Source organism: Amphiura filiformis, chromosome 4, assembly GCF_039555335.1.
Source record: "Amphiura filiformis chromosome 4, Afil_fr2py, whole genome shotgun sequence".
In the NCBI taxonomy this organism is placed as follows: domain Eukaryota; kingdom Metazoa; phylum Echinodermata; class Ophiuroidea; order Amphilepidida; family Amphiuridae; genus Amphiura; species Amphiura filiformis.
In genome coordinates this window covers 53396934-53469022 of record NC_092631.1, presented here as the reverse complement: position 1 = coordinate 53469022, position 72089 = coordinate 53396934, and the positions used below count along the sequence as shown (strand labels likewise).

The 72089-nt window shown below is 37.6% G+C and overlaps 3 protein-coding genes and 1 long non-coding RNA gene across 4 annotated transcripts; all 4 read left to right on the top strand.

Moving 5' to 3' along the window:
* Nucleotides 1–22131: 22131 nt before the first annotated feature.
* LOC140149870 (uncharacterized) lies at nt 22132–23405 on the top strand. Its single transcript, XR_011858757.1, has 3 exons — nt 22132–22359; nt 23033–23108; nt 23359–23405. It is a non-coding gene; the product is annotated as an uncharacterized lncRNA (long non-coding RNA).
* Nucleotides 23406–37477: 14072 nt separating this feature from the next.
* LOC140150261 (uncharacterized) lies at nt 37478–39478 on the top strand. The gene has a single exon (XM_072172266.1). It carries the CDS (start codon nt 37478–37480, stop codon nt 39476–39478), a length of 2001 nt encoding a protein of 666 aa, XP_072028367.1.
* A 5473-nt stretch (nt 39479–44951) lies between these two features.
* On the top strand, nt 44952–46901 carry LOC140150260 (E3 ubiquitin-protein ligase TRIM71-like). Its single transcript, XM_072172265.1, has one exon. The coding sequence runs from the start codon at nt 44952–44954 to the stop codon at nt 46899–46901; it is 1950 nt and encodes a 649-aa protein (XP_072028366.1).
* A 13444-nt stretch (nt 46902–60345) lies between these two features.
* On the top strand, nt 60346–66159 carry LOC140151064 (uncharacterized). Its single transcript, XM_072173264.1, has one exon. The coding sequence runs from the start codon at nt 60761–60763 to the stop codon at nt 62687–62689; it is 1929 nt and encodes a 642-aa protein (XP_072029365.1). The 5' UTR covers nt 60346–60760; the 3' UTR covers nt 62690–66159.
* Nucleotides 66160–72089: the final 5930 nt, after the last annotated feature.

Here is a 72089-nt window from a genome sequence, read left to right as displayed (position 1 = left end):
TGTTGAAGACGCAGCGGCTAGTTTTTTGCAGCGCCGCGCCGTCCGCAATGGTCCGTAGCGGCTATAAGTTTTCGCAGCGTCTTCCGGAAAGCCGTTGCAGAAGACGTGGATGCCCCGAACAAAGCTGACTATTTGAACGGAAAGAACAAAAGGTCGCAACGGAGCTCAACGGCAAATGCTCGCAGAAACAGATGATTATAATAATAGGCTATCTCAGCCGTAAGAGAATTTTTCATTTATTATTTAGTTTTCAGTAAGAAGCTACGACTTCTCACACCTACCATAGCAATCTGCCCAGACCAAGTCCCCGTCCGAGTCCCGCGAGTTGCCATATACCTGAAAGATGCTTTTTATACATTCTTTGAAGCCTACGAAAGTAAATACTTATGCAACACACAATACACGATCGAGAAGGATTTCGGAACTGGTCTTATCAAAATAAAGCTCGTGTATATTAGTCAAAGTACTTCTCAGCAAGCTGATCAAAATAGAGCAGTAAAAATATGAAAAAGTGCAAACATGGTAGACACCCTGTGAAATCAGGCCAATGTGTACAAGCCACAAATCCGATCTGCATGGCAAATTAGATAATTATGCTTCTCTGTGTTAGATGAATACGTCATGAACTGTATTCTCAGCCAACTTGCCAACATCCAGAACTTGCACTCATAATCATGGTGTACATTACTATCCTAGGACATATTCTCAATAAACTTGGGGACATACAACATGTTCAAACTCATTGGTGTTGATGTTAGCGAAACCCTGCAAATTGTCATCAAATTACTGCAGTATAAGTGATTATTATACAAAAATTTCTTATTATTCTGATCAGAAACGACAATAGTTAAGGACAATGACTCTGGTGCAAAAGGACCCCGGTTTAATCTCTAGTGGAGACAAATTCATTTTCAATCATCCGCTTTATCCATTACTGTATTTGAATTGTATAGGATACATGCAGTGGATGACAAAGTCCTCGCCGCCAGTTCTAATCAGGGTAACGGCTGCAGCTGCTTGTATACCCTACTGTAGCCCCTGGGCATCATAGGAGAGTTGGTTAAAAGAAGACACAAAATGCAAGTGCGTGGATTCTTATATTGGTCTTGTTGGTGGTCTCATGCTCCAATGTGGCCCGTACCATCCATCTAAAAGTGCTCAAGAATATGTGTTTCTTTTATTCAATATCATTCTAGATATATTCCCCAAAGGTCGCAGTATAGAAATATATTTAGTTACTTGAACTTATTTTGAAAACACCATAGTTTCACTATTAGTTTGCTTTTCTAATTTCTAGGTATACAAGCAAGTGGGTAATGGTAACCTCGACACTGCCATAAAGATTGCCGAGAAAACAGAAGGTGGGGTTGTCTTTGCCTATCCCCCATACGATGTTGACACTGAGTATGTGTTTGCCTTCTCACTAACTGCCAGTGTTGGTGGAACAATTGTGGTAAGATATTCTTCCAAATAAACTAAAATTATTCTTCTCAATTCCTCGCACTTGAAATAATTGTCCTTGGCAGTAAACTAGATCTTTAAGACCAATGAATGCTCAGACCATAGCAATAATGTTTGCTGCTCAAAATCTGTCACATGCGCAATTCAATAATTTCTGCACAGCGAGTTTTTCAATGCCTGATTTCGATGTACCATTTTCTTGTTTTACCGTAAAGCCATAATGTACAATAATAAAACACTAAATCCATCATAGAATTAACGCCATAGTTAAGCGGCCAGGATAGTAACTAGGTTATCTTTTATTTTACTTCGTTATTTCGGTCTATTGACAGTTGTTACTAATATTATTTCATAGTTTTTGGCAACAAATATCACAAATTAAAATTGGACTAAAATCGTATATTATGGCTTTAATAATAATACTCACGTGCAACTTGTTTTGAATTTTGAAATGCCGCCTTTTTCACAAACTTGTACGCACACCCCAAAACTGTTATTTTCATACTATTAATCATTTCTCCACCAGGCATCAAATTTGCGATATTTACTTGCAATTCCCAGCGAAATGTGCTAATTTCTGCGCGATTCCGCTCACGTTGCCTCTTTTCCGTTAACCTTTAGCACTTTCTCGCACATTTTGCCGACGATAAAGTTGCGTGCAAACATGTTACTGAGTGCAAGAGAGAATAAAAAGAGATAAAACAGAAATACTTAATAGTATTGGGCATGTTGAGTAAAGCTGAATTTATACTCCATCCCTGAGGCGCGAGCGATTGGTTTCTAGCCAATGAAGTAGCGCTCTATTTGCGTTGGGTAAAGCGCGCTTACCTTATTGGTCAAATACCAATAACTCGTTCGTCAGCTTAAAATTAATGTTGTAAAATGGTGGGTTTGTTTCGTCTCCAGATTTTTTGCAGTCAATACTCAGATGACGGTATCTATTGGTGTGTGTTTAAAGGCCCTACTCACAGTGACCTATCTGTGTTCGAAGAATTAGAACTTATAATACAAGGTTAGCATTCCAGAAGTTCAACTACCTTGTTTTCAAAAAGTACTTTGGGGGAAAAAACTTCCATTGCTACAACTACAATCAATAAGTTTTAGAAAAAAAGTTCTATTATGTAGTCTAGTATGTCTGCAAAATACGAAAACGCTCACGGAGAGAAATCCAACTTCGTTATTTAGTTAAATAGCCAAAACTGGTAAAAAGATGGCTCATATCGTCCTACTGGCCTTAACCATAAATAATACTTACTAAAACAGAGTGGCGTAGCCAAATGGGAGAGCTGCCCTGTAAGAAGTCTTGCCCCGCATGGAATGCTGTTCACCCTCTTTTTTTTATCCCATTTTGACCATTTTTGTCCAAGTCCCCCCCCCCCCCCTCACACTTTGAAAGTTCCTTTGCCACCCCCTCCCCCCCCCCCTTGCCCATCCTCTGAAAAAGTGCTGGCGACGCCACTGCTAAAACACTAATATATACTGCAACAGTAAACAAAGTCTTGGAGGTAATGTTATACAAATCATAGCCATGTAGTTTGACGTAGAACTATTATTTTTATATTCTTTTCATTTTATAGATATTGGCACCGTTACTCTGGTCAACAAGCAGCCAAGTCCTGAAGACACCGTAACTAGTGACAACGAAGACGTCACCAATTTGTCACCTGACAGTGAAGCTATATTTACCTGTACGGTAGAAGATGCCAACCCTGCTGCCAGAGTAGAATGGTATATCGATAATGTTGCTGTCACTACAGGGACTTCAGGTAATTCATTTGTGCCATATAATTAAAGGTGGGTGACCCGATTGACAGGCTCACTCTCCCTGCTTTACCCTGGTGTACGTTAAAAGCTCATATTCTTCTCATAACCCCAGTGACTCAGAATTTTTAGGTATGAAATATGTTCGGTTCAGGTAGCTTAGTGGTTACGGTTCTATTGTCCACTGCGATACACATTTATTGTTTCTAGAATCAAAACCAAGAATGATTAGACGATATGCCTCAATATGGAGTAGAAAATGCTATATGCTATAAGCATACCACAAGTTTAATTATGTGACAAGAGCAAGCGGTGTTCCCAACCTCTGTTATTGATTATTTATTGATTATTATTATTGATGATTATTATTATTATTATTATTATTATTATTATTATTATTATTATTATTATTATTATTATTATTATTATTATTATTATTATATTATTATTATTATTATTATTATTATTATTATTATTATTATTATTATTATTATTATTATTATTATTATTATTATATTATTATTATTATTATTATTATTATTATTATTATTATTATTGTTAATATTACCACTTGCTTTTATTATTGTTGTCACTTGCTATTTGCATGTGTTTTATTTAGGAATCACCTTTACGACCAGTTCTTCAACCAGTCCTACACATGATATTCTTACAAACACTTATAGCATGTTAACCTTTACGCCTGATTCCAGTAATCAGGGCGATGTCATCCGATGTCGTGCAATTAGGGACGCAATTGCTGGCTCTGGACAGAGTGACGTCATCATAAATCGGAGCTTCTCGCTAAACATTCTATGTAAGTGTCTCAAATATCAAATTCTGGGGATTTGACATGGACATTGGTTTTATTAGTAATCCTATTGAACTACAAAAAATTAAACACCTTTTCATACATCTAATTACTTCAGCTGCTGGTGATATTTTACTGACAAATACCCAGTCTACTCCACAACAAACAACGACAGATAACAGTGGACAGACCACTAATGTGAACCCTGGTGTACCGGCAACGTTTGTTTGTGAAGTTACGGGTGCAAATCCTCAAGCAAGTATCTCGTGGTCTATTGGTGGTACTACTGTTACCAGTGATACTCCAGGTAGGTTGACGTTGAGAGTGAACTGTTTAAAGTCTGATACGTGGAAATTCCTTGAAACTAGTAGTCATATTTTATGTATGCCCGTATATCCGTATACAAATAAAGATTGACTACCTACCCCTGGCTACATACTGTAACAAAATAATTGATACGCATTAGGTTTAATGTTTAATGAAAAGCCTGATTTTTCAAAATGCCTTTTAAAGACCTTTTATTATATTAATCTTCGAATTATGTAGATCTTTTGTTGCATTTTGATGTTGTAGTCTTGTCCATAATCACTGCAAATTAGTGATGGCCCAAACATGCTGCCGAATGTTGTCAACTTAAGCACAGTCCGACATTTAAAAATTGCGTTTCATTGATCCTTGGTGAAACTAAGACCATTTAATTCTATTTAATTATTAACAGCATGTTATTCTATTTCACTGTGTTAATTTATTTTCCATTGCACGAAGGTATAAGTATTAGCACCTCGAATTCACCCAACACCGGTAATGCAGCCTTTACGGATACCACAAGTTCTCTGACATTTACTCCACAGACCGGTCATCACGGCAACGCCATTGTTTGTGAATCTACTCAGCAAAATACTGGCTTTCCAGACGTGATGACAGAAGCTGGATTTGTCCTAAGTGTTTTTGGTGAGTACTAATTTAAAGGTTAAATTGAGATTTGCAAACACTGCGTACTAAATGTACGCATTCATCGAATTATTCTTTTGGTAACCTTTACGCCTGATTGCAGTAACAGGGCGATGTCATCCGATGTCGTGCAATTAGGGACGCAATTGCTGGCTCTAGACCCGGGCTCTGGACAGAGTGATGTCATCATAAATCGGAGCTTCTTGCTAAACATTCTATGTAAGTGTCTCAAATATCAAATTGTTGGGATTTGCCGCGGACATTGGTTTTATTTGTAAACCTATTGAACTGTAAAACAAATAAAACATTTTTTTTATAAATCTAATTACTTCAGCTGCTGGTGATATTATACTGACAAATACCCAGTCTACTCCAGAACAAACAACGACAGATAACAGTGGACAGACCACCAATGTGAACCCTGGTGTACCGGCAACGTTTGTTTGTGAAGTTACGGGTGCAAATCCTCAAGCAAGTATCTCGTGGTCTATTGGTGGTACTACTGTTACCAGTGGTACTGCAGGTAGGTTCGACGTTGAGAGTGAATGGTTTAAAGTCTGATACGTTGAAATTCCTTAAAAGTGGTGGAAACTAGAGTCATATTTTATGTATGCTCCGTATATCCGTATACAAATAAAGATTGACTACCTACCCCTGGCTACATACTGTAACAAAATAATTGATACGCATTAGGTTTAATGTTTAATGAAAAGCCTGATTTTCAAAATGCCTTTTAAAGACCTTTTATTATATTAATCTTCGAATTATGTAGATCTTTTGTTGCATTTTGATGTTGTAGTCTTGTCCATAATCACTGCAAATTAGTGATGGCCCAAACATGCTGCCGAATGTTGTCAACTTAAGCACAGTCCGACATTTAAAAATTGCGTTTCATTGATCCTTGGTGAAACTAAGACCATTTAATTCTATTTAATTATTAACAGCATGTTATTCTATTTCACTGTGTTAATTTATTTTCCATTGCACGAAGGTATAAGTATTAGCACCTCGAATTCACCCAACACCGGTAATGCAGCCTTTACGGATACCACAAGTTCTCTGACATTTACTCCACAGACCGGTCATCACGGCAACGCCATTGTTTGTGAATCTACTCAGCAAAATACTGGCTTTCCAGACGTGATGACAGAAGCTGGATTTGTCCTAAGTGTTTTTGGTGAGTACTAATTTAAAGGTTAAATTGAGATTTGCAAACACTGCGTACTAAATGTACGCATTCATCGAATTATTCTTTTGGTAACCTTTACGCCTGATTGCAGTAACAGGGCGATGTCATCCGATGTCGTGCAATTAGGGACGCAATTGCTGGCTCTAGACCCGGGCTCTGGACAGAGTGATGTCATCATAAATCGGAGCTTCTTGCTAAACATTCTATGTAAGTGTCTCAAATATCAAATTGTTGGGATTTGCCGCGGACATTGGTTTTATTTGTAAACCTATTGAACTGTAAAACAAATAAAACATTTTTTTTATAAATCTAATTACTTCAGCTGCTGGTGATATTTTACTGACAAATACCCAGTCTACTCCAGAACAAACAACGACAGATAACAGTGGACAGACCACCAATGTGAACCCTGGTGTACCGGCAACGTTTGTTTGTGAAGTTACGGGTGCAAATCCTCAAGCAAGTATCTCGTGGTCTATTGGTGGTACTACTGTTACCAGTGGTACTGCAGGTAGGTTCGACGTTGAGAGTGAATGGTTTAAAGTCTGATACGTTGAAATTCCTTAAAAGTGGTGGAAACTAGAGTCATATTTTATGTATGCTCCGTATAGAAATACAGATGCTCTTCGATTGAATACATACATACTGTAACAAAATAATTGATACCCATCAGGTTTAATGTTTAATAAAAAATCCTGTTTTTTTTCTTCAAAATACCTACTAAAGATTTGTATAACATTAACCTTCGAATTATGTAGATCTTTTGCTGCATTTTGATGTGGTAATCTTGTCCATAATCACTGCAAATTAGTGATGACCCAAATATTGGGGACCCAAACAGCCTATAAATGATGCTGCCGAATGTTGTCAACTTAAAGCACAGTCCGGCATTTAATAACTGCGTTTCATTGATCCTTGGTGAATCTATTAAAGACCATTTAATTTCATTAATTTAATTAACACCATGTTATTCCATTTCACTGTGTTCATTTTTTCCCATTACTCAAAGGTATAAGTATCATCACCTCGAATTCACCCAACACCGGTAATGCAGCCTTTACGGATACCACAAGTTCTCTGACATTTACTCCACTGACCGGTCATCACGGCAACGCCATTGTTTGTGGATCTACTCAGCAAAATACTGGCTTTCCAGACGTGATGGCAGAAGCTGGATTTGTCCTAAGTGTTTTTGGTGAGTACTAATTTAAAGGTTAATTGCGCCTGATTCCAGTAGTCAGGGCGATGTTATCCGATGTCGTGCAATTAGGAACGCAATTGCTGGCTCTGGACAGAGTAACGTCATCATAAATCGAAGCTTCTTGCTAAACATTCTATGTAAGTGTCTCAAATATCAAATTGTTGGGATTTGCCGCGGACATTGGTTTTATTTGTAAACATATGGAACTGCAAAACAAATAAAAACATTTTTTTATAAATCTAATAACTTCAGCTGCTGCTGATATTTTACTGACAAATACCCAGTCTACTCCAGAACAAACAACGACAGATAACAGTGGACAGACCACTAACGTGAACCCCGGTGTACCGGCGACGTTTGTTTGTGAAGTTACGGGTGCAAATCCTCAAGCAAGCATCACATGGTCTATTGGCGGTACTACTGTTAGCAGTGGTACTCCAGGTAGGTTAGACGTTGTAAGTGAATGGTTTAAAGTCTGATACGTTGACATGGGAAATTCCTTGAAACTAGTAGTCATATTTTATGTATGCCGGTATATATACAAATAAAGACATGTGCTCTTCGATTGACTACATACCCCTGGCTACATACTGTAACAAAATCATTGATAAGCATCAGGTTTAATGTTTAATGAAAAGTCTGCTTTTTCAAAAGACCAAAGACCTTTTATTATATTAATCTTCGAATTATGTAGATCTTTTGCTGCATTTTGATGTTTTAGTCTTGCCCATAATCACTGCAAATTAGTGATGACCCAAACATTGGGGACCCAAACAGCCTATACATGATGCTGCCGAATGTTGTCAACTTAAAGCACAGTCCGACATTTAATAATTGCGTTTCATTGATCCTTGGTGAAACTAAGACCATTTAATTTAATTAATTTAATTAACAACATGTTATTCCATTTCACTGTGTCCATTTTTTCCCATTACACGAAGGTATAAGTATCAGCACCTCGAATTCACCCAATACCGGTAATGCAGCCTTTACGGATACCACAAGTTCTCTGACATTTACTACGCAGACCAGTCATCACGGCAACGCCATTGTTTGTGAATCTACTCAGCAAAATACTGGCTTTCCAGACGTGATGTTAGAAGCTGGATTTATCCTAAATGTTTTTAGTGAGTACTAATTCAAAGATTTGATTGAGATTTGCCAACACGGCGTACTAATTATACGCATTCGTCGAATTATTCTTTTGGTAACTTCCCTGGCCCGGAATTAAAGCTGCAAGACATACGACGCACCGACAATTATTCTCAATATGTAAGAAAAGGAATTAAAATTTATTTCAAACTGTAATGGTGACACGCAGGTCAAATTGCTAGAATCTACATTGATCACACGTAAACAGACACAATGCAATTCCAAAATTGAAACAAACAACTTCACAAACATCCAACCCCACCCCATCGAACTCACAACCTATGGATTATGAGTCGGGCGCCTTATCCACTCGGCCACACGTGCTCCTCGATATTAAATGTCCATTCAGAATTACCTCCTCTCCATAACCCCCAATTAATTATTGGACATGTGCAAAGTAGAAATCAGAATCAACTGTTTTTATATTATTATAATAATGATAATTGTTATGTTAATAATTACTACCTCTCCAGGTAGCGAGCTTAGAGAATATACATGAAATAAACTTGCTCATTACTTTTCAGTGGTTCCCGATGGGATACAGATATTCGTAAAATTGCCTTCAGAAAGTACATACAAACCATACACAAACAACGCCAACATCCCAACTCTACCTGGGTTGATAGATTTTCAGTGTGAAGTCACTAATTCAAACCCTGTGGTAACCATATCATGGACTGTTGATGGTTCAAGTGTTGGTGAACACCGTAGCAGTTTTGAGACTGATAATCAAAATGGCTTGTTCAATTATAATAGCTTCGTTCTTGATCGTGACGTACAAAGCTGTGCGCGAGTGAGTTGTGCTGCTTCCAATAAGGCTATAGTTGGACTTGGTCAAGAAGCGACGTGGATGAGAGTAGTAAACATTCAAGTGGCTGGTAAGTCTTTGCTGATGTAAGTGTACTGCGCTGATAGGATGTACGAGTTCCAATGCGAAACATACAACGTTTTCCCTACCACACAATCCGACCCATATTTTGATGCTCTCAATATATTTCTGTACTACAATGGCATCAGCAACAGTAATTTTGACCCTGGTTTGCAACTTAGCAATGCACCCGTCATTCCATCACAGAATTCTCAATCTTTGTATGATTTGAGCGATGAATTTAGTAGTTGTGTTGCCGGATTATGATGTCACGGCCCCAAGACCAGTTTTGACACCTACGTTATTGGGCTCGCCGCACATACGTACGCATTTTAAATTATTCTGAAATATACATTTTGTTAATTGGACTTTTTCATTTGACAGCCTGTTCGTGAAAATCGAGCACGAATTGATCAAGATATGCGCCTCCAAACCCACCAAACCCCAAAATCAAAAGTTGCAATTTTAACGATTCAGTTGTGCCTGTTACATTGTGTGCTTTATTGATTGGCCCGTGGTGCTTGTGTGCAATACCACGATGCGTTGCCATTGAAAATCGTTGAAATTGCAACTTTTGATTTTGGGGTTTGAGGGTTTGGAGGCTCATTATAATTGGTCAATTCTTGTTTGATTTTCACGAACAATTTACTTTTTGATTTTACTTCGTCCTGTGACATTTTTGGTTTCCCGACAGTCCAAAAATTACTGTGTTGATCAACAAAAACATGGCTCTGGCAACCTCATTTTCCTTATAGAATGCGAGAGATGAGGAGAGCAGATATTCGGTCTATACTTTTTACTAAGATAATGAATGATGTTCTCATTTGTCAGAACCGCCAGAGAATCCAACCATCACACTGGACACAAGCAGTAGTGGTACATTATTGGGTGATCCTTCTGACGATCCGTTAAAACTGGTAGAGGGCAACACGTACATTTTTAATTGTGAAGCCTCTGATGCTGACCCAGAAGCCTATATTCAATGGACACTCTACAACAAAGATAGTCAGACAATTACAAGTGGAGTTGAACTTGACGCAGGAAGTGAAAGTGTTCCAGATTGTATTTTGGAACCCAATGTTGAATCGTATACACTTGAAGGGACTTCAGTCCAGCAAACAATATTACATGGAGGATACTTGGAATGTAAAGCATTCAATGATTATTACAATGATGACAATGGCGGATCCACTCTAGCAAGAATCGATTTCAATGTGTTAAGTAAGTCATTTCATATTTCTGTACATTTGTATTATAAATTTAATCAAAAATGGAAATCATATACAGTATTAATGTAAAGAGCAAGTAAAAAAGAGCTTCAAAAGTGCATTATGTTACCGTACTAATGATTTTATAATGTACTTTCTAGTACAATTTCAATGATTGCAGCATCAGCAATCAACGGTGATAAACTTGGTTGTGGTCTTCAGACATTGTAATTTTTAGAAACATCACATGTTGGTGATGTCACATCGCATTTTCTAAATTACTATCAGAAACAACAAATAATATTTTAGAAAAACTACATATAACTCAGAGCTCTTCACAGGACCAGGCAAAATCACTGAAAGTGAAGATCTTGCTCTTCGCTATCGATTATAGGGACAGCAGGCCCTTTCATGGGAGTCACCCACGATGATATCATGTATGTCAATGTGAGTCTTTTTTCCATATTAACAAATGCATGAAAATAACAGACCAGCTGCAAGCAATTCAATTGAAACGACAAAAAGATTTGATTGTCTATACTCTAATTGTATCGCCTATTTTTTACTGATTCATTTGTTCCATAGGTGCTAATTTTTGCCCAGCTGAAAGAGCTGTCATTTGGGAGTACATCCCAAGTACCTCCTCAATACCATTTTATTACGACCAAGAACCACCCAATGCTCTCTTTGGAAATGTTGACGAAGAACGTAAACTCAATTGCACCTCATATGGATCTGCACCCGTGACCTATATCTCTTGGAATACACCCAGTGGACGATTAATGGATTCGTTCATCTCATCCGACTGCGCTTACCTATACGAAGAAAGCAAAGAGTCGTCACAGTTTAGCGTGGTGAAGTATGACACGACGAAATGCGTTACCATGTTGCTTGATACTGATTGGCATCTTGCTCAGATCCAGTGTACTGCTACAAATATTGTTGATTTACAAGGTGTCAATAGTGCACCAGTTACCCTGTATATTTGTGGTAAGTATATTACACCTCGAATTATTAACGTATACCCTATATGGTTATATATGTATGACTCTGTTCATAGACTATTATACATGGTGCCCCCCCCCCCCAAAAAAAAACCAAAACAAAACAAAACAAAAAAAACAACACCATAACCCTCATTGCGCCCTCTTTTTCTCCTATTTCTGAAAAACCAAAGCATTGTTTTGGTTTTTTAAAGCTAAAGATTCAAGGTTTCTTATATCAAAATATATTTGATCATCTTTTCAGAAATAGGAGAAAAATAGGGTACAATTTTCTGGGTGTTCGTTTTGGGACACCCTGTATCTTTTGTTTTTTCTAAAGACTGTAAAGTTGGACCTGACGAAATTTTAAAAGCCATAAATACTAATAAATATGGAGTTTTGGAATTTAATCAAATACTGGAAGCAACTTTGTGACGTTACGTCTGGAACCACCAGATTTCATCAGGCAACTGACCCGCTGGGCTGGTCACGTGGGTTACGAGTCATACTGACTCAAGGCCAAAATCACCTTTTACCCAAATTCACACTAATGCACAACACAAATACGCAAGTCTTTAATTGAAAGTAAAATATGATTGGTATAATATATGACAACAAATGAACACAAAATAATCAAACAATCACACTAATATTTTAACTACTCAGTACTTAACCATCAGTCTTCTTCTTGATGACTATCTTGTTCATTTACAATGTTCTCGACGGCTGATATATATCCTGTTCTTCACTTGTCCTGTGAAAATCAGCGAAGTTCATTGTACACTTGCATTTATATATCTTTGCGTATAAAATCCTCACACAAAATGGTGCTGCTTTCTCCAAATATTTATCTCCTTGCGCAGTTCTCCCAAAGACTTAACTCCTTGCGCCGTTCTCCAAACACTTAACTCCTTGCGCCGTTCTCCAAACACTTAACTCCTTGCGCCGTTATCTTAACGCTTAACTCCTTGCGCCGTTATCCAAACACTTAACTCCTTGCGCCGTTATCCTAACACTTAACTCTTTGCGCCGTTATCCCAACACTTAACTCCTTGTGCCGATTTCCAAACACTTAACTCCTCCAGGAAACAGGCATCTTTAACACTGCTTCACTTGACAGATCTGTTGTTTTAATAAACCAGACTTCAACAATTCGACAGAAGAACTTTAATCCTTTGATGAGAAGGAGCACTTTCGTGTACTCATAAATCTCCTTCGTTGCTGTATTAAAATTAGCACATTATTGGCTATGTAAACTGGTTAAAATGTACGTCTTTTTTGAAGCACGAAGACCAACACATACATGTAGAGTAGAGTCTACAATCTCTCATGTCATTCTGTAAGGTGCCAATTCAAGCTCTCACATTTTATAACAGTACTCATGCAAAAACCCATCATCTATTAATAAACCATTACTTCATTCACATCTTCACAACTGATGATGCAATCTTGGGTTTCCCAAGATTAATTATACACATTAACCTTTCACATTACATCACTTCTTGGGTTTTTTTCCTAATGGTGCAATACACTAAACTGGGGATTTCCAAGTTCCAAACATAGATCAGACTTTGTTTACAGTAATTTGGGGGGGGGGATCCCAAAATGACTTTACACACCAACTCTTTCAGCTTGTAAACAAAGCTAAATACTTACATTAAATTACTCAGGGCACATCACACGTGATAGACGGCTAGGTATCGTCTCGATGACCCGGTCCCATGCATGAGAAAGTTAAAGCGGAGTCCCCCTTTCTTGTTCAATGATGGTTGCTCAAATGGCTCCCAAATGGCCTACGCCATTGTTCCTCCTGATCCAGAATAACGACTTCCTCGCTTTTAAATGAGTGTCCAGTATACTTTAAATGGAGGTAAACAGCGGACTTTTGCGCTCTGTTGGTGCTTGGTCTTCTTCCTGACCAATACGGATTTTAACGCCTGTTTGGTTTCTCCAACATAAGTCGCTGAGCAATTGGTGTCACCACACACAATCCCGTACAATAAGGTCGAGCGTTTATCCTTCGGCTGCTTGTCCTTCACATTCTCAAGTTTCCTGCGAAGCGTGTTAACCGGTTTGAAGGACGTGGAAATTCCGTAGGATTTGAAGTGGTACTTCACGCGTTCGGAGATTCCAGAAATATATGGTATAGTAACACGGGCTCTGTTGGTTTGACCACTCGCGCCTCCAGTCTTTGACTCCTTACTCTTGGTGGCTTTGAGAAAGGCCCAGTTATTAAGGGCTGTCTTGATGTGGTCCTTTTCCTCAGGAATTTGTTCGGATCCACTAATGATCGTATCGGCTCTATATTGGAGAGTTCGAATAACTCTTAACTTGTGTACGAGTGGATGATAGGAACCGAACTGAAGATGGTACCATCGCTTTGTACAGATATCAAACAATCAAGAAAAGCAAGGGTATTGTCTTTGCACAGTTCTTGAGTGAATTTTATGTTGTCATCCACGCTATTGATGTGTTCGAAGAAGCCGTCAAGCTCGCTACGGTACGACGAATGTGTCGTCCACAAAACGCAACCAAACCCTCGGTTTTGTACCTGGGTACGACTTCAATGCCTGTTGTTCAAAGCTTTACATACACAAATTCACAACCATTGGTGAAACGGGGTAGCCCATGGCACAGGAATGTTGTTGTTTGAAGTATTTCCCCTTGTAAGAAAAGTAGGCTGTGTTCAAACAGATTCCAACCAGTTCTACTATTTGTTCAACCTTCATGTCTATCACGTTACCAGCCCAGCGGGTCAGTTGCCTGGTGGTTCCAGACGCAACGTCGCAAAGTTGCAAAAGTAAGTTCCAGTATTTGAATCAACTCCAAAACTCTGTTTAAAACTACTGGATGACAAAGAACATTCACTCATTTAATAATAAATATGGATAAAGACTAAAGACATTTGACTACATGTTCATTTTTTTGGTCTGTATCTTTGTTACATTTCTTAAACTGTCGTTGTTAAAACTGCGTATGGGCTCAATTGAAGCCCCGGATTGAAGCTCAACATTTCTCATTTAAAATGTGTCTTTATACGACATTGATCGACAGTACCATGCGAAGTCAATTTAGTGATCAAAGCGACAAATTTCCTGGGCAACACCTTTGAAGCCAGCAACGGTTCCATTATCTCTCTCAATGCCAATGGAGATGCACAGACCTTATCTTGTGTAAATCGTGGAGCGAGAGGACTGGATCCTGATGTTAATAAACCACATCTAGACATCTTCATCAAAGAAGCTGGCCAGATGAATTATGTTAAACTGACAGCTACTGATGGGGTAGAGGTGAGCAAAATTACACTACTTATGTGTAGATGTGAATCTTTTGTCACATATATCCCACAGCAGTACCCGTGTTTCTTAGTGTGTTCCCACTAAGAAGGAAAAAGTTGGAACTAGAGCGTTGCGTTGCCACACAGAATAAATTCTATGATGGTTGCAAATTAAAGTGTCTCGAACATGTTTCAAATTCCTTTTTTTATGTTGAAGAAACTACCGAAGTGTCGTTGTCTTCTGATTTAAATTAAGTCAGAGCGAGACTACTTGCTCCGGAAGTAGACCGTACTGTAGTACTACTTGTAATTGCCCGAATATTTAAACGCTACTTGACGCTGGCAGAAACAGTAAGATTATATTTTTCAATCATTGAATCCATCTTTGACACTCGACGGTCCGCGCTATTCATCACAATTTTTTATTTCGTAGACCTACCTACCTTTCTGGGTCAATTAACACCGGTTACTTGTCACCTCTTTGAAAACACTTTGCACCAGGCCAGTCCTTTATGGTTAAATACCACTAATAGGCCTGGGCGATACATTGAAATACGACGAGTAACAATTTGTTTTCATGGCATTCAAAAAGACTGCATTAAAATCGCTGAAATTGATCAAGTTATATAGCCAAAAAAGTACTTATTAGAGTTTGATGCTTCAAAATGGTACATTTTCTCTCATTATATGACATTTTTGTTGTAATAGTACCAAAATTCATACGCACGGCTTCGGTTTTAGTAAATATTCGCCCTATCATATTGTAACTTTCAGCTTCGAGGGCGCACTGTCATTTTAAGGTGTTTACGGTTCAGTGCGTTAAAACAAGAAAAGTCTCAGGTCAACCTATGTTGAATTTTTGATCATTTGTCATCTAAATCATATAGTTTCACCTGATATTAGTGGCATTGAACTGTGAGAGTTCTGAATATGAGAAAATTCCACCCGAAATTAGGCATTTCCCCATTGAAACCCGTGTAATACATAATTAGTGGTATTTAACCTTATATGTATATGAAAACGCAAATCCTTAGAAAAAATGAAGAAATTTCACACTAATTTTGTCCACTTATAAGTAGGAACACATCCTACGACCTAATAATCTGGTCTAATGCTGCCGAATACTGTATTGAAATTGACAGCCTTATCCCTTGCGTTTTGTGCCATACAGAATAACAGTTTTGGTCATATGCACTGGAAACACGTTCCTGGACTCGCGAGGATGCTTTAGGAGTAAATTAATTTGCATTATTAGAAGAAAATATGAAACAAAATTACCGATACGGATCTTTCTTTATTTTGTAATTGTGAATCTGTAAATCCTAACATTTCGATCAACACATAATCGTATATTTATGATTGCTACAGCTAGTGTACGAAAACGAATTGTATAATCCTGACGATGCGGAATTCTCAAATGACAAATACCGTGGTCTATGGGAAGTTCGTAAAGACATTACTCTAAGCACCCAGAGCAGATTTGACTTGGACGGCGCTAGTTTGGCCTGTTTATGCAGGAATAGGGTGTACCAACGTGAAGCAGAGGCTTGGTACCACGTGATGTTGAGTATATATGGTATGTTATCACCAACATACATGTATATGTAAAACGACGCAACTTCCAGCAATTGAGCCCGGTTTTCAACGTCCTATAATTTGTAACTGGTATTCATATAAATGCTGCTTTCTTTCTGACATAAAGCTCCGCTCACGCGCATTGAGGACAAATGGACACAATCAAGGCATGTTGATATGTCATGCCGCTTGCAGCATGGAAGTCTGACAAGGGAATTAAACGACCTGGTCATTGTTTAAAATGACCGTAGCTCGTAAGTTAATCCTTATCTAAATGGTAAACAAATGGTAAGCAAAGTATCTTGTGTTTATCGTAAGTACGTATTGTCATTATTCCTCAGATACACCTCTAATAGATGAAAACTTGATTATGGTGCAAGGCTACCCGCACAACATACTCGATGTCAGCAACAGTGACATCATTCTGGTGAATTATGGACCATTTCCAAGTCAGGCCAGGAGAAAGAAACGAGAGGCAATGGAAACACTCGAAGTAACGTGTATTGCTAGAGGGACAAGGTAAAACTCGTCTAATTGCTCCACAAAATGGTTTACGTTAGACCAGTCTTTATTCCTTTACGTTTCGGTAGTCTTGAGTAATGTCGTTTCTGCAGTCGTTTGTCAAATGATTTTACGTTAAAGGCCCCTTTATAATGTGCCAATTTTCACCGCTCCAATAAACTTAAAATGGAGAAGTAACTCAGTCCACCAAGATGCTTGGCTAACAATGCTTCCGGCATAACACTTGTAACTGGCTATACCAATATTTGATCAGCAAGTGCTTAAGGGATCTAAAATGAGCGTTTATTGCGTTTCGACAGTATTTTGATATTTTTTCAAATTTTTGATATATAACAGTCCTCGAAGTAAATTATATAAATCTAATGTTATATTCTTAAAGTGTATGTAGCAGAGAGAGGAAAAGCCGACGGTCAATTGAAAATTTTGACCTTTCATATTGAAGATATGGATTTTTTTCCCAAAAAGACCTAATTTTTTTTTTGGTGTTTTGGGAAAAAATCCATATCTTCAATACGAAAGGTCAAAATTTTCAATTGATCGTCGGCTTTTCATCCCACCTACATACACTTTAAGTATAAATCATCAGATTTCTAAAGTTTACTTCAAGTACTGTTAAATATCAAAAATATCAATTTTAATGATTTGCCATAAAATGTGTATTAAATTGCGAATTTCAAAAAATCAAAATTATTTGATATCAGAATGACATTCTTCGTATTCAGAATGCAATTCGATATGTCTGATGTGCTCTGATGTCCCAAAATAAATACTGTCCAAACGTTCATACCCCAGCCCTTAAGGCGATAGCAGCAACTCTATGCAAGCTGAAGTTGTACTTCATATACTGGCACTGGTTCCATTCATCTCACTGAAAGATAAAATATCCCAATAGAAGTTCAAGCTGGCAAGACATATGGAAGTACTTTCTTTTTTACTATACTCTTACTTTTTGTAGGGTGTATAAATGTTTTTGGTTAAAACAAATCTTTAATGCAAAATAATCGTCGTATTTTTAGACCAGCTGTTGATATCATTTGGAAGTTAGATGGTGAACAGATCTCTGACGCATCAATAGTTGTCAGCATACAGGACAGCATGTTGAATGTCGGTGCAAGTCGACAATTGTTAGATACTATCAGTACCTTGACGTTACATCCGGCATTACGTAGCTATCATACCAAGAATATCTCTTGTGAAGTGTCATCCAGCATCAAACGATCAGCCACTCTTATAGTTCTAAGTAAGTTATATATTTTGATTTGAATTGCTTTAAGCATGTAATTATATAACGAAAGTCTAGTAAGTTTTAAGCCCGTTTAGCCTATTCTTAGCACTAATTCCTGCACTGTTTGTTATAGCCGATACAATGGACACTTCCGTCGGTTAGGAAACCTCTTTTCTTTGTTCACTCCAGCATCTTCTTTGTATGTAATTTTCCTGGTAGTAAAATTAAAAACTGTAATCATAGGATTACTTTTGCATTTTAAAAATTTCAACATATAATGCATTTTTCATTAGCTCCTCCCGATGCTCCCTTAACCTTAACCGGAAATAACGTGGTAAAAGATGGTCAACAAGTTACCTTGGAATGTACAGCCATCAATGGTTATCCTCAAGGCGTGTTTCAGTGGAATTCTGATGACATATTGCTGGGGGATGAGCTGAGTCAGACTGAAACAACCTTATTGCCGAATAATCGCTACCAACAAAGTAGCACTTACAGGTAATACGATTTATCAAAAGCAAAATTAAAATATTTGTTTTTTAAAACAACATTCACAATTTGAAAACTACTATTTGGATAAGATAAAGCACGCTTCTATGATGTTTAGATTTAGATCATTTCTTCCAAGCCGCATATTTCATTATAACATATTTAGGAACAGCTATTTTCTGAGTCAATAACCCTTGTCTCATTTCATACAACCATTGTCTTTACAGCTTCATAGCTACCAGAGAACTCAATGGTAAAGAAATAACATGTACTTTACAACAATATTACGAGGAATGCGACTTCACAACAGAAACCACAGCAAGCATCGAACTCTCATTGACATGTAAGGCTATTCTAATCATCCCGTGGATATTCCAAGTAAATGGTTTTGTTCAAATGGACTAAAATGTTCCTTGCTTTAAGGGCTGGGGTATGAACGTTTGGACAGTATTTATTTTGGGACATTAGAGCACATCAGACATATCGAATTGCATTCTGAATACGAAGAATGTCATTCTGATGTCAAATAATTTTGATTTTTTGAAATTCGCAATTTAATACACATTTTATGGCAAATCATTAAAAATTGATATTTTTGATATTTGACAGTACTTGAAGTAAACTTTATAAATCTGATGATTTATACTTAAAGTGTATGTAGGTGGGATGAAAAGCCGACGATCAATTGAAAATTTTGACCTTTCGTATTGAAGATATGGATTTTTTCCCAAAACACCAAAAAAAATTAGGTCTTTTTGGGAAAAAAATCCATATCTTCAATATGAAAGGTCAAAATTTTCAATTGACCGTCGGCTTTTCCTCCTGCTACATACACTTTAATAATATATCATTAGATTTATATAATTTACTTCGAGGACTGTTATATATCATAAATTTGAAAAATATCAAATTTTTATAATTTGTCATAAAATTTGTATTTTATTGTGATTTTCAAAAATGAAAATTATTTGATATCAGAAAGACATGCTTCGTATTCAGAATGCAATTCGATAGGTCTGAGGTGCTCTCATGTCCCTCAAAAAATACTGTCGAAACGCAATAAACGCTCATTTTAGATCCCTTAAGTAGCCCTTTTCGAAATACACCTTTATATGTATTTCCTATCAAAATACATAAGGGGCTGTCATTTTCTTCGGGAAGGGGGTCATGAATACGTCGGTAACCGGAGTTAATTTTTATGACTCATTATCGCGGGCTAAATTTTTTATATGACCCCCCCTGCACACATACCCGAAACAAATTGTTCCGCACGTGCGCATGACTGAAAAATGCTGCACGGAGCGGGCAAAAATCTTGATTTTAATTGTAATGAATCCCTGCGCTGCGCGCGAAAATTTTGATTGTAAGTTTGATTTGGTGATATTGGTCCTACGTTTTGATGATTTTTTAATAACTTGTGCAAAACATAAGTTTGAGTTTATGATCTATGGGATGATTGGATTCGAAGTTCAGAAATTGGTCCGTGTGTGTAATTATGCGATAGATTTGGACTTTGGTGGACCGGTCCCAATAGACAACTGGTCAATGGAATGGAGTATCTGAAAATAGAATTGAGTGATTGGTGATCATTAGTTGTTCTCCTTCAGTAGAGAGTTTGTGCCCTGACCTAATAAATTCAGATACTCGGTGAACTCCATGGAAATAACACTTCCTGAGTTTACAATATGTGTCGTCTACATAGCGATATACCACCAGAAGGGGATGGGACATGGTTGACATTGCTTGTAATTTAAGGTATTATTATGTACATTTTACCTCCATGAATTTGTTTCAGAATTCTCCATTATAAAAGCGATTATGTGTAAGGTAAGCTCCACACAGTCTAACAATCTGATCAGGAGAGAGCGAACAATGTTCATTGTACATAAACAGAATTCTAATTTTTAGCAATCATATAAAAGAAGTATTGTTTTACACTTCAGATTGCCCAACCTCACCTGCAATACTTTCAGGATGTCCAGCATCACCTGTTATTCCTCAACAATCAATTACCCTTACCTGTGAGTCTGATATCACAAATCCTGCATCGAAAATTGAATGGTTTATCAATGACATCATGCAAACAACGTCTCAACCAGTTACAACAAGAGAAGTATACTATGGATACATAACCACACAATCTTTAATTTTGGATGCAAGACAGTTGGATAATAGTGCAGAAGTTCAGTGTTGTCAAAGAGCTTCTCTTGGTGGAACGGTCTGCGAGGACAATTGTAGTGACGAGTGTGCCATTCAAGTTGAAGATGAAAGTAAGATCTTAAGACAAATAAGCAAATAATAATAAATTTTACTTAGCTACGCCTCGGGGTCTTACGCATTTTAATGACAACTAGGCTTCAGAAAATATACTGCTAAGAAAAAAATATTTTGATTGTATGTTTTGTGGTATCAACTCACCAAATGCTTGAGTTTGGATCCCTTGGCGAAAGAAAAAACCAATATTATGCGAAGTACATCTATTGTAGTTGATATTTATGATCCTAGACTTTCCATTGTATATTGATCTCTACTCACCCTTTTTTTATTTCTCTTTACAGGGCCGCCAGTACAAGGTACGTTTCAAGTTGTGTCAAGCAATTTAGATCTCAAAATCTTGAAACAACATTCATACTCATCCATACGACTAGTCTCCATAGCAGCCAGTTTGGTTCCGCTCCCTTCACACAAACAATCTGCCAATGATAGCGAACGAGTTCTTTTTGTTGATTGGCTAACACTTTTTCCATGACGTCATCTACTTGCTCCTCGCACAGCTGATTATTCAGCCAGGAGTTCAATCCACTTGCGATCAAGGTGGTCATTGGCAGACAGTTTGCGTGGATGGAGCGTAACCAACCTGGCTGCGGAGGAGACTACCATACGACATGTAATTCGTAGCCATGAGGGTACATATTATATTCTATCGCAAACATGATTGTTAAAAATGTGTGGTTTAAATACACACTTTGTTATTCCTTTTTATAATTTGTTTAAATAATTTGTTCGTCAAACAGGTTGCCGTTGGGTGCGGGTCCGAATCACTCTTGAGAATGTAAACGGTAAATCTGCTCTGTGGATGGATGCATATGACGACCAATCGTCAACGGAGTATCGACAACTCACAGCCAGGATTCTCACTGTTGTAAGATCGTGATAAAATGTTTTTGCTTGCTTGGTTCTTTATTTCTTATTTTATTTCTATGGGTAAATTATATCTCATTGTATCTTTTTATCTGGCACTCTTATTGCATTAATTTGTTGTTATTGCCGGTTTTGATTGTCAACAAATTATACGTGTCATAATAAAGATGATCATGAAGGTTTGTTATTTTTCCAATACTATATAAATATCTGTACTGAAATCGCTCTTCAATCGTTATCTGTTGGTAGTGCCATCTGCTTATGTTATAATGATCTTGCTTATAATGTACTTGCTCTATACATCCAGTTCCGAATGGTTTATGATGGACTCACCGATTACAAAGGCTCTGTCCTACCAACAATCCGGCGTTCACCAGAAGGATTAATCAAAGTTGTCATAGGTATTGAATTCGACTTCCCATTCGGCTCCGACACAACAAACATACACCAGGCCTTGATTGATGCATTGGATGTCAATGGCGTTATTGATGTCAATGCTGGCGATGAGTCTGTCATTGATGTTCTGCCGAGTAGCTTGAGTGAAGAATGTAAGTATTCAGAAGATGACATTAACTTATTCGGGCCATTACTCCGAAGGTTCATTATTACGAAGGGTCATACTCCGAAGGATCATAATTCCGAAGGGTTGTTATTCCGAAGGGTCATTATTCCGAATGGTCATTACTCCAAATTGTCATTATTCCGAAGGGTCGTTATTCTGAAGGGTCATTACTCCGAATTTAAAACAAGGCTCGTTATTCCGAATGATCATTAATCCGAATTTAAAACAAGGCTCGTTATTCCGAAGGTCATTACTCCGAATTTACATTAAGGGTCGTTATTCCGAAGGACCGTTATTCCGAAATTCGGATAACCGACCCTTCGGAATAACGAACCTTACCGTAAATTCGGAGTGATGAACATTCGGAATAACGACCCTTCGGAATAACGAAGCGTAATCACTTATTCGTCCGTTTGTCAAACATTCCTAGCAGTAAAGGGATTTTAGTGTTTGCAAGAAATTTGGGACGTCTTTAGCACGCGGCATCAAAACTTACAACTCTATAAATAAATAAAGTTCTATAAATAAATAAATAAATAAATAAATAAATAAATAAATAAATAAATAAATAAATAAATAAATAAATAAATAAATAAATAAAGTTCTATAAATATTAATAAGCAAAGCAATGTGGAATTCTCTATTTTTTTTATAACCAGGTGTTTGTCCATCTCACTTCTGTTTCCGTGGTGCTTCGTGCTCTCCAAACGAACAGGATTTTTCAAGTTACTGTCAGTAAGTCTATAAAATGCTTTTTTATTCCTTACATGGTCTTATTTTTTCTCAAGTCATCTCATAAAAGGTCATATTCTCTTTCTTTGCCGTGAAAGACTTGTTATTTGTTGTTTTATTGCCATGCACTTTTAAAAAACGTTTTCAAAACCCAACGTACGGCTGTACATTACATCACGTTTTAGTTCATACTATGCTTGTCAAAAAATATCCTTTTCAGAAATTGAATCTTTTGCCATTTCATACTATATAGGTGTCCTGGAAATTACGCTCCACCGAGATGTGAGCATTTATCATGTAAGTTGACTTTTGTTATTATTATCTCGACGAGACATTTTTGATCGTATTTAATCGTCGAAAATAGTATTCCGTAAGTCATAATTAGGTTTCTTTATAATGTTATTTACGCAGTTAAACTTTAAAAATATTATTTACGTTTGCAACCATTACGAAACTTTTCTATTATTTTTAGTACTATTTTTTCCGATTTTGACTAAATTTTGGCTAATAAACAACAACGAGTGAGAAAGAGTGTAGGTAGCGTTTCAAAATAATCTGTTGTACATGTGTGTGCCCGTCGGAATTCCAAAAACTGTTGATACCTAAAATAACCTAATAACCCTAAAATGGAAATCGTACGTTACAGTGGCAGAACCAAGTATTTGTATTTTTTTGTTTTTAATTGTGAGGTGCTTTACAAGTGTATCCCAAATATCGAATACGCGTTTATATTATAGAGTAACCTTCTGAGTGTCCCAATTAAACCACGTGAATTAAGGTAAGCATTGGTGAGAAGCGAGCTTAGTAACATTGTCATCTCTAATGTTTTTCCATTTTTCTTTTATTACAGCTGGACCAGACTACACAACATTTAGACCATCCAGAGGTAATCTGCACTTACAACAGATACTTGATTGAGTGTATTTGCAACGCATTTGTCCCACTTTCGTAACTTTTGTACTTTAATAAAATACTGTATATAATGAGCTAATGTTTTTTTTTTACATACTTAAGGTTATTAATTATTTTAAACTGTTGTGATTTGGTAGTTCACAGCATCTTACGAATGGTAGTGAGCTTTGGCAAAACTGCATTGCTCAATTCATAGCGAGCGTGTAGAAGAATTAAAATGTCACAGATATACTTTTATAGGTGCTGCGGTTCTTGAGTTACGTTGTAAAGAGGTCTGAAACAACAACACTTTTGTAAAACGTACATAACTCATTAACAACAATAAATTAAGCAAGTTTGCAAAGTATACGATTTGTAGAATGAACTTTTGCAAAACATCAAGGTGTTAATTTTCAGTAATATATTGACCTAGATAATGAAAATCGATTTTGTAGGTTGCTTCGACCAACAATACCTCGTCTACCCTTAAAACACTGGATACTCAATATTGACTCAGCTATGAATAGCTCAACTACTGAGTAAAACAGGCCACAAAATTTCACCCAACAATTGAGTGTATTAGAAGCGTGTATTAGGGTGCACACCAGTATATAGCCTCCATTGACTTTCTGTACAAACAGGGTCCATTAAAACGTCATTTTCTTGACTCCAGAGCGACTGAGTTCTTCAAAACTTACGCTTTCTGCAAGTCGAAGGTCAGATAAAGTCATCTATTGTAGGAAATTATATACGGAGTCCAGCATTTTTTCCAGAAAAATGCCGACTAGATCACCCTATAGCCCATACAGCTTACACCACCTCACGAATAGCTTGGTGTTTCTGAAATGTAACACATTTTGAAAGTTTATCCAAATCGTTATAAAAAGTCGGATCCTGCTCATTTTTCACAGACAATCTATTTCCCAGGCCTAAATGAGGATTAAATATTAATCATGGCCTAATATTTGGGTTTTAAGCCTTTTTAATGTATTTAATTCAGTCGTATTGCACGTTTCCTCGTTTGAAACACTGATTTTTCTCTCCCAGGGTGTAGGAGACTTGTATTTACTGGTGTGAACGCATTAGAAACTGATATTGGACTCGTTAATATAAGCTTACAAAGTTATCTTTTCAGGGTCTGTATTGTGCAGTGACGTAGCTTGCGATGCCATCGCGGCATCTACATGTATATTCAACGTAATGTTTACACTCCTCCTGTCACAGGGAAGATAATTTTTGGAATCGAAAAATCAGAAAAGCCTTAGAGATCAAGACTCAAAAACCCACACTCAAGTCAACAGGTATGTCAGATACGCCCTTCCCGCCATCTATGACGATCTGGTGCCACTTGACCACCCACCGGGTGGTCATGTGACTGGAGACGTGTAAGCACTGCGCTGAATGAAGATGCCGCAGTGGCATCGCAAGCTACCTCGCTGCACAATACAGACCCTGAAAAGGTAACTTTAAAGCTATGTCAATTTGAGTTCTTCATAGTAACAATTATGTAGCGTAGTACATAACATTTTTCTATGTGTAAATATTACATAACTGATGTTGCATCTCCCAGAGGTCACGTATGGACGGCTTGTTTTCATCTTAGAAGAAATCGATGATACACCAGCCGTATGGGACCCTGTATATGACGATCCAACATCAAGTGAAGCACAGGAGATTATCAATGGTCTGAAAACGGTGGTAAAATGTTATTTTTATTGTTCCTATATTTTGATTCCCGATTTGCTAGGATTCTAGTGTGAGGGGACAAAGCTAAATTTCCGTCCCCATTTGTCATTTTTTGTCCCATTTTAAATAATTTTTATGGTCACTTTTAACTCTTTGCCGTCCCCATTTTATCCCTGTAAATCACCCGGCTCCGTTGGCTATGCTCCTAGTTATAACAGCCATCAGATTATAGGGAACAACAATGATAACATTGTTGAAGATATGCTTTATAATATATAGTACTTCACTGATTGAAAAGAAATTTCCTCATTCAGTTAACAAGCATGTTTTGGACCCGTTTTGGTTGCAGCTTACTGAGGTATTCGGCCGTAGTTTTACATGTCTCAGGCAAGTCACTGTAGCCGACCTGTATAATGCACACGGCAGAGGCATTGGCGTTATTGCTGGATTGGAATTTACACAAGCTTGTGGCAACTCCTTGAATGCTATAAGAACTGTGTTCATTCAGAGTATCGATTCGGATGCCAAGATCGATGGATCAATCTATGAGCTTGATCGAGATTTCATTTTGGGTGTTGGATTGGAAGGTTAGCCATGTTTATGTTGAATGCTTTTTATTGAATATCCATATACAATGATATAATAACAGAGACAGAAATTGTAGACAGATACACAAATTGAATGTTTGATTAAAAATAAAACTAGAAAGAACAAAAGTGGTCATTACCTGCAAAAAAAGTGCCATCTTGAGAAAATGTAAAAGGGAGCCAATGTTGCCGATTCTAATTTTTATTTCCGGCACTTTATCGAACACAGTACATTTATACGCTTTTCATAAATTAAAATGATCAATCTAAACATTAAACGATATGTTTCAACGTTTTTAACGCTTTCATAACAAATTACACTCTTCTTGTAACAATGTTTTCCAGAAATATGTGAGCCACTGTTTGTCTGTGCCAATGGTGGTATATGTGAGCCAAGTTTAAATCAATACTCCAGCTCATGTAGGTAAGGACTGCAATAAAATATAAACATCTCAAAAAAGTAATTACCCCCTTTAAATAATGGCCATCATACAAAAACGGGCTATTGTATTACAAATCTGTAAAATGCGTTGGGAGCAGAATATATTTCTGCACATTTTGACACCTCATTAATTTGTAGCAATTGACTAAATATTGACGTCACACTCACAGCGTACATTTAAATCAATGTAACCCAAGATTGAAAGTTGCTGTAAAATCTATTGATTTGTATTCAGTATAATGGTATCTGAGTGTTTTTGTATTGTTGTAAGTGCAACTTTCAAATCTGGATCTCACTACATTAAATTGACCGGTGCTTTATTGTTTTCTGACCTATCGTATTAAATGAGGTGTCAAAATACGCAGAAATAAATTCTGCTTCCAACGCATTTTACAGATTTGTAATACAATAGCCCGGTTTTGAATAATGGCCATTATATAAAGGGGGTAATTACTTTTTTGAGATGTTTATTTTTAACCTGAATGTTATGGGTGAAATAAAACCGCGTTAATCATCTCCATTGGGCCAGCTTTGCTATCGTACGACAGGGAGCTACATGATGTTTCTCTGAAACTGGTGTATTAGCTAGTGCTTTTCTGTTAAAATGGGCCAGTTTCGATACACACGAATATTTTTTATAGCGTTAGGTTCAAATTTAATTCAAGAATGCTTAAGGGAAGGGGTATGAACGTTTGGACAGTATTTATTTTGGGACATTAGAGCACACCAGACATATCGAATTGCGTTTTTTGAAATTCGCAATTTAATTTGTGCTCTCATGTCCCACAAAAAATACTGTCGAAACGCAATAAACGCTCATTCTAGATCACTTAACTTTATTTTTGTTTATTCTGTCAACAGTTGTCCACTGCCATATACTGGTTCCAGATGTGAAATATTAATATGTACGTTTCGCTCGGTTGTTGTGTTATAAATTGATAAGTCAATATAAATGTAATACATTCCATTCCACTTTCATAAACAACTCTATTAAGTATAGTATAGCTTTTTTTCCTTCAAAGATAATATTTTTAAATACACAAAGTTAGCTTATTCATATTTGTCTTGGTTGCAATTATAACAGTGCAAACCACGATGATCCCAGTGAAGCCACCTGTAGATCCTAAGCCACCCAAAGGTACGAACATAATTATACATGTATATAATATTGCAATTTCAAAAAGCTATATTATTGTTTAAGCCAACTTGAAAATTATTGAACAACATTACTTGTAGTGACCTTAATTGTACAGTCCCAGATTTTGATGACGAGTCTTATTGATGACGCGGAGAATGTAAGAAACCCCTTTGTGAATGTGACAATATAGGAAACGCATAAGTTTTTTGTGGAATACATGCTTTCATATTTCGTTTTGTTGATGATGCATGATGCAACTCGTTCATAAACGGGAAACATTAAGTACTTGGGATGTTCAAATTGGACAATAGATTTAGTGAAGCTGATTTATTTAGTAAAGCTGATTTACTAGAGCCTTTAAACGCCAAGTGGCTATTTTTTCGCTTGTTTATCTTGATTTAATTTTTTCAAATTTAAAAGGACTAACTACCGATGAATTAATCACCATCATTGTGTCCTCTATACTGGGTGGTGCCCTGCTTCTTGGTCTACTTCTCTGTGTTTGTTGCTTATGTTGCTGTCCTGCTACAAGAACCCGCTACATATTTACGGAAAATAACCGAAACAGCAAGTATCGCAAGAGGATCGTTCATGATAGATGTGATGAGGAGCAACATCCAGATTGGCCATGGAAAGGGAAAGGTCGCCCTCCAGTGACGTATAACTGTGAAACATTTGATCGTCAGTTTGAGAACAATTACGAAAGAAAGGTAATCAATCTCTCTGTTTTCTTTCATGTAAAAGCAAAACAAAATAAAGTAGGAAAACCCAGTATGCGAGATGAGGGTCCGGGTGGTAAGGAAGTGATGTTGCAGTGTGAGATGATGTGGGAATGATCGTGGTGTTAGAGTGTAGGGAACCGAATACAGTAGGCTAAAGTGCGGTGTTGTGCGATGCCATAGTCAGGTAGTGTAGAATAAAGTATGGTGCTGTGCGGAGCGATGCGATGCAAAGGAAGTGGTGGTGTGGATTGAGTGAAATGGAGTTTATAAAGGAAAATAAATAGCATTTTTATAAGATTGAAGTATATTCATGTCATCCTGAGATTATGGGTGTGTTTACTCTTATTTTATTTAACAGGAAGCTGAAAAAGGAGCGGCTCGTCTGATCATCTACTAGTTCATTCCGAGCCAATGAACTTTGTTACAAATTTATACATTATTTTTATGAATGTACAATGAACAATCAATAATCTAAACAAAATAGAGATATCAGAATACGAGAAAGAGATTGCAAGTACAAAGGTGTTAATTAAGTAAATAGCTAAAATATATGCAAATACAAAGGGAATAATCTGCAATTTGTATTTTAAAATATTTGGTTTAGTTGTTGACTCTATAGATGAATTCTTATACTAGCTTAGAATGCACTTGAGTCGTTTATTGTAATAATTTTTATTGAACTCCTCATTTATAATTTGTCTATCACTAAGTTAATGTATATTTCTGTAGTTATGTGCACAAAATAATACAGCTCTCTATATGGATTTCAACACCTCACAGACCTTTCGGTCGTCTGACATTCTGAAACCACTCTCTCGTCGTTCGCCTCTATAGCACTTTTCATATCCTTCGTCACCCTTCATTCTGCTTTGGCCTGAGAAGTTAAATGTAAATACAAATACAAAGAAATACCTTAATTATTAGGTTTTGTGTGTTAATACTGGGTAAATATAGAGGGTTAAAGTTGAGAATCAGAATGCCTTAAGTCAAGAAATGCCATTTAGAGAAAAACGAGTTTTAATATTTTTGCGACATAAATCTATTTATAACTACGACGAGGACCAGTGATTACACTGACAAAATTTCATCGGTATAGCTCTTTCACTTCTGTGTGATGTCAAAAACTTTTGGATACCCCCTCGTAAGAAGCACCGGATTTAACTCAAATTCAAATCTAGTCCTATAGCTGGCAGTTGTATCCTTTTCATTATAACAAATGTTGATTATGATAAAGAAGAGTGGAATTTAAGATATTCTTTAGAATTCCTTCAAAGGAGTATTTCTTGATCCTAGCATCCTCTTTTTATGACATTTTTCAGCAGATATCCACGAAAAAAGCTTATTCCCAAAATTTCAGTTGATTCCGATTTTGCGTTTGCGAGGTATGCGTGATTATCTGACGATCTATGCTAATCGTAGATCCATCGTTTGCGCTCATTTTAGTGATAAATGTTTACCCCAGCACCTTACCCGGGGGTAGGGCCGGCCATCAAAGATGACCATAGAGGGTGGGTTGGTGAGGCCCACCATTGGTTTCTACAGTAAAATCACTGATTTTCATTTCACTCTTGTAAAAATTATTCCAAGAGCTATGGACTCTTTAGTTGTCAACCCGATTGTCAATTAGGTTGAAATAGTCATTTCCTTTTATATTTAGAATAAAAATCGGTGAAAATCGCATTTTTGTTGAATTTTTAGCCAAAAATCAATTTTGCCTATACTTTTGTACATAGCAAGAATTTCCAAATTTGCATGGGCGCCCTCACATTATGACGATGTTGGGAATGGTTGTATTTATTGTGGTCATACTGCAGTTACTGTCCGTTTTCCTATACAAAATACACAGTGCTCTTTCCCATTGACGCGTGACCTCTACAAATAGCCTACGTTAAAAGTATGGGGATATGCCTAGTTAACGTCGCTGTGTGAAAAATAACCGGCCAATATTAAAAGTACTCTTCTAAAGTTCTAGAAAATATAGTTTTGTAACATATCCTAAATTTTTAGCTAATTTAGATGTTTGGAAATACTCGTACTTTGGTGTTTTAGTTAATGTTATAGGTAATAGTACATTGCCTAGTTAACGTCGCTGTGTGAAAAATAACCGGCCAATATTAAAAGTACTCTTCTAAAATTCTAGACAATATAGTTTTGTAACATGTCCTAAATTTTTAGCTAATTTAGATGTTTGGAAATACTCGTACTTTGGTGTTTTAGGAAGGATATGTAAACGACAGATAACACCAAAAAATATGAAGAAATCATTTCCAACCCGTGTTAAGTCTGCAAACCACCATGTTTCTCATTTTCAAGAACGCTGGTTAACAATAAGCACGTATTGTCTCATTTCGTAAACAAAGACCACACATAATTGTTCTCTAGCGCTCGCTTTATAATCGTTCACCCAACTGAAAGTATAATCCCAGCTCATTGCTCCATTGTACGTTTAAAGCAGACACATATGTTGTGTGTATTTAACCAGAGAAGATATGATTTAATCAGTTGAGCTGTTTTCAATGAGTGTTATCTTGGTTTAATAGCTTTTAATGGGGTTTAAGTCCTGCAAAGGTCGAATTGAATTCTACTGTAGACATGTCTGCATCATGTAGCACTGGATAGAGGAGGCCCATAGCTATACATTGGTACCAAATATAACTCTATATGACGTTTATCATTGAAAATTGAAGGGGTCGCAGCAACCCCTCTTCGTAGTCCGTGCAACAAAATGTGGCTCAGTAGTTGTAGGGTTAAGCCTGCATTCTGGTTCTGAACCCTCGATATATTGCAATTACTAGTTTCTGAATACTATCGCTGTAGGTCTTGATTGCCCTGTAATTTCCATTGACGAAATATTTTACGTCTAGAACCAATTTATCCATCCACATTACGGAGACGTTTTACATTCATCCAAATATGTGCAAAGATCAACAAGTAATTAAGTGAAGCTTTTGATGATATGGTGATTTCCGTGAATAAGCTCATCAGGAATGTTAGATATCAACCTATAAGTCCAATAATTTACTTATATTTTAGACGTTTCATCTTCTGATCGGAAGACTTCATCAGTAATGCGCCATCTTGTAACATTCCCACTCTCTCGGAGTGTTTTGTTCTTTGCATTAGCTGATCGTATACATGATTTAGTGAATTTTTATGCTCCATATATCGTCGTGCTTGTCGTCCAAAACAATTAATGGAAAAGATATGTCGACGATATCTTCGAGATCATACCAAAGAACAGTAGGCAAAAACTGACAGAACTCCTTACCAAAGCCGATCCAACCAGCAGTATCAAATTCTCTTTAAGAAGCGGGAGGAAAATAACTTTCCTCGATAAGCTGATAAGACGCACACCAACAACTTTTTTAAAATCTCGGTTTGCAACATCCAAACAGCGATGAAGCCAAACTATACACTGAAATACAACCTTGCATAGTTTTTGCACTCCCCAAAGACAAAATAGAAGCCGCCAAAACATGTGATTGCGTATACAAAATACAGTCATGGACAAAGGTTTGGAATATTTTTATTTTTGTATCAAATGCAATTTTTAATCATATACGGAACAGGTTTTTTGTTCTGGAGTAGTGCTCAGTTGAATTTAATGAAAGATGCAAATGTCTTTTGATGTTTACATCACACAGTTTGTCAATTAAACAAAGAATTGCCTAAAGAAGAGCATTACAATGGAAGAATCACACAATCGCAACACTTTTTGGCGGTGTCTTTGTATCGCAAAATGAGATTAAAGACACTAGCATACTTTATTGTTTACACAAAAACTTAAACATTCACTGTGACATGTTCAGATAAGTGTCTTGCTTGAGAAAACACAAATCAATATTTGGTGTGTCCACCCCTTGCCAGCTCAAGGTCATGTACACGACGTGACATTCCCTCGACCAGGTTTGCCAAGGTTCCTTGTGGAATATCTCGCCAGCAAGCAATGAGGGCGTGTCAAAGTTCCTGCAGGATGATTGGTTGGTTGTCCATGTTATCTAACCTGTGGGATACTTCTGCCCATAGGTTCTCTATAGGGTTCATATCCGGACTCAAAGCCGACCTGTACAGGTGTTCTACATTCTTATTTTCAAAGAATTCCCTCACACGTAAGGCTTTGTGCGCCGTGGTGTTGTCATCTTGGATCACGAAATTGTTCCCGAAGTCTCTTCTTTCAAACGGAAGCATACCTGTACCAAAAACATGCAGGTATTGGTCATGGTTTATGTGTTCTTCTAGCAGGTAGAGATGTGATTTCGACCTACTGTGAAATGCTCCCCATACTGTGATTCCACCACCTTCTCCCTGGACTCTAGGCAGGATACAATCCTCGAGCAGGGCTTGACCAACCTGTCTTCGGACCTTGAATCGGCCATCTTGTCTGTAGAGGGGGAATCGGGCCTTGTCACTGAAGATCACATTACCATAGTGCAGTTATGTCCACGGAAAATTCACCGTGACCTTTCCAGCCATAAACCCACTTAGTGAAGATTAAACCGATATATGCAGTATTAAACCATTATAGTAATCTATTGTCGAATGCAAATTTATTACCACGTGATAATATTAATCCAATGAGTGATCGAATTGTCCGCTACGGTCGACTAAACCAATCGATAATGTCGCTATTGACATGTACAGACGGAGCTCCACTGACCGAGTTTTGGGGTATTTTTCACTGCTTTGCTGTCATTTACTCATCAAGGCGGTCCCCCGTTATTATAAGGACTATGCTAATGATTTAAAGATTGACATGTAGAGAATAAACCATTGATTCACAGAAAGTACTAAATTTGTACCTATTACGGTTTCGTGACACCAATCTTCCAAATACGACCAAGCCAGGGCTGCCCGGTGAAGCAAAATGTGCATTGGAATAACACGGGAGTTTGGACAGATGGTAGGATTTCTTTCTCATACAAATGCATGGTCCCCCGTTATTAAAGCTTGTACTGGGTTGAAAATTCAGATATTTTGAAAAGAATAAGTAATTGAAACATAGAGCAAGTATTCAAATCATAGCTTTTATACTTTTTGATATATATGATGCTAACTAGTTCATCTCCTATATCTACAACACAGCGCTACCAGTAGGGTTCAATTGCTTATTGTGAGTGCCCCAGTGCTGTGTGCATACATGTAGTTAACAATAACTGTATGATGACGCCAGTAGCCTCCTGTCAAATTCCTATGTCTCTGTGACCAAAGCAAGCGCGCATGCTGAGAAGTATCGGCTTTCTTATTGGTTGTCTTGCGCGAAAACCTACACTAACCAGTCTATTGTTCACAAGTTTCCTGGTAACAGGCGCGTTTATGGACCTCAGCCACTCTGTTCGTAGCCGAGATGCAGGCTTCATGCGGCCATTGCGGTAAAGTCTCAGGAGAGATCGGTCTTCACTGGTGATTGTCTTTCGGGGCCGACCTGACCTTAGTCTAGGTGTAGTTGTTCTGGTCTCTTGACGTCTCTTCAAAATTTTAGGAACTGCACCTTATGTAATTCCTAAAGCGGCACCAATATCAGTGATATCCTTCTGTTTAGCCGCGATTACGTAAGTCAATGACGCGGGCGTACAAATCTGCGCTCAAATCGCACCCCATGATCAGAAATATCGTATACAGACAGATGCAAAAAATTAAAGCTGGTTTCTTCACACGGTAATGCAAAAGTCAATGTAACCTTATGAATCATATCGCTAAAATAACTGCGAAAAGGATGCCCGATGGTTAATTGGTCAGGCATAAGAAGCCATTGTCCTACATTACGTATTGTGTGATATGGAATGGTACCTTAGACCCTGCCAGACACCCGTGATCCATTTTGCATGGCTGACGGGTCATTGATGGTAAGACGGAGATCAAACTAATAAACAAAGACTCTTGCAAGCAATGAAACCATGTGGATTAGAAAGTGAGGGGGGATATGGGGAGATTATCAAAGAGATGAAGAAACATATTCACTAAATTATGTATATGAACAGAACACTCTGAAGATAAGAATGGGAGTGTTGCTAGATCGGCGCATTACTGAAGAAGTCTTCCGATCGGAAGATGAAACGTCTAAAACGTGAGTAAACTAAAGTATACTAATACAGGGTGAGTAAAAAGTGCAATAGGGCAATGAATTCATCTTTATTCTAGAATCAAGTTGAATTTTTTTTTGGTTTTAAACGTTATATAAATGATATATTCATTAGTGACCTTTGTGAAAAAATGAAGTAATAAGCATATTTACCGTTCTGTTTTTATGACACATTTTACAGCGATACCCAATTTTCATGTAAGGTAGATTTGGAACAACTGCCATTTCTTAACCTCATTGGCACGGAAGTAGAATGGAGCCTCCAAAGTGTTATTGCCCCTGGTCTTGTTTAAGTAGAAGAAACATCATTTCTTGTTATTTTCTTATTCAGCTTTACTTTAAAGCTGTTCATTCTCTATAAAAGAAACATACACATTTGTGGGCGGGTTTTTCAAATGTCGAGAGGAAATGCGTGCAGATTAAAGTGGAGTGAATTACAAAATATCCAGTAAGTTATACATTAATGGGAATAGAAAAACCGGAGTTGGGGTCGAGTGAAGTATGAAGGACTTAAGTAATGTTCAAAAGTTATGTTTGAACCAAAAAAAAGGGAATTGAAAGAACGCAAAAATCAACATTGATTTAAGTTAGTCAGATTCAGATCTGGTGTCTTTATTGCGTATTGTGCGCTCTCATTCAAAAAGCATGATGCCTCGTGGACTAGTTAAATTGGGTATGGTAGTAAAAAGACTCATAAAATATCAAACGGTACCTGCGATTCACTTAATTTTTTCACAGAAGGTGATTATTGAGTGTGGCATTTTTATGTAGAAACTTTTAACAATGGGAAAGTTCAACTTGCTTCTCACGTAATTATCGATTCTTTGCCCTATTGCACTGTTTTTACTCACCCTGTAGGTAACACTATGTCCACATTTTCAATTTGCAACAAATAAGGTATTTACGATGTAATATTTCTCTCTACTGCCCACAGTAAATGTTGATTATGATAAAGAAGAGCGGAATTTAAGATATTCTTTAGAATTACTTTAAAGGAGTATTTCATGATCCTAGCATCCTCTTTTTATGACATTTTCAGCAGATTTCCACGAAAAAAGTTATTGCAGATATAGGGGGAAAACCCTGATAGCAAAATATTGCGACATTTACATTATGATCACGATACAGTTTCATAAGATAAGAATTTACCATCCCACAATGCATAGCGCTAGAGTACATATCATGCTATAATCGCTATGCTGCACTTTAGAGCAGACAAAATTTACGCTAGGAATCACGGGTAATAGATAAAATAATAACGAATTCATATTCAATTGTAAATAGTGTAGTTCCGCCGAAGGTTAAAGTACATAAGGACCTTTTTATGTTTCCAGTACAGACCGGTACTGTTTACATAAAAGATGACGTCATAATATCATAAATATGACATTTTAATATCCCATAATTCATATCGCCTGGGGACTGACTGCTGATCCTTACAGCTTGGCCAAATACAGTTAATGAGCCAAAATGCGGAGCAGCGTGGAACACTGGTTAAGGTCTATACCTTTTGTGCGAGAGGTCTGGTTCAAAATCGCCACTGGACCAAAACGAAAAATTAAAATAAATACAAATCAAATCCGCTCTCCCCTTGGCTCATCTGGAAAAGGCTGGGTATATTTCACATGATAAATGACCTCGTTACAGTCGGTTCCGATCAGGGTATCCCCCGATTGTTGCTAGACACTTGTCAGTCCTGTAGAAATACCCTACGGCGACCCTCTTCACCAAGTCACTTGACCTGATTAAAGTTTCGTCATCGCTATCCACCAATTTTAAATTGTAATATGTGTATTTTAATGGTTGCGTAGGCTATTATTGCGATTCCATGGCAAAGGGTCGAAGCATATATTTGGTCAGTCCCTTCGGCGCACAGTGTCATCGGCCCGATATCTTCATGGCAGAAAATGCCATGGTAGGTTGAATCCACAGCCACGGATGGCCATTGTATTCCCACCTGTTTAATAGTTTTTAAATGCATAGTGGGCTGAAGGACATCCGACTAAGGCTAATGACATTAGCCTGTGACTGACCTCGGTACGGTCAGCGAGCATACATTCGCCATTGTCATATGCTTATAGACTGTCTCTACGATAGTCTCCTACACAGCCAGTTTGTGTCAGTCGGTCTGACACTCGTCGATCCTGTATGTTCGTGATAGCCACATATAGTCTGGCCTGAGACTACCTCCACGAGGTTCTACGCTGCGCTATTTAAAATCTTGAATTTTGGTCACTTTTTCAGCTCAAGACGCAAGCTACTCTCTCAAAGCGCAAACTAACGACTATCTTATCTGTTCAACACGTATTTTCAAGTGTATGAGACCACATCTGGTTTCTTGAGAAAAAATCATTTACGGGAGATATTCATCATTTTCCAACCCGGTATCCGAAGATTTTCGTCTGATATCAAAATCGTGCATAGCAATTCACGTGTATCGATCCCGTGTATTTATTTTAATATCTCTGCTGCATCAAATAATTATTAGCCAGGCGATGTCGGTGTGCGGCGATATTCCCAAATGCGAGTTCCCTAATTTTACTTTATTTGATTAGTGCCCAATCTGGCGCAATGTCACTACCGCTAGGAATTATGGGCAATGATTCAAAATAGTTCATCGGTGACTTGAATTGTTCCGGTTGGTATATCCATGATAACGCTTACGTTTAGAGTACAAACCCGCACCTCATGTTCAAACCAGAATAGCAGCAATTCAGTCGTTGAGAGCTATACGCTATAGGCCTACGCTACACTATATCTGCCCGGACACGTCTAGCTATATCGTATTGTTTCGTTAAGTAATTAACACTCGGTGATTTTCAACAAGATGGCTGAATCTAACTTCAAACAAACTGATAACAATGTAACAGAGAAAGATGTTACTGATGAAAAAGTCATGTACGCAGAAAATTGCGGCATATGCGAGTCTGATTATCAAACTCCAAAATCGCTTAAATGTCTTCATAGTTTCTGCCTGAAATGCCTCGCGGAAAAAGTAAACGCTGGTAAAAATACGGTCACTTGTCCAACCTGTGACATAGTGACCGAGCTACCAAGCAAAGGCGTGGAAGGGCTGAACACCAACTTCATGCTGATAGAGAAACATGAACGCAGTTTGTTTGAAAAACAGTTGAAAGAGAAAGATTCGTTTATTCCCTGCACGTCCTGTGAAAATGATTCGATGGAGAAGGCAGCAGCATGGTGCAGACAATGCCAGGATTATATGTGTGAGACGGCAGTTAAGGATCATAAAAAGGTACGCATAACAACGACTCATGAGATTATCTCTCTTCAAATACTTCAATCAGAAGGAATTCCGAAAGGCACGCGTTCGGTAAAGGAGAGAATTTGCCCCAGACATAAAGACGAAAAACTGATATTTTATTGCGAAACCTGCGAGGTTCCATTTTGTCGCAATTGTGAAATCATCGATCATCCTAGAGGCGAAAACCACTCTCAAGTCTACTTAGAAGACGCGGTAAGGAAACGAATTGATAATATTCAAAAAGAAGCTGAGGAATGCAAACACGTTGGTCGAGAAGTTGACAACACCATCGCTCAAGATGAAAGGGTAGAGGCCGCTCATCTAAAAGCTGTTGAGCAAACCCTGAATGCCTATGATGATACGGCAAAACAAGCAGCAGTACGGTTTTCAGACAAACAAAAGGAGCACAGAGATAAACTTGCCGCAGAATTAACACGATTTGATGAAAAACGCAAACAAGATATCGATAGTCACAAAGAAAAGCTGAAGCGCGTTCGCTCCCGCATAACTAGTGCTCTTGCTATTGCTGCAATGTTGGCAGAAAACGGAACACAGTATGACGTGGCAGATATGTACAAAGATGTCATAACTGCACTTCGTGAACTTCGGGAGTTTAAACCAGAACCTGAGTGTATGAGTGAGATAATTTTCAAGAACAACGACAACTGTCTCCCGAGTGTAGAAACAATTCCGGCACCAGGTGCTCTGAAGCTAGGCGTGATAGAACGGAAAGTAACGCCCCCGGTAACGCCGAAACCCGTACCGGTGCCGAAAGTAATATGGGAACAGAAGCGGAAGTTTGGGACTGGATATTTGTCGGGTGCTCGCGGTCTCGCGTTTACACCATCCGGCGATGTACTAGTCGCAGACTACAGCGCTAGACAAGCAAAAGCATTCAGCAGTTCGGGAACTTTATCACATACAATAGCGCAAAGTACTGCCGCTTTTACCAACCCATATGACGTTTGCTACTCTTCATATCTTGGATATTTTTACATGGCCGACCAATCGACTGCTGTCAAACAAATTACTCAACAGATAGCTTACTATACGGCACGTACGATCGGAGGGGGTAGTTATGGTGGACGCGGTATAGCATCAAACATGACGAATGGCAACTGGGCAGTTTGTTGCACGGACTACAACTACATCTACGTTTATGACAATGCTGGTAATCAGATCCGAAATATATTCGCGGTGGAACCTCATTTTATTGCAATTACGTCCAATAACAATTATGTGTTTTCTTCCAACAAGCAGAAATCAGTTCAAGTGGTAAATGCTAGCGGGCAGTTGATACATCTCATTGGTCCACCACCAGACATTGACAGCTCCGCATGGAGTCCTCAAGGCGTCTGCTGCAGCAAGAAGGATGAAATTTACGTGGCCAATCAAGGAGCAGGAGCAATGGGTATCTATCGATTCAAAGTCTCCGGTGAATTCATTGACTGTATCACTACGAGTCTAAACCAGCCAAGGGGACTGACACTATCAGCGGATGATCGGCAGGTAGCGGTTGTTGATGACAACGGTACATCAGTCAAAATATTTAGCCAAAAGTAAAACAAAAATTGATCTCAGGAAATTTCGCTTTGACTCTTGATTAATTGAATAAATATTCAAGGTCCAGCTAATTCAATGATATAAGTAAGATTGGCTTGCACTTTTCTGATTCATTGAAAATCACGCGGTCTGATTTCGACTTTTGTAAGGTACGAAGGTGCGATATCTCAGCTCTATAATTCACCAGTGAAGTGTTACGTGTAATCCGATTATCACTATGTCAACTGGATCACGCTTTTGAGTTCTGCACCACGATCGAAATGATCGCAACACAAAGTCTATGACATGTGCTTCCTGTTCCAAAAGGTGCGTGATCCAGTTACCAGTGAGTTATGTAACCACTTCGCTGGCGAATACGTGGGCGATTGGTATTATTCAGAGTCAAAGAAAATAATTGGTTAATGACGATCACCGTCTCTGTAGTCAGTTGACTCAAAATAACTTTTCATTTAAAAGAGGATGGTCCGATGAACATTCGCATCCTCTCCACTTTTTCTTCAAAACTGAGATACTTGTATCGAGAAAGTACAAATTTAACAAAGTTCTCACGACTTACATTGTGGAGGTTGGTGGCCTGCGACCAGCATCCACCTGTCTTTGTATCAATGGAAAGCCCAGCAAAAAGCTACAATCATGGAAAAGTCTTAGAACACGTTCGTGTTACAAACGGAAAACTGTCAATCCTTCTACCCGTGAAATGATGAGAAATGCCATTCAGCAGTTTTCCAACATTAATCGATGTGCAGACGGGACGGGTTCCTGGTCATTCCTAAACACAACATACGTCATTTCCATGATCATGAAAATATTTTATGCAGCGGAACATAATGACTCGTAAATATTAGTGTAGTGTAGTCATGGTAGTTGTATACATTTTCCATGGTGACAGTCAATGTTTAGAATGTTCAGCCTTCATGGATATTTTGTAGTTTGATTATTTTAAAATGTATATAAGTTGTTTTAGCAGCGTTACCCTTGCTTACCTTCTTCAAAAGTTACATAAAAACAGCTTCAAATCAGAAGTAATTGTTGCCAGTCCACTGGTTATGGTTTTTTTTACCATGACGATGTTCTAATATTTGACTTACACATGCATTTACAATGGATATAGTTTGAGAAAAATACCGGATCTAATACGAACCGTAAAGCGTTTCAAGCTTTTAGACGAAAATGTAATTTTTGTATAAAGCAAAAATATGCTATTTCTATTATAGACATATAAGGGTCAAGGTCATTCAACCAAGGTGGAAATAACATAGTGACGTAATCAGATCACCCTCTTCTAACTGGTCATTAACGGTAAACCAAGTCCATTTCAATGTACATTCTTTGTCATCATATTGATGTTTCTTGCAACATATGCTTCACTCGGGGGTCCAAACGTATAAATTTGTTCACAAGTAAACTACGTATTGTATTTCATGTATTTGGTTAATAACAATTGTTTATATATTGAAATAGTATGTTAAATGTACTATCAAAATGTTTGTTGAATTGTTTAGGATGATATTCATTATGTTTCAAAAACAGTTTAAAGCTAGCTGCATCAGAAGCTTTTGAATAGCATAGCACTGAACATGTTGAAAGGCAATGTCATTTATGACTTGTAAATAGGAATGTAATATAGTTGTAGTGATGCGCTTTCCATTGTAACAGTTATGTTACATGGATATTTTTGTAATACCCTTCTTGACCTCGCTTTTGCTGCCCTATAATACATGTACGTGATATAGATGTTCTCCCATCAACGAAAGCTAACGGAATGAAGGGGCCAATTAAAGTTATGATCTATAATATGGCATGTTTAAGGGAACTGGAATGAGCGTTTTGAGCGTTTCGACAGCATTTTTGTGGGACATGAGAGCACATCAGACCTATCGAATTGCATTCTGAATACGAAGAATGTCTTTCTGATATCAAATAATTTTCATTTTATGAAATTCACGATATAATACAAATTTTATGACAAATTATTACAATTGGTTATTTTTCACATTTTGGAGATATAACAGTCCTCGAAATAAATTTTATAAATTTAATGATATAGTCTTAAAGTGTATGTAGCTGGGAGGAAAAGCCGACGATCAATTGAAAATTTTGACCTTTCATATTGAAGATATGGATTTTTTCCCAAAAAGACCTAATTTTTTTTTTTGGTGTTTTGGGAAAAAATCCATATCTTCAATACGAAAGGTCACAATTTTCAATTGATCGTCGGCTTTTCACCCCACCTACATACACTTTAGGTAGAAATCATCAGATTTATAAAGTTTACTTCGAGTACTGTTAAATATCAAAAATATCAATTTTTAATGATTTGCCATAAAATGTGTATTACATTGCGAATTTCAAAAATCAAAATTATTTGATATCAGAAGGCCATTCTTCGTATTCAGAATGCAATTCGATATGTCTGATGTGCTCTAATGTCCCACAATAAATACTGTCCAAACGTTCATACCCCTTCCCTTAAGTGTACATAGTTTGTTGCGTAACATAGTTACCCTTATATTGTTAAGGGTAGATGTTTAAAAAAAGTTCAAAGCTACAATTAAGGAAAATAATGTTTGCACACTCTGGCATACTAACTGTAAATCGCCGCCCTCTCCTCCAATTCAATGTTGATGAAATTTCAATGTTGATGAAAAAGATTTTGACATTGGGCTCTCCGGTCTCCCCAACATTAATTGAGGGGAATAACAGAGGGAACGGGAAAGGGGAAAGTTTCAGAGGCTCCGGAAGATTTTTGATATGGGAGGATCATCAATATGAGACCTTCTCTGAAGCGCGAAACCCTGAGGGAATGTGTGCGGATCCACCTTCCGCGCGGAAGCTTTTGAAATGCATTGATTTTACATGAATTGTACCTTGAATTGTGAATTTTATCCTAATATTTTGAATTTTTCTTTAAATTATTGGAGGGGCCTTAGAGAACTTGACCCCACCAAAATTATTGGAGGCGGCCCTGAACTAGCAGAGCCAACTATTTTTTTCTCTTGATTGTAGCTCCATCGTAAGCTTTCGTAGCAAAGAAATATATTTACTTGTAAATAGAAGTCTAGTGTACTTGTATATATTATCATTGTAACCGTATTTAGTACATGTACATGAGTTTAGAATGTTCAACCTACATTGATATTTTTTTATAGTTTGACATGTTTATGTGTATGTGTATACATAAGAAATTAACAGCAATGACAAGATTGAATGGCCATGTATGAATTCCTTACAACATAATCGCAAATCTGAGTTAACCTTTTTTTTTTTACTCAGAGTGTATTAGATGGGCATATGAATATTGCACAATTATGTGTTTGCTTTGTGTTTAATGTATGATTTGATTTTGTTCATGGTTACAAATTTAATTGCGTACTATTGAAATCCACAACTTTCAACTAATAATGACAAGTAAACAAGTCAAACTATTAATCTTTCCCATTCCAAAAACAAGAACACAACCAACACTGCACATAAACAACAGCAACCCCACAGGCAACAGCCAACCACCATGTTACCTACTACTAGGCACCATTGTCCCACATTAAGTTGAGTAGAACTTGTACGAACGAAAAATGAAAACATGTGCTAACATTTGTGGGACACAATATCACTTTGTACGATAATAAGACGTGGAATAAAAATATAAGGACCAATTAATAATCTTCTGGAAAATATCTTTTACAGGAAAAAAATATAAGATGGGCAAAAAATAAAATTAGGACAAAATGTCGTTGGCCAATTATCCAGGACAAAATCAAATGGAACCATTATTTTGACTATCTATTTTAGCATAAAGGGAATACAGAGCTAAGTCTGGCATGGAGAAATTTGTTTGGACGAAACGATATTGGACAAAGAGTGTTTTGATGGGGACAAATTAATATTGGAGTATTTGGAAAAATTTTGTTTTATTTGGACTCACTGTTATACACCCTATAATGACGACGTCTACAGCGAGCCAAATGATTAGGCGCATATGGCAAGCCAAATGCTTTAAAGTTGTTACATGGGTTTTTCATGTATTTGATTCCAGATGGGCGTAAGTTAACAACAGAAACAACCATGCAGAAACGAATGAACTCAAGCGTATTTCAATACACGTGCACAAGACAACAATCCTATGAAACTAGGGGTAGCTCGTGAGTCAACTTGGAGAAAGCAGGGGCGGAGGTGGTATGGGGTGGGGGCAACGGGTCTGGTGGGGGACAGAAGCCGTTTTTCGGCAGTTTCCCAATGGGATTTTCTAAATTTAAAATCGACTTGGGGCACTTTCCCCGTCTCCCATGACGCTACGCCACCGTGTCTGGAAAATATGTCATTTCAAATTATCCTCGATATATATCTTTGGTGTAATAAATCAATGCTGCTATTTCTCTGAAAAATGAGAAAAAGAAAAGAGATAAACTACAATCCCTTTACTAACCAGAGTGTTTTTAAATTTTGACATTTACATGTACGAACACAATCAATCTTATGGAGAAAACAGTGGTCATCGTTTAATATGAAAATGCATATAAAAATACTAGAATGCGTATTTTGTTGCGTAAATAATGATACCTGTACTTTAATTAGCATTGAGTAAGATCTTACTCTCCTTATTGTTTTTGACCAAGTGTAAATTTTCAATTTGCAACAAAGGAATAAAGGTATTTACCATGTTTATGATGTCATTTCTCTCTGCTGTCCACGGTTATTGTTATGCTATTGCAACATAGGAGAAAACTCATTTAGATTTGAATATGATCATGGCACAGTTTCATACGATAAGATTTGCCCATCCCACAATGTATAGCGTTATCGCTAGAATCAAACCATGCTGTAATCGCGATTTTGCGCCAAAAATAGCAAACGAAAATTGCGCAAGAAATCACGGGCAATAACTAAAATAACACAAAATTCATATTCATTTGTAAATGGTGTAGCTCCGAAGACGATAACGTGTTGTTTTAAAGTACATAAGCACCTATTCATGTTTCCAGTACAGACATTGTCATAATTGTCCTGTCATTGTTATAAATATTGCGACATCATAAATGACGACGACAGGAGAATGACTGCTGATGCTGGCCAATTATTAATATTTATGAGCCAAACCACGCTGATAATATGTACGCGCTTCATATTTATATAATTATTCAGATTTTTTTTCATGTTTGCTAACTAATGGGATTCCATGGCAAGAGTAGAAGCACATTTTTCGCGATTTGTCCCAGGAGCGAGATCCGCTAGGCATTATGGGCAATAAATATAAACAGATTATCGGTTACTTGATAGTTTGACTGAGATATCCATGATAACGTTTCGGGTTAGAGTACAACGTCAACTCCTCATGTTCAAACCAGAATAGCAAATCAGTCCATGGAAGCTACATGTCTGTACAAATCTAGGTCTATCGATCGTGTTGCTTTTGTAGTAGTTAACACACCGCGATTTCCGATGCAAAAAGTAATCAACTCTCAACAGTGTAGACAATATGGCAGAATCTACATTCAAACACACTGACAAGAATTCAACTGAGAAAGATGTTACCGATGAAAAATTCATGTACGCAGAGAAATGCGGCATATGCGAGTCTGATTATCAAACTCCAAAATCACTGAAATGTCTCCATAGTTTCTGTCAGAAATGCCTCGCGGAGAAAGTGAACGCTGGGAAAAATACGGTTACCTGCCCAAACTGTGACGCAGTGACCAAGTTACCAAGCAAAGGCGTAGATGGGCTGAACACCAATTTTATGCTGATAGAGAAACATGAACGCAATTTGTTTGAAAAGCAGTTGAAAGAGAAAGATACGTTTATTCCTTGCACATCCTGCAAAAATGATTCGAAGAACAAGGCCATAGCATGGTGCAGGCAATGCCAGGATTATATGTGTGAGGCAGCAGTGAAATATCACAAAGAACTACGCATAACAAATGTTCATGAGATTATTGGCCTTGAAATACTTCGATCAGAAGGAATTCCGAAAGGCATCCGTTCGGTACAGAAAGAAAGAGTGTGTCCTAGACATAAAGACGAAAAACTGATATTTTATTGCGAAACCTGCGAAGTTCCATTTTGTCGAAATTGCCAAATCATCGATCATCCAAGGGGCGAAGATCACGTGCAAGTTTATTTAGATGATGCGGTAAGGAAACGAATTGATAATATTAAAACAGAAGCTGAGGAATGTAAACATGTTGGTCGAGAAGTTGACAATACCATCTCTCAAAATGAAAGGATTGAAGCCGCTCATCTAAAGGCTGTCGAGCAAACTCTGAATGCCTATGACGATGCAGCTAAAGAAGCAGAAGTGCGATTTTCAGACAAACAAAAGGAAAACAGGAATAAATTTTCAGCCGAGTTGACCCGATTCGATGAAAAACGCAAACAGGATATCAATGATCACAAAGAAAAGTTGAAGAACGTTCGCTCCCGCATTTGTAGTGTTCTCGCTATTGCTGAAATGCTGACAGAAACTGGAACTCAATACGATATAGCGGATATGTACAAAGATGTTATAACAGCGCTTCGTGAGCTTCGCGACTTTAAACCAGAAGCTGAGCCTATGAGTGAGATAACCTTCAAGATCAACGACAAGTGTCACTCGATTGTTGAAAGTATTCCAGCTCCGGGTATTCTCACACTAGGCGTGATAGGAAAGAATGCATGGGAACAGAAGCGCAAGTTTGGTAGTGGAAATTTATCAGGAGCTCGCGGCCTCACGTTTACACCAACTAGTGATATCATTGTCGCAGATAACACTGCTAGAGCCGCTAAATTATTCGACGGTGAAGGAACCCTATCAAAGACAATAACACAAGGTACTGCTGGCTTTAACTACCCATTTGATGTCTTCCATTCTTCTGATGGATACTTTTACATGACGGACCAAGCGTACTATGTAAAACAGATCAACTCAGAGATCAATTACTCCGGAACACGAACAATAAGTAATAAATACACTGGATACGGAATAGCCGCGATGAAGAATGACAACTGGGCAGTGTGCTGTAAAGATTACAACTTGATCTTCGTTTACAACAGCAGTGGAAATCAAGTACAGAGAATATCAGTGATGGATCCAAATTTTATTGCAATTACTTCCAAGGATAATGTTGTGATCTCCTCCCAAACACAGAAATCAGTTCAAGTAGTTGCTGCGGACGGGCAGTTGCTACAAGTTATCGGTCCACCCCCAGACGTTGCCAACATCGCATGGAGTCCTCAGGGTGTCTGCTGCAGCAAGAGTGATGAGATTTACGTGGCCAATCAAGGAACAGAAGCGATGGGTATCTATCGATTCAAAGTCTCCGGTGAATTCATTGACTGCATCACTACGGATTTGAACAACCCATGGGGACTGGCAATATCAGCGGATGGTCACCAGTTAGCGGTTGTTGATGAAAATGGTGCATCAGTCAAAGTGTTTAGCCAAAGGTAAACAATAACTAGCTCAAGAAATCTCAGACATTTGATGAATTGAGCCAATATAGCACTCTAACAGACAGCCGAAATAAGGATACTACGCAAAGTCAGATTGAAACTGTAGTAGTGGTATTAATATATTTTTCCGTATTAACTACCTTTTAGCCAACTCAAAACAAAATTTCAATTAAAGGAAGATGGTCCGATCAACAACTGCATCGCCACTTTTTCTCCATCAAAATTGAAATGGTATCAATGGAAAGACCATAATTTTCTTTATGGCTCTGTCAAAGGTGGTTAATCCACTAAACTAATTATCCACTCATGTCAACTTTCAATATACATTCTGGCTCTCATATCAATACCGACTGAAATACCGGTACAAACTCCATAGATAAGGAGTGAGGGTCAATGTCATTCAGCCAAAGTCAAAATAGTATAGTGATGAAAATGTAACATCCTCCTTCAATTCTGGTTGTTCTCGATAGGTCAGGTTTCAGTTGAAACCTTGTCCTTGTAAAAGCAGAGTATATGGATAGTTGTTTGCATCACAATTTTATGTTAAAACTTTGTTTTGTTGTAAAAGAAACGTGTTTGTTTATATTGTTGTAGGACAGGCCTATGTTTAAAAAAATATACTAGTAGTATAGTTAAATGATACAATCATGGAAAAATAGTTTTGGAACATTCTTGTGCCAACCGTCTCCCCACGTGTAATGTTGAGAAATGCCAATATATTCAGCAGTTTTGAAAGTGTTCCAACATTGATTGATGGGGAAAGGGAAGGGCAAATTTTTGTTATGCTGTAGATGTCTCGCTAGCTCCTGTTTATTCCAAAACACAATATACGTCATTTTCTATGATCATGCAAAACTCTGCAAGGAATTTTGACAAAGTGTACCCGATGTTCCAATAACAAATTTTCTAAGATTGTATAATGTTATAGGTCCGTCGTAAGCCTTTGCAGTAGGGAAGCGTATGACTTGTAAATATGAGTGTAGTGTTGCTGTATAGACTTTGATATAAACAGCTAATATAGTTCTAGTCCTGTTGCAAAGTGTATGGTTTTCATATGTCGTGCTTAACTCTGCTGAAGACCTTGACGTCCTTGATGTGTCAAGTTCATTTCAATGTATTTTCTATGTCGTCATATTCATGATATTTACGTTTCTTGCTACAATATAATTTAATTTTCTTTAATAGTAAAATAACTGGGCAGGAAAAACCTCTTACACTCTAATTTCGTACTATTTATTTTTTGAATAAAATCCCTACTCGTTTATTTTTGATCCCGTTATCATTCATTTTGATGATAATTATATACTCTTCATTTTGAATAGGTACATCACTTTGAACCGGCAATTTGACAAAATTACCCATTTCATTTTGACAAGATTCTGTTAGGTCCCACTCTGACAAGACAAACTATTTAAATTTGGATTTTTGGTCATTTCTGACAAGACAAACTGCCCAAATTATGTCAGTTTTGACAAGAATGTATTCATTTTTTTTTAAAGACAAGGCAATCTTATCATATTTGATTAGTTTTTGTCATTTTGATGAGAATTTAATTATTCACCAGGTTCGCCGTCGCAAAGAATAGACAAATAGAATAAGTGATCCCGCCCGGGAATCTAACCCACGACCTCAGGTTTACGAGACCTGTGTATTAACAACTCGGCCACCCGGAGCTTCATGATTAAGCTGGCTGAAATTCAAGTTCGAACCCATGAGCGATCACTTAAAACTTATCTTCTCCCCGTAAATAGCCCATGAGTATCTAATGCCGTAAACGCTAGAACTAAATTGCTATCCTTCCTATAGACGATACATAACATGGAAAAACAGTGGCATGATCGACGGGAAATAAATAAAATAAACATTATTTTTCACCAGTTTCGCCGAATAACTTTAAGTGACCCGGCTTATGAGTTAGAATTTCAGCCAGTCAGTGATTAAGGCACATGCAGTTCTCATGAAAGTGAGGTCCTGGGTTCGACTCCAGAGCGGGATCAATTTTTCTTTTCCATGTTATCCGATTCATTTTGAAAAGATATCCGATTTATTTTGAAGAGAAATCCGATTTATTTTGAAGAGAAATCTGTTATGTCCCCATCTGAATAGTTTCCCTCGTCAAATTTGACAAGTTTTTATTTACAAATGAGCTGGTTTTATGAGTGATGTACAATGTCATGATGTCACTGTTACTCATTTGGAAAAACAAGGAACAGTATAAAATATCAAAAACTGCTTAACTGTTCAAAGATGTTGTTTTTATTAGTTAAGTGAGTTTGATGCCCTAGTTGTTCCCTGTTTTGCCAAATGAGTAACAGTGAAATGTACTTGGGAGGTTTTTCATGCCCAGCGACGATGTTGTATTTCATGTATTTGGTGAATTGGATATTCCATATTGAAAAATGTTATGTAAAATGTATTTGTTAAATGTTTGTTAAATTGTTTAGGATAGACAACATGTTTCCAAAATAATTAGTAGTTTAAAAATAAGCTACACCGTAAGCTTTCGTAGAGGGAAACACGTGTGACCTGTAAACAGGAATGTATTACAGTTATATATATAGATGAGCTTAGAATATGATGAGGGTTTGAAGCCATAACTTGTTATTCCCAATTTAAGGATACTTAGATCTGGTCCACTATTAGCATAACCTTGGATATGGTCACTATGTCCACAGCAAACACAAAAGTGTTCTCAAAACATTTATTTAAAATGTTTTAATAATATATTTAAAATGTCCGGTTATATAAAGGGCATGAATACGTTTTTAAAACGATATTGTTTGGGCAAATGTTTTTGCAAAATATTTTGTCAACACTTTTGATAACATTCTGTTTAGAATGTTTCGCATCAAGTTTTCAAAAATAATTTTTGAATATTGTGAAAAGGTTTTTATACCCTTTATATAACCCGACATTTAAACGTTTTCTATAAAACGTTTTGTGTTTGCTGGGTCAGAGGTGTACAATTCGGACGCAATTGGCTATCACAAATCGTTATGTATGTTGTTGGTGGTGGCGTCACCCTTTTCACTGTGATCATTTTTGGGTTTTTTTTAGTGTATCTTTGGAAGAAAAGGATATGACAGTAAATCTGCTATCAAATAAAAGCCAAGATATTGATTATTATTTGTGGAGAGTTTCATTAAGATATCTTGAACTTTGGCATAATGGCAACCAAATCCAATTGACTAAGTCAGTGATGGTCAAGGAGGATAGATAGAAAGGAGAAGAAATAGATTACGTAATGCTTTGTTCCTTTGATGCCGATTAGAGATTGCGACAGGCTATTCATAAAAGTGGTACCATTGTTTCGAACAAAGGGCAGTGAATGGGTTCCGCCATTAAATTGGTCACTGACCCGGCATCATATTAACGCTTTACCCAACAGGCGAGTATAAATAAGTGACCACAATACAGTCATGTGTAAGGGCAGTCATGTGTAAAGTGGTACCATTGTACTCACGTATCCCAAATGTGCGCTTGTGCGGGTCTGAAGTCTATAATGGAGGCTTTAGTTGTCGATATAGACTTTTTTTATCACCCACCTGACTTTAGACGCTTCATTTAAATAAATTGAATAATGGTAATCGCTGCGTATACATGTAAGTATAAGTATAGGCCTATAAAGGTTTTTGTCACATGTCCATTTATCTTTTATTTTAAGAAGGAGATTGGCATAGAAATAGCGGCGGTGGAAGGGGGTGGGGCAGATTCTCCCCTGTGAGAAGTCTTGGGAGGGGATATGAGGGAGGAAAAGGGGGGAGGGATATGGATAATGAGGGGCCTACAGAAAGGGAGAAAGAGGACAAATGAAGAGAAAGAAATAATGGGAAGTAAATAAAATAATAGAAAGATAAGGACATATTTATATTGGAATGACAGGGAGAGTGAGAGAGGACAAAAAGAAAAGAAAGACGGGGAAGAAGGCAAGAGAGAGAAGGATAGCGAGGGAGTGATAAAGTTAGTGTAGGCCTAGGAAAGAATAAATACAGAGAAAGAAAAGAAAGGAAAATAAATGTAATAATAATTATTATAAAACTTAACACATAACAGCACTAAGCAGCCATTCGATGACATCAATGCCGTTGTGAGTTACGTAATTAATGAGCCCAGTCAGGTGTATTTCGCACATACTGCAGTTACTGTCCGTTTTCCTATACAAAATACACAGTGCTATCACCATTGACGCGCGACCTTTACAAATAGTGTATGTTAGAAGTATATTGCATTTGCCTAGTTAACATCACTGTGTGAAAAATAACCGGCCAATAATTAAACTATTCTCCAAACTTCTAGCAAATATATTTCTCTAACATGACCTAAAATTACAGCTAGGTTAGATGTTCAGAAATAGTCGCACTTTCGTAGAATATGAGTGAGTGCAAAGCATAGCTAGCTCATAGCTAGCCAACTCCCCGTGTTAATTGAATGGAGATTTGACCGAAAATATTGAGCTATATTGGTAACGGACCGTTCCGTTCTGAAGGATGCCACAAAAAACGGTACAAGCTACATTTAAACTATTCTATGAAATTCTAGAAAATATAGTTTTGTAACATGTCCTAAATTTTTTGCTAATTTAGGTGTTTGGAAATAGTCGCACTTTTGTGTTTTAGGAAGGATATGTAAACGACAGATAACACCAAAAATATGAAGAAATTATTTCCAAACCGTGTTAAGTCAACAATCATTATGTTGCTCATTTTCAAGAATGCTGGTTTACAAAAAGCAGGCCATTGTCTCATTTCGTGAACAAAGGTCCACATACCATTGTTTCCTTGCGTTTCCTTTATAATCAGTTACCCAACTGAAGCTGTATTATAGCACCTCATAGCGATACCGCACATATAAAACAGACACATGTGCACAACCAGAGAATATCCGATTTAATCAGTTGAGCTGTTTCAATGAGTGTTATCTTGGTTTAATAGCTTTTAATGGGGTTTAAGTCCTGCAAAGGTCGAGATGAATTCTACTGTAGACATGACTGCATCATGACCTGCCAAGCACAAGTCATCCAATTTCGAAAACTGGACGTTGAATGTACACTCTCATGAATATTGATTGGCAACATTTTCCAATATGTCAGCGCTCTAATCGGAAACAATAGAACAATAGACCCTGCAGAGCGTTGGTGATGGTGGTGGCAGCGGTGCATGTGGCAGCGGTGCACTCATATACAATTTCTATGGGTAGTTTGCATTTTAAGTGCACACAATTGTAAAATTGTTCATTATGTACTTCAAATTTGTCCTTATTACTTAAAATTTGGTGTCAAAAGATGTTGTCCATGTACACATTTAAATAGCTTAACTTTCTTTTTATGAAAATGAGAGGACTGGTAGTCACCGGTAAGTCACATTACATACAAATTTATCCCTATTCTCTACACAGTAAACCCAAATTTTCAAGCACAATCTACTGCTTGAGATTACCATCAATGTATTTTGAAAAGTATTTATTTATTTATTTATTTATTTATTTATTTATTTATTTATTTATTTATTTATTTATTTCATTCTTATTTAACCTGGGTTAACCTTTCAATGCACTAGCATTGTTCTCCCAAGGTAACCAAGTATACACCCTAGGATAGCATAAGTATACATTTTGGAAAGCTCTTGGCCCAGAATAGTTACTTTTAGATTAGATTTTCGGGTGATGAAGACGAGTGTCTATTGGACAATATAGATCTATGATGAACAATGATTTCCACCTAGAAGTTTGGACATTCATTACACTCATAAAAATATCCAAAGTTGAAACATACTAAGTATGTTTAATCACATCCCTTCATTGTGATATAATGCTTATTATATTATGATATTTCTTTAATACGACTGCCGAGATCCGCCATTATCCTGGCTTTAAAATATTTTGAAAATCGAGCAAAGGGCAGGCATTTTGGATTTTGTCTACTATTTAAATGACTTTGTCTAGTCATCCACCATCAGAATGAAATTAGTCATTTTTGGCCGCCATTTTGAATTTTTCGGCATATGGCAGCCATATTGGATTTGAAAAAGTGACAACAATTGTTTTTCTTGTTCTAATGAGACTCCATATATATTTTGTAGACGTTTGGTGTGCTTTCATCACAAAAACATTTTGAAAAAGAGCGCTTAAACACCCTCGTACAGGACTAGATTTTTGGCAACAAGTTTTTTTTCCTGTTCTTTTTTACCCTCTAAAGGTATCTAGACCGGTGGTTTGCTTTTACCACAAAGTACTCACGGGATTTCATCTTGCTCCCTAACTATATTGCAATCTATTCCTTATTAAAGTTGATATAACTAGTGGTGGGTTAAGGAATCCTGATGTTCAAATTTCTTAGGGAACAGGCTTATTTGATGCAGTATGATCTCCTGAGCATTTTGACACCATTTTCATCCAAATCGGCCAAAAAATGAGTTGGTGCCGGCCAAAACAAGTATTTGGACAGGGGGTCTTGGGGGTCTGAAAATCAATATTTTGACAATAATCATTATTATATACCTAATTATGTTAAAGTTGGTGTTGATTTGTATGTAATTGATGTCTAGAATTCCATTTATGAAAGTTGCATAAAAATTGGAGTTGTCGTTTTCTTAAAATTGCTGTTTTACGTCCAAATATGGATGTGAGGGCGTTTTGCATAAAACATGCAAACGATCTTTCAAACGGAAATTTCAATGATATATGTATGAAGATAATCATAGTTAGTACCTGCTCAAGAAATTTGAGCGGTTTACATAGTACGGTTTGATTTTGGCAGCCATTTGAATATTTCATAGAATGCTCCCATTTAACTGTACAGGGGTCAATGCACTTTAAAACGTGTACGTTTCAATGGAAGGCTTCCTGAGAATAAAAAAATGGTGCCACGGTCAAACGAAAAGCATTATAATGCCCAAATTTCTTGAGGATATGCCACATGTGATTATCTTCAAGATGGTATCATTAAAATTTGTTGTGAAATGAACGTGTGCGTGTTTTATGCAAAGCGCCCTCACATCCATATTTGGATGTAAAACAGGCATTTTAAGAAAACGACAACTCCAATTTGTATGCAACTTTCATAAATGGAATTCTAGACATCAATTACATACAAATCAGCACCAACTTGAACAGAATTAGGCATATAATAATGATTGTTGTTGAAAATATTGATTTTCAGACCCCCCCACAGACCCCCCTGTCCAAATCCTTGTTTTAGCCGGCACCAACTCATTTTTTGGCCGATTTGGATGAAAATGGTGTCAAAATGCTCAGGAGATCATACTGCATCAAATAAGCCTGTTCCCTAAGAAATATGAAACATCACCCTTTTTAAAAGGCTGTTTAACCTACCCCTAATATAACACTGAAATTTGAGCCCATTTGAGACCATTTTCATAACAATTTTCTGTTTTGACTTATGCGGAGCCAATAATGTTAACCTTTGACCTTAAGCCGTAGATAGGTCAAACTTTGTGTTTTAATCAAATTTGAGAAACTTTGAATTTGGGCCCTGTATAAACTTTGACCTTTGACTTTCTAGTTATAAGAAAGAAGGTCAAATATTAAGATTTGACCTCCACAGTGGTGACATTTGAAGCAAATGCTCTGATTTTAATCAAAATGGTCTCACATTGTTTCTCTTAAAGGGACCATTGAAAGAAAAACATATTTGGTATCAAAATAAAGCTAATAACATATAGAATCCATTTCTAAAATGATAAACGCAATTTTCCTTTATTTTACCCCCCAAATCAGCAAATAAAGACAAAGCGCCCAATGCCGCGTCGTTCCGCCCAATTCATATGTGCAGAGACACGTGGCAACCCCTGTGACGTCAAAGTGGTTATCCTTTCCGCTGCATGGCAACACTGCATAGTCCAGACTTGGTCCTAAACCAACGCATGAACGTGTTTACAGTAATGAACTTTTATGTGCCTTTTAAGCTCTTTTAGGCCTAACAAGTATATTAAAAAGGATATTATAATATAAATTACAAAGCTACAATGACTTCTATGATAGGCCTATATATAAATTCTAGCTATAGGCCTACAAAACTGGCCAACAACGGGGAAACATAAGTAAGTTAGGCCTAGGCCTTCATATTGACAAAGTCAAAGCTGTCAGTGCTAGCTGCTCGGCGTTTGCAAGAGAGTATCATTTGTTTTGACTGAGGCATTCTGATATAGCAACTCTTTATTTAAATTTCCTCTGAAATATCTGGTGAGGATAGGAAAGAGAAGACAATGATGTTTCGGGTTAGCCCATGACATGCAACTAAATTTCTTTAGGCCTAACTAGCCTACCTCCCGGGCGTGCGGCCTATAGGTTAGGCCGTATAAAATTAATATTTTGGTTCTCGTCCAGAGGCTTTTCATGAATTGATGAGGGAGGGAGGTGGTTTTTTTTCAGTGTAAAATCAGCATTGCCTGCAGTTTTCGGTCTTTTCCAACAGTGCTCGAGGAAACGATGACGCACCTTTTTTTTCAAATGTGAGATTCTGAGGGATAAACCCCCTAGAGTAGGCCATACCACAAAAAGACTTGGAAGTGGTCCTTGTTCTCTAATAAACTTATTTATAGGCATATGTATGAAAAATTCATAAATCATTCCAAAGTCTAAAATAATTGAAAAATCTAAAAAAACAAAAACCATTAATTTTATACGGCCTTAACCGTCAGGCCTAAAACGCAAGCCGATCCTGACTCCGAAGTTTGGAAGCTGAATTGCGAGTAATTAAGTGTGTTGCTTGTTTCTCGCTCCGTGTAGAGACACACTTATGGGACCAGGTTCAAAACAAAAGTCAGGCTCGGGAGAGCGAGTTGGCGCGGTTGTTTCCTCGCCTTGCACCACTACTGAGATTCCGGGTTCAACTTCAAGCCCCTGGCGCGCGGCCCAAAGACTCATGTGAACTTGGTTTATCTCGATCCCGCAGGTTTTCTTCGGGATCTCCAGTTTTCTCCTGCTTCTCAAAAATCGGTGATTAGTTGTTTGGTTATCAAAAACTTCCTTCACCCAATGAAATTTGGGGAGCTGAAAAGATAATTGGTGGATGTTACAATCCAAGTGCGGCTAGATTTGCGACAGGTTCGGCATGCAGCATCTAGCCTAGATGATGTGATCTGATTGTGATAAGTACCATGGCAGCGAAATTACAGCGCTTTGAACCCTCCGAGATCTGAGAAAAGGCGTTATTATATAAAAGCCGAAATTTATTTTTATTTATTTTTAAAAGCCTATGAAAAATGAGAAACAAATTTGAAGATAATAAAGAACCACGAGAGGAACATATAAAGGCCACTCCAAACAATCATATGAACAATATTTACTGTCAGCCTTTAGTTTACGTTATGGAAATGCTTATAGGCCTAATCCAATCTCAACTCCTACTGATACTTGAAAGTGCAAAGTGTCCGAGCGTTTTATCAAAGGTAGGCCTACAGTTACATAGTTTATGTTGATTGGGTAAATCTTGTAAAATACAGCGCGCCTGGCTGGATATTTCGTTTTTAGAAATGACTGACATCAATTTCGCATAGCCTAGGCCTACCCCGGTCCTAACCATCCATGGATTAAAATAAGTGTAGGCCTATAATATTTCCCATTTGATGTTTGTAGCATATAGGCTTTTTGAAGGCCTATGTATGTTTATAGGCGCTCCTCGTAATTTATTTCAAGAACAGCTTGCATGTCATGTTCTTCTGAACCAACTTCTTCATCTGCCGTTCAGCTACTGCCCCAGTGCCAACGGCTCAAATAATATTGGCAATGGTAGGCCTATAGGGGAATAAATTTGCAAAATAAAAGGGTCTAGGCCTTCTTTGTATTGTTTGGGGTATGAAAATAAGCACTTTTGAAAGTTAACTTATGGAAGAAAAAGCTTTTTTATACCAATTGTCAGGTTTTGGAAAAAATAATCATCTCTTGAATATTTTTAAGGTAGGTCCTACGGAAAAACACAAAACGATATTCCCCTCAACATCGTCACTATATCATAGGCCTATAGGCATACTCATAATTAGTTTTATTGTTTTATTTAGGGCCTACATGAAGTCATCGGAATCATGGTCATGTTGACCGGGGGGTTGAATTTATGAATAAGTAAAATAGGAAGCTGCATGCTTGATGATGATAAAAAAACAATTGATCGTCCACGCCCGCTTCCTTTCGCATGGCATTGCAATTGAGGGAGTCTGAAATATTTAATGCTATTTTCTTTATTATAAGGGGAAACTTCTTTTTTTTAAATGTTTCAAAAGTTAATAATATTGTCAATAGTTTAGATTTGCTTCTTTCAAATAAGCATTTCAATTTAGAGGCTTTGTTTTAATCATCCTCTCAGAGAACCATCAAATAACAAGAGCCTCGATCCTATCATCCTGCTCTACAACTAGTAATAATGTCCGGGAATAATACATAGGCCTAAATGATCCATTTGCATTGTAAAAAAATAACTAATAAATGATAAATAAAAAGGCCCTCCACTTCCTCTTTTTGATAACATGTGGACAATCAACTGGAATTTTGTTTTTACTTGACCTTTAAATAATTATAAGTGGTTGTACTATTACCATGATTATTGCAACTGATATTTAGATCGCGATCGCTGTTGTCAAATTATCCCGGGAAATGTCAACGCAACACAAAACGCGTAACCACAATGACGTCATCAGGAAAGCGCCCAATTTTCTACTTTTGATAAATGACGCGCGATGTAGCGTCGGAAGGGGTGATTCGAGTACGTTGTTTTCATCGTATTTTTATTTCTAAAATAGTTAGTTCTTCAATTGTTTTAGATATTGATTCAATATTTTATGGGCTTTATTTTGATACCAAATCATATTTTCTTTCAATGGTCCCTTTAACATAACAATTCCAAATTCATCAATCCATTCCTGTTTTATTGTCTTATATCACAGAACATATACAAATCAATAGCATACATAAATACAATATAATAGAATTAGCTTTAAGCATCAAAGTAATCAATATAAAAAACAGCAATATGCATGATCAGATCAATGTGATTAGTACAAGGTATAATAGAAATTTAGGCAATATGTGACCGTCCACGGCGAATGAGCCGTAAATTCCTCCCCGGTCAATTTTGTTTTATTTCGTGTTTAAAAAATAAACATCATAAACTTAAAAATGGTATATCATTTGACTTCAAACGATATCCAGAAGCGGGGTTATGGTTTGTTAAACTTTGATCCTTCAACAAAATTATAGCTTTTTACGTTTTTACATGTGTCTCTTTTTCCACATTGTTGGCAATAAATATCAAACAGTCATAATTGGCGGTCATTTCAAATCATCCCCAAGTCAACGAGGTTTAAGAAAGTTCTCTCATTGTTAATTGTTGGTTATGCATACCTGTACAAAATACAATGCCTGGTAACCCACCACTTGAACAGGATTTAGCAATATAAGCAAACAAAGACCAGAGCTATTAAAAGTTCTATAGCCATCTAAGGTAGAAGCTTATTATCCACTTCAACAATAGGATTATTGATTAGTTTTTGACTATCGAAATGAGACGGATGTCGGGCCAGCTTAAGTTACCGATGAATATGACCTTCGTACACATTTTACACCGTCACTCAGAATACAATTTAGGGAATTTACGCCTTGTTTGTGCTGCCGGGTCACATATAACTTACATTTTTAAACTACAAAGATTGTTAGGATGATGATACAAATGGTCAATATAATATATGGAATGTGATATTTCAAAAAATAACAATAACTTGTACTTGAGACATTTTGTTTTAAATTACAAGATGTACACCAGATAATGCAATGAATAAAATGTTGATATGTAGAGGGGAGGCTAGTAAACTCAGAAGAGCTTTTAGCTTGACCCCGCAATAAAAATAGATTTCACACTATATAGAATGTTTGTTTTCCAAGGTACACGGAAATGTAGGTCTAAGACCATTAACTCCTATTGTTACCTGCTGATTATGACATATTTTGCGATCTTATTATGGCTCACTGTGTAAAGAAGAACAATTGGAAACCATGTTTATCAAAATCAGACAATGTTTCAAATTTAACCCAAAATTTGGCATTTATTTATGTGTACCCGGCGGTGGTGAATTCACAAAATGGTCTGCCAAAAATCCCCCCTTTGGCGTACCACAAATTCTTTGCCACCTCCCTTCAACATGCCAAAGAGCCTTTGCTTCCCCACCTTTTGAAATGCCAAGAAAACGTTGCAACTCCCTCCCCCTTTACACATGCAAGATTTTGGGGAGGCCAAATTTGAAACCTTAATTTATCTTATCATATAATACAAGCGCAGTGAGCATGGTGCGCAGAAAAGTTTAATATAGAAACGGTGCTCAAAACATCTGTACTGAAAAATCGCTGTCCTCCTTTTCGACCAGCCAAAAATCGCTCCCCCACCCTTTTGACCTGGCAAAAAATCTTTGCCCCCTCCTATAATTCACTACCTGAGGTGCACATAATTATTGCACCACTCTAACCTGATGAATACTATCTACTTTTTTGTGTATCCGAATGACCTTTGAACCTTTCTATTCTATGGTTTCCAAAAAGTTGTCACTTTGGAGCCTAAAATTACCACTGAGATATTAGCCAGCCACGTGTCCAGTTTCAGGTGCTTTTGGCAACTTTGTCCCCATTTTCATGAAATCGGCCGTTACACTGCCTCACTAAAAATGATACCCGATGCAACACCTCCTCGTATCCCGTACACTCACGACAATAGGACCCGTTACTGGGACCCGCCGCACACCGACATCGCCTGGCTAATAAATACTTGGTACAGCAGAGATACTAAAATAAATACCCGGGATCGATACACGCGAATGTGCTATGCACGATTTGATATTTAGACGATAAATCTTTGGATACCGGGATAGAAAATGATGAATATCTCCCGTAATTGATTTAGTCTAAAGAATCCAGATTTGGTTCCTTGCACTTGAATATATATGTTCAACGGATAATGATAGTCGTTAGCTAACGTCTTGAGAAAGAAGCGTGCGTCTTGAACTCAAAAACTTACAAAAATATTCTGATTTTATATGTGCCAACCTATAGCGCAGCGCGTAGGCTAGCTGCACTCACTCCCGTGGAGGCAGTATAAAAGTCGATGACCATTGACCTCAATGGCGTATACATGTTCACTCACACACAGAGAGGTCAATTACCAGGCTATTGTCAGTAGCCTTAGTCATGTCCTTCGGCTCATTATGCGTGTCAAAGGTCGGAACAAAATGGTCATGCGTGGCTGTGGATTCAACCTACCATGGCGATTTCTGCCATGAAGATATCGGGGCGATGACACTGTGCGCCGATCTTGGTTATAAAAAGAAACCAAATTACCGGCGCCTATCACAATATGCATAATTTTGGTAATAGTCGGTTCTACTAAATGTGTATTGCAGAAATCGGGGAAAAACCCTTTTCATGTCACATGACCCTTTGTTGTAGACAGTTGACGACTTCGGTTTACGAAGCGCCGTGGTGCATTCTGTGTGCATGAAATAAAGCTAAATAAAATCTCATCGTCTCAGGATCCATATCATACTGCACTTACGACACGTGTTGGAACACCCCAGCCGTAAGAAGAATGATACTACATGTACATGTAGGAGCTACAACACGTAGGAAATGTGGACAATGTGCGAAATAAGGTTTAATGTGCATGTACAAAATAATTCACCTCTCCGTACATGAATACCCAGGCATGAATAATAGGCTCCTTGCCAATCACAGCCAGTGAACATTGAACTATTGATACATGTACATTGTAGTACCATATGGTGGTACTTGTACTGCATAAAGAACTTTGTGTTCCGCAACTATTATACACAAAATTGATTACGGATAAAGAATCAATCTTTTAACATGATGGCTACGGATAATCGCAGTGATTTGACTGAGAAAGATGTAAGCGGACAAGTATATCCAGAACAATGCAGCATTTGTGAGTCTGATTATCTTACTCCTAAATCTCTGAAATGCCTTCATAGTTTTTGTCTGCAATGCATCGCAGAAAAAGTACACGCTGGTGAAAATAGTATCACTTGTCCGACATGTGATGCAGTGACGGAATTACCAAGCAAAGGCGTGGAAGGGTTGAACACCAACTTTATGCTGATTAAGAAATTTGAGCGCAGTTTGTTTGAAAAACAGCTGAAAGAGAAAGATTCGTGTATTCCCTGCACATCATGCGAACATGATTCGGAGAACAGGGCCATAGCATGGTGCAGACAATGCCAGGATTACATGTGCGAGGTGTCAGTAAAGTATCACAAGGAACAACGCATTACAAAGGATCACGACGTAATCTCCCTTCAAACGCTTCAATCAAAGGGGATTCCAAAGCGTACTGCGGCACTAAAGGAGAGAATGTGTCCTAAACATCAAGATGAAAAACTGAAATTTTATTGCGAAACCTGTGAAGTTCCATTCTGTCGCGATTGCGAAATCATCGATCACCCAAGAGGCGAAAGCCACGCCCAAGCCTACTTAGAAGACGCGATAAGGAAACGAAGTGGTGCTATTCAAAAAGAAGCTGAGAAATGCAAACACATTTGTCAAGAAATTGACGAGACAATTGTTCAAGATGAAAGGGTAGAAGCTGCTCATCAAAAAGCTGTCGATCAAACTCTAAAAGCATATGACGACGCAGCTAAACATACACAGGATACCTTTTCTGACAAACAAAAGCAACACAGGGAAACATTTATTAAAGAGTTGACCCGATTTGATGAAAAACGCAAGCAAGATATCGACGATCACAAAGAGAAGCTGAAGAACGTTCGCTCCCGCACTACTAGTGCTCTTGCTATTGCCCATATGTTGGCCGAAACGGGAACTCAATACGATGTAGCGGATATGTACAAAGATGTAATAACTACGCTTCGTGAAATTCGCGAGTTTAAACTGGTAGCTGAGTGTATGAGTGAGGTATCTTTCAAACTCAACGACGATTGCTTTCCGATTGTAGAAAGTTTTCCAACCCCGGGAACACTCAAAGTAGGGTCATTAGACTGGGAACAGACGCTCAAGTTTGGTAATGGAAATTTATCAGCAGCTCGCGGCCTTGCGTTTACACCAACTGGTGATATCATTGTCGCAGATTACACTGCCAGAGCCGCTAAATTATTCGACCGTGAAGGAACTTTATCAAAGACAATACCGCAAGCTACTGCCGTCTTTACCTATCCATTTGATGTCTTCCATTCTTCAGATGGAAACTTTTACATGACCGACCAATCGGCTACTGTCAAACAACTCACCTCACAGATCAATTACAACGCGACGCGAACCATAGGAGGTGGTAGTTACGGTGGACAAGGTATAGCATCAAATTGGAAGAATGACAACTACGCAGTTTGTTGCCGTGACTACAACTTTATCTACGTTTACGATGTAAATGGTACTCAGACCAATTGTATATCAGTGATAGCACCTCAGTTTATTGCACTTACATCCACTGACAATTATGTGTTTTCTTCGAGCAGCCAGAAATCGGTTCAAGTGGTAAATGCTAACAAGCAATTGATACATCTTATTGGTCCACCACCAGACATCGACAGCTCTTCATGGAGTCCTCAAGGCGTCTGCTGCAGCAAGAGGGATGAGATTTACGTGACCAATCAAGGAGCAGGAGCAATGGGTATATATCGATTCAAAGTCTCCGGTGAATTCATTGACTGTATCACTTCGGATTTGAACAACCCATGGGGACTAGCTATATCAGCGGATGGTCAACAGTTAGCGGTTGTTGATGAAAACGGTACATCAGTCAAAGTGTTTAGCCAAAAGTAAATAATAATTATTTTAAGAAATGTCACACTCTTGATTAAATTAATCAATGGCACTCTGAAAGACGGCAAAATTAGGGAATCACGCAAAGTAAATTGAAACTGTGTAAATAAGTACTACTAGTAGTAGTCATTTGACGTGAACATTTACCGTAACAACCGCGAATTGGCTTTAAAGCTAACTCAAAATGACTTTTCAATTAAAGGACGATGGTCCGATTAACAACGGCATCACCACGTTTTCTCCATCAACATTGAAACGGTATCAATGGAAAGGCTACATTTTTCTTATTGGCTCTGCGAATGGTGGTACTCCCCTAAACATATTATTCACCCATGGTAACTTTAAATACACATTCCATATTCTCATATCAAACGGAATGGATGAAACTCCGCAATTTTGATAATTATATTACAATGGATATAGTTCAGAAAAAAATACCGGCTCCAATAAAGTCATTTCAAAATTTTGGATGAAACTGCAATTTTTGGTGTAAAATATGAAGTTTCTGTTTTAGACATGAGGATCAAGGTCATTCATGCCAAAGTGGAATTATATCGGACCAATCCCCTTTACCTGGTCATTCACGGTTGCTAAAAATTTCAAACGTATTGTAAACTAACTGCATGTTGTGTTTCATGGATTTGGTGAATTGGCGAGTTCTGGTTGTAAAATCAGAGTAATGTTAATGTTCAATGTAGTATCAAAATGTTTGCTCAATTTTTGACGGTAGGCATTATGTTTCCAAAATAGTTAAAAACAGACTGCATCGTAAGTTTTTTTAGCAGGGAAACATACGACTTGTAAATAGGTATGTAGTAGTAATAGGATTGTACGCTTATCATTGTAACAGTTATGCGTTTAGAATATGATGAGGGTTACTGGTTATGTCCAATAATGTTCATTTCCTATGTTTCAAAATTATATCAGGAAGAATGTGTGAAGAACCAATTTCTGATTTGTCAGAAAGAATCAAACTTTTAAACTCACTTTCTCTCCCCGTACAATGTTGAGAAATGATAATGTCTTCAGCAGTTTCCAAAGTGTTCCAACATTGATTGACGGGGAGAGTGGAACATTCAATCATTGTTGTAGATTTTCTGTTTGTTCCTAAACTCAGTATACGTCATTTCTGTGAGCATGAAAAACTCTGCACGAAATTTCGTCGAAGTGTGCCTAGTGTTCCAAGGACTTTTTCAGATTGTAGGTGCATCGTAGCAGTGAAAAGTTATGACTGTACATATAATGTATAAAGATTTAGTATAATATGGTACGAGTTAAAGGAGTATTTCGTGATCCTAGCATCTTCTTTTTATGACATTTTTCAGTACATATCCACGAAAAAAGCATATTTCCAAAATTTCAGTTGATTCCGATTTTGCGTTTGCGAGTTATGCATGATTATGTGTATTACACGGCTCCATAGACAATACGTTGTAATTTCGTTCTGGTGCACCAGAACGAAATTCAAATTTCATGATATCTTTGCTAAACGAATTAATCTGCAAGAAATATTTTGTACATAAACATTATGTAGCCAGAGGTTTCCAGTGATATAAAAATCTCAACTTTTTTTGAGAAAAGTGGGGGTTGAGGCTGTGGATCACGAAATGCCCCTTTAATAGAGAATTTTTAGAATGTTCACATACATGTGTATTTTGTATAGTTTGATATGTTTAGTGCACATTACTTACCTTATCCTGCCCGACGGGTTTTATCATGACACGGATGATAATGATCTAATCTTTGACACATACGTGTATTACAATGGATATGGATATTTTCATGTATATAATGTCAGAAAAAAACCGGTCTTCAATCAAATATTTTGGATGAAAATTGATCTGCTTGAAAACAATTAAATGCAATTCTATAGATATAATGAGGGTCAATGACATTCCAGAAAACCAAGGTGGGAATAGCATAGTAATGACATAAGACAATTCTCCTTTAACTGGTTATTCAGTATTCACGCTACAATGTAGATAAAGTCTGAAGTATCAAATCTGGTCAATTTCGCGCCAAATGATCTTGATGCCTCAAATTCATTTCAATGTATTTTCTTTCAATGTATTTTCTTTTTGATATTTACGTATCTTGTAACATGCTTCACTTCAAACGTATCTAGTAGGGCCTATTTATATGGATTACAATCGTTTGTATATTGAAAGAATTTTGTGTTAAATGTACTACAAAATGTTTAATCCTAGATTGTTTAGAATAGGCATTATGAAAAAGAAACTGCATCGTAAGCTTTTGTAGCAGTGAAACATGATTTCTAAATAAATATGTAGTAGTACATACTTACCATTGTAATATTTATGTAGTGAGTTTAGAATATGATGAGGGTTTAAAGCCAGAACTTCTTATATAAGGATATAAGGATACTTATATTTTGTCCACCATTTTAGCATAACCTTGATATGGTCCTATGTCAGAGTTGCATATTTCCCATCATGTCAGGAAGTATGTGTCGAGAATCAAATTTCTGGTTTGACGGAACTCAAAACGTAGTTAATTTTCGATATATCGATGTCTGGTTCTATTTTTATTCTGGTTCTATTTCTGGTGCTTAAAAGCACTCGACATAGTGACTATATATAGTGTTCTGTTCAATGTACATGAATATTCTTGTATACAATAGTTTGATAGTGCGGGGTCCACTGTGGATGCCATCTCAGACAAAAATAATCTTACTTCATGAGAGCCCAGCGATAATACACGGCGACCGCGAGGTGGCGTAATGAGTTGTTGTTCCAGCCCTCTGTACAACATAACTCAAGAACCACAAGACCTACAGAAAGTATATCTGTGATATTTGAATTCTACTACACACTCGCTATGAAATGGTCAATGCAATTTTTGCCAAAGCTCACTACCATTCGCAAGATGATGTGAACTACCCAATCGCAACAGTAACTAGAAGGCTATATATTTGTACACAAATACGGCTATACCCGCATGTTATCGTTTACACAAACTTACAGTCCTTATTTGCTGAGGACTTAGGTTGCTGTTGTCAGTCTCTCTAATTCACAGTGAAGCTATGCAATTTGATAGATTGAAATTCACAATATGCAATTTGATTAGGGGAAAGCTATTCCAGAGGGAGTATGTAAATTGAATCGAACAGCCATTTCAGAGGGAGTATGTAAATTAAATGGAAGAGCTATTTTGGGATCATTTCAGAGGGAGTATGTAAATTAAATGGAACAGCCAAAGGTATGTAATTTGAATGGAACAGCCTTAACGCTTCACACATGGTATTTCCAATTATCATCATCTATAATTATTATAGGCCTAATACGCTATTGAAATTCACAATATGCACTTTGATTAGGGGAAAGCTATTCCAGAGGGAGTATGTAAATTAAATGGAACAGCCATTTCAGAGGGAGTATGTAAATTAAATGGAACATCCTATTTTGTGGCTATTTCAGAGGGAGTATGTAAATTAAATAGAACAGCCTTAACGTTTCTGTCATCTATATTATTATAATTACGCTATTGTCTGTGAATGGGGTGGGGTGGGTGTTATTAACAATATGATTCGCAGGTGCAATCTGTGTACAAACTCCGAGCCCTGAAGCTGCTTTATTTGATGATAAACGGACGGCCCTTTTTAACCTTTGGGGCCCTGGCACATAATATTTGACTTATGAGGCTCATGTACACATGTTGAAATATAATAAATTATAAATTATAAATTATTAATTCTCAAGTGCTATCAGTAGACTCAAGCTGGGCACTGGGCACGGCTGGCCCTATGTTTTAACACCTAGGTTTCATTATCATTGAGGTATAGGACTTTTTATTTTTTCGGAGGAGAGCAGGTAGGGCAACTACTTGATTATATTTCTACATGTTCATACTACATACTCTGAAAATTTTAGAAAATTCGCACGAGTCCGTTTTTTTTAAATCACATTTTTGTTCCTAAAATGGGGGTTATAGCGCCCTCAACGGGCACTCTCTCCATAGGACTACATGTAAAGACCAGTTATAGACAAATGGCCCTAAAATAAAACGGACTCGTGCGAATTTCCTCAAATTTTGCATATGATGTAGATTTAACATCTTTTATGTAATGCAAGTGATGTCGTTGCTGCTCTTCTAAATTCATTTTTAAAATGTCCGCCCCAGACCAAGGTGATTTAGCGTTTGGGGCCCTGGGCCCATATTATGTGACATGTGGGGCTCATATGTACATATAACAATATAATTCTCAGGTGCAGTCTGTGTACAAACTCTGAGCTCTGAAGCAGCTTTATTTGGTGAAAAACGGCCGGCCCTTTGCTTTAACATTTGGGGCCCTGGGGCCCATATTATGTGACACATGGGGTTCATATATACATATAACAATATAATGCTGAAGACCTATTAGTGTACCAAATCTAAACCATGTAGGTACTTTATTTGCTGAGAAACGACCGGCCCTTTGTTTTAACATTTGGGCCTCTGGTGCCCCTAGCCTTTAACATCTGGGGCCAAAATGGGCAGAAGACACATTACAACTTAGGGCCAATACATGTGCCACATATGAGCCCTAGTGCCCTTGTAGTTTTATAGCTAGCCTTGTTAATCTGTTGCCCCTTATTTTAACATTTGGGGCCCTGGGGCCCATAATATATGACATATGGGACTCATGTAAACTTGTATATATAGAGTACCCCTGGAGCTATCAATGTACCAACTCAGGGCCCTGGGGCTGCTTCATTTGATGAGAAACAGCATGCTTTGTATTTTTACATTTGGGCCTCTAGGGCCCGTGACCTTTGACCTCTGGGGCCAAGATGTGCAAAGGATAAATCTACGGGGTAGGGCCCATAAGTGTACCACATATGGGCCCTGGGGGCCTTGTAGTTTTAGCACTAGCCTTGTCAATCTGTTGCCCCTTATTTTAACATTTGGGGCCCATAATATATGACATATGGGGCTCATGTATACTTTTATATATAGAGTACCCCTGGAGCTATCAGTGTACCAACTCAGGGCCCTGAGGCTGCTTCATTTGATGAGAAACAGCATGCTTTGTATTTTCAAAGTGCAAAGGATAAATCTACGGGGTAGGGCCCATAAGTGTACCACAAATGGGCCCTGGGGGCCTTGTAGTTTTAGCACTAGCCTTGTCAATCTGTTACCGCTTATTTTAACATCTGGGGCCCATAATATATGACATATGGGGCTCATGTATACTTGTATATATAGAGTACCCCTAGGGCTATCAGTGTACCAACTCAGGGCCCTGAGGCTGATTCATGTTTTATATAGATTTGAGGACGCTGAATAAAATATGAGGGATCTGCACCATCGAAAAGTGTGGGGAACTCTCGCTAGAGGGCGTTTTTCAAAATGGCCGCCAAAATCCCTTAAAATTACCATAACTTGGTCAGAGAAGCACCCAGCAGCACGATTCTGATGTCTATACCCATGTTTTCAGGGTCAAGGAATCCAATAGAGTCATTTACAACAGCTTAGGACCTATTATTCCACGATGGCTGCCGAAATGTCAAGATGACCGCCAGTGAAATTTAATTTGGCTTTATCTCGGGTACAGAAAGTCCTAGAAGTATGATTCTGGTGTCTATACCCATGTTTACAGGGGCTAGAAATCCATTGGAATAATCTAAAACAGCACAGGACCTTAAAATCCCAAGATGGTCGGCAAAATTTAAAAATAACCACCACTAAAATGCAGAATTTTGCCTATATCTTATCTTATCAGTGGTTTAGACGGCCTTATCCGGGGCTTCACCGCCTTGGGGACTGCTCTATAATCCGACGCTTCTATAATCCGAAGGTTCTTTTGTCCGAAGGTTCGCTAGTCCGAACATGTGTTCATAGCATTCGCTAGTCCGAATTTTAAACGAGGTTCTCTAGTCCGAAATTTTTTTAAAAGAGGTTCTTTATTCCGACGGTTCTTTATCTCGAAGGTTCTATAGTCCGAATTTAAAAAAGGGTTCTATAGTCCGAAATTGCAAAAGGGTTCTATAGTCCGAAACGGATACCGTGTTCTTTAGTCCGAATCAGTAAAAAGGCTCTATAGTCCGAATATTTTATAACATTAACATTTACTGCGCCCTCTAGCTAGATAATAGCAGAGTTTATGGTAAACGGGATGACGCTACTTTTGCCCCCCTCCCCGTCATCAAAAACAAATCCTGCGTTCGCGCCTGACATCCCCAACTTACTGTAAACAAAGATCCTAAAAATACGATATTTGCTCAAAAAATGTTGACATATTTTTACATCATCAGAAACGAAAAGAAAAAATAATGAATGGAACGAAAATATAAAGAAACCCGAAGAAGTACAAACACACACACACACACAAAACAGAACAAAAGAAGGAAAGACACAATGAAAGAAAATAAAGACGAAAAGGAAGTCCAAATGAAAGAACAATGAACACAAAGATAATGAACAAAATAATGAACATTAAGAAAGAACAAGGAGAAGAAAGAAAGAATATAATAAAGACATTTGAATATAGAACAAACAAAAATGAGAAAGGGATTTTAAGAAAGAGCTAATGAAAAAAATATCGAATGAAATCAAGAATGAATAAATGAATGATGATTTGACACTGAAACAAAATGATGAAAATAAAATTCGGAATATAGAACCTGTTTACCAATTCGGACTAAAGAACACGGTATCCGTTTCGGACTATAGAACCCTTTTGCAATTTCGGACTATAGAACCTTTTTTTTAAATTCGGACAATAGAGCCTAGTTCCATATTCGGACTATAGAACCCTTTTTTAAATTCGGACTATAGGCCTAGAGCCTATTTTCATATTCGGACTAAAGAACTGTTTTCAAAATTCGGACTATAGAACCTTCGAAATAAAGAACCATCGGAATAAAAAACCTTCGTAATAAAGAACCGTCGGATTAAAGAACCTTCGGACTAAAGAACCGTCGGAATAAACAACCGTCGGACTATAGAGCTTCCACCGATCCCTCAACCTTAGCATAACGCAGTTTAAACTCCAGATAAGGTATCTAAACCCCCGATAAGGCGCCGTAACCCCAGATTAAGGGACGTAGACCCCAGATAAAGCAGTCCTTACCCCAAATAAGGCGCCTTAAACTAAATAAGGAATATAAACCCCAGATAAGGCATCTAAACCCCAGATAATGCGCCTTAACCCCAGATAAGAGACGTAAACCCCAAATAAGAGACGTAAACCCCGGGTAAGGCAGTCTAAACCTCAGATAAGGCGCCTTAACTCCGAAGTATGGCTTCAAAATCTGTGCAAAGATGTGGAGCATGCCAATGATGCAAAGAAAACCAAAGAGGTTTACACTACCAACAAGACCATCACTGGATCAAAATCTACTCGTATGAGAGGTGTAAAGGACAAAGGTGGCGAGGTGCTCACCGATGACAAGAAAATAAAGGACAGATGGAAAGAAAACTATGAAGAGCTGTATAATCAACCCATCCGATACAAGTATCTTGCAGTCTCTACCAAGTACTTCAACAGAAGACATAGAGCCCCACATTCTCAAATCTGAAGTGGAACTGGCCATCAAACGCCTCAAAGGAAATAAAGCAGCAGGAGAAGATGGTATATCAGCGGAAGAAATCAAGGCAGCAGGAGAAGCTGGATGTAATGTCCTTCTAAAACTCTGTAACAAGATATGGGAGTCTGAAGTAATTCCTGAGGACTGGGGGAAGGCAATCATTGTCTCCATATTTAAGAAAAAGGATAAAATGGACTGTGGAAATTACAGAGATATCAGCCTCCTGAGCTTGGCAGGGAAAGTATTTTGCTCGATCATCCAATCTAGAATCCAGAAGAAAACTGAAGAGATCCTTTCAGAATCTCAGGCAGGATTTAGAGCAGGCAGGAGTACAGTAGACCAATTGTTTTCCCTACGACAACTGGCTGAAAAATGCACGGAGATAGGGAAACCACTATACTGCTGCTACATCGACTATCAAAAAGCTTTTGATACTGTTTGGCAAGAAGGTCTTTGGAAGGCTATGGACCACCTAGGCTACTCTAGAAAAATGGTTAGACTTCTCCAAGCCTTATATAATACCTCTAAAAGTACAGTAAGAGTGAATGAAGAGCTGACAAACTGGTTCACCACTCAAACAGGAGTCAGACAGGGATGTATCCCCCCAGCTGTTTAACATCTTGCTGGAACTGGTCCTACGCCTAGCTATTGAAGACGTCAGCATTGGAATTACAATTCAAGGACAGCTCATCAACAACCTGAGATTTGCCGATGATATTGTTTTACTGGCCGACTCTGAAATTAACCTCCAAACTCTAGTCGACAAAGTACACAATGAAAGCAAGAAGTTTGGTCTGATCATAAACATCGCTAAAACCGAAGTCCAGGTGATTGGTAGAGAAACAGCAAAAGCCACCATATCCATTGGAAATTCCACCCTTGAGCAAGTGGAATCATTCATCTATCTAGGTGGAGTGATCACTGAAAAGGCAAGCAGCGTAAACCTGGGACGTAAACCTAGGATTACACAGTCTAAACCCCAGATAAGGCATTTAAACCCCATATAAGGCGCTTTAACCCCAACTAAGGGATGTTAACCATAGATAAGGCAGTCTAAACTCCTGATAAGGCACCTTAACCCCAGATAAGGTACGCAAATGTAGGATAATGCAGTCTAAACCCCAAATACCCAGCAAACACAAAACGTTTTTAAAACGTTTTAAACAGGTTATCATGGTTATATTTTGGGGTTTTGGATTTGGTAAAAACGTTTTCATAACATTAAAATGTCGGGTTATTTAAAGGTCATGAAAACATTTTGAAAACACACTACAAATCTATTTTTAAAATGTTTTCAAAATGTTATTGTAAAATATTGTTTTGCAAACATTTTTGCCAAATATTTTGTCAACACATAAATAACATTTTGTTAGAATATTTGCAGGAGGTTATCAAAAATGTTTTTAAATGTTATGAAAACGTTTTATACCCTTTATACCCTCTATATAACCCGACATTTAAACGTTTTCTGGCAACCTTATCTAACCTTTGGCGAATGATGTCAAAAACGGTTTGTGTTTGCTGGGTACGTTGCCCTAACCCCTGATAAGGGACGTTAACTGGGGATAACGCAGTCGAAACCCCAGATAAGACCTTAAAATCCCAGATTAGGCGCCGTAACCCCAGATAAGGGACGTAAGCTCCAGATAAGGCAGTTGAAAACTCAAATAAGGCATCTTAAACCCCAGATAAGGCAGTCTAAGGGACGTGAATCTAGGATTAAATGCAGTCTAAACTCCAGATAAGGCGCCCTAGCCCCAGATAAGGGACGTGAATCTAGGATAATGCAGTCTAAACCCCAGATAAGGCGCCCTAACCCCAGATAAGGGACGTGAATCTAGGATAATGCAGTCTAAACCCCAGATAAGGCA

Coding starts and splice junctions, on each gene's coding strand:
- LOC140150261 (XM_072172266.1), top strand. CDS start 37,478: ATGGCTGAATCTAACTTCAAACAAACTGATAACAATGTAACAGAGAAA.
- LOC140150260 (XM_072172265.1), top strand. CDS start 44,952: ATGGCAGAATCTACATTCAAACACACTGACAAGAATTCAACTGAGAAA.
- LOC140151064 (XM_072173264.1), top strand. CDS start 60,761: ATGATGGCTACGGATAATCGCAGTGATTTGACTGAGAAAGATGTAAGC.